At 36.5% G+C, this 72,089-nt stretch overlaps 2 protein-coding genes across 2 annotated transcripts; both read right to left on the bottom strand.

Annotated features, from left to right (window-relative positions):
* Positions 1–17,209: 17,209 nt before the first annotated feature.
* Positions 17,210–20,301, bottom strand: LOC132635262 (beta-amyrin 11-oxidase-like). Its single transcript, XM_060351584.1, has 8 exons — positions 20,016–20,301; positions 19,446–19,920; positions 18,673–18,933; positions 18,481–18,570; positions 18,280–18,358; positions 18,099–18,205; positions 17,558–17,679; positions 17,210–17,460 (listed from the first exon to the last, which is right to left on the bottom strand). Exons 1-8 carry the CDS (start codon positions 20,237–20,239, stop codon positions 17,382–17,384), a joined length of 1,437 nt encoding a protein of 478 aa, XP_060207567.1. The 5' UTR covers positions 20,240–20,301; the 3' UTR covers positions 17,210–17,381.
* A 4,759-nt stretch (positions 20,302–25,060) lies between these two features.
* Positions 25,061–27,688, bottom strand: LOC132637170 (uncharacterized). The gene is made up of 4 exons (XM_060354305.1): positions 27,546–27,688; positions 26,198–26,367; positions 25,841–26,043; positions 25,061–25,720 (listed from the first exon to the last, which is right to left on the bottom strand). The coding sequence occupies exons 1-4, from the start codon at positions 27,686–27,688 to the stop codon at positions 25,061–25,063; spliced, it is 1,176 nt and encodes a 391-aa protein (XP_060210288.1).
* Between the last annotated feature and the right edge of the window lie 44,401 nt (positions 27,689–72,089).

A 72,089-nucleotide genomic window follows, 5' to 3' on the forward strand; every position in this document is an offset into this window, starting at 1 on the left:
AATTAATATATTCTATATATATCCAGATCACCAAAAAAAGTGCCTTATTTGATGCACTTCGTGGCAGATATTCTTATATATATCCAGTTCACCAAAAAGAAAGTGCCTTATTTTTTGTTTCCTTCATCCTCTGTTTTGAGAGGAGTAGGTTGAGGGAAAATGTACACCTATATTAAGTGGATCCAGGATTTAAAATTTATGAATTTTACAACAAATCGAGTTAATATACATTAACGTTTGGGTTCACAGTCACATACTAAAAGATATTTAGTGAAATTTTTAATACATATACAGAATTTTAGGCAAAAGTTATTGAATTCCTCTAAACCCGAAAATTTCATTTTGGATCCGCCACTGCAGCTGTATCAAATCCAACATGTTTTGGTTGGAATAGGTTCATCAATATTAATTGCTAGATTTTTGGGTGTCAATGATAGCTTCTCAATTATTGAATCAAGAGGAACGGGTCTCATCCTTCTTCAGCTTAAGATGATAGCAATCATTTTCTGTGACAAAAGCTCCATCTGTGTCTGTTTCTAATATTTAACAGAATATTTGAGAAGTGACTATGACAAACGTTATACACTATTAGGACTTGAGATAATAAATGAATAATGGATGATATTAGAGCGGAGCTAGTGCTTCAGTTACGGGTTCGCCTGGACCAGTATGTTCGATCCAAATTTTGTATTTATATTAAAAAATCTTTTGAATATGTACAAACTATTATTGTAATTCACAACCCAAAACCTTACAAAAACTAGAATTTCAAACACATAAACTTCAAATTCTGACTTCGCCTAGGACAATTTTGAGCTCAAACACAAAAATGTTGTACTGTTTTGGGCCTTTTCTCGACGGTATGAACTAAGCGATTGCCATGGAAGGGCAGACAGTAATGTATATTTTCATTGGCTGTCACATTTCTTAGTGGTCCCTTTATTATCTCTGACTCTCTGTGTAGATAATAACCAGGATAGGATAATGTACTTACGGTTCACTAATTCAAGGACAGACATCGCAATGCTGAATCCCTTATTCAGATTTACTGATTCTTGATCTATCTTTTTTATCTCTTCATATCTTTTGGTGATCCATTGTATAGTTTAAACTACACAAGGAAGCATGATCACCTAGGTTCTAATCATTTAATGCTTAGAATCAAGGCGTGAACCAAAACTACTAAAATCTGTCGAATTTGTTAACACCATTGTAGGTCCATTTAATGCTGATAGTTTCTTAATTCTTGCGAGACAATTTTCAGCATGCTTCATGGCAGAGGCAAGTCAGGATTTTTGGTTTATGATCTCTTGTCCATAACTAGTCAGGATTTTTGGATTATGATCTCCAATTTTTTATCATAATTATTTTTGCTTACTAGGTCCGTCTGATAGATTATTTGTCACACTAAATACATTTTTAACCCAAATACATAATTTAAACCAAAACTATTAAGTTCTCACAAACCTGTACACACCATTGTAGTTCCGCCCCTGCTTTATGGTCGGAAAATATGATTAAATCGTTCAACTGAGTTTTTCTGGATATATATATATATATATATATATATATATATATATATATATATATATATATATATATATATATATAAGAACTATCACTACAAGAAGAAAGGTTAGACCAAAATTTAAAGACCGAGTTAAAAATCTAGTAACTAAAAGCATACTTTAAGGACCAGAATTTTTGTCAGTCCCTAACTCTCGAATTTATATTTCTAATTGATGAAGGGAATGGATATGGTCCCGAATATGATCAACGTCTGGTCCCTACTACCCAAATCAAGTGGGACTAGTTATGGATCTAGGATCTCACTAAGAGGGTTCGAAAAAATACAAATGTAGTGCTTGAAATTTAAACTTGAAACCTCAAGGTAAATTTTGAACCTCCTAAACCACCGAGCCAACTTCTAATCTTGTGTTTGGAGGATTCAAAGTCTATGTACATACATAAAAGGATTACAGTTATATACTATGGAATATTTACTAAGGGAGTGATATGGAATGAAAAAAATACACAGAAAATCAAACGGACAATGAATGAAAACTCATTGCATTAATTCATTACATTGTTATTGAAAAATAAAAAACTACATCTCTATTTATAGAGAAATAAAAAGAATAAAATAAAATAAAATATATTATTTTCTTTATAGATACTAAACTAAAAGGAAACTAAATATTTTATAATTAATGCCGTAACTAGACTTAAAAGGAAACTAAATGTGGCAGAATATTGTTAGACTAAAAAGGAAGTAAATATTTTTACCATCAATTAAATCATAACGTAGAAGAAAAGTAAATTTTAATAGTTCCCCTCAAACTCAACTTGGTGTATCTAATTTGAGTTTGAAGACTTGATTATTCTCCTTCTTCTTGAAGGTCGTGTAAAATTATTTTTTAACTTCACCTTCATTGGCCAATTGTGATGGTTTTCACTTTTCCTCCAATGAAGATTTGTGAAGCATTCAAATATATATTGATGCCTGACATGGTTCAAAATAGATACAGATAAAATTTGTATGGATTAAAACAAGTATTGGTTAAAAATTGCATTGATTGAAAATTGGATCCCGGTGCATTGAAAGTGAACACGGGTTAAAATTATTGGAGCCCGGTGTGTTGAAAGTGAGCACGGATTAAAATTATTGGAGCCCGGTGCGTTGAAAGTGAGTATGGGCTAAATATGAGCCCCGCGTTAAAATAAAAGCATGGGTTAAAATTGGATTGAAAATGTTACGTCCCGTATTTTTATACATTGGGACAATCCGGATTAACTATGACAATTTAAGGCCAAGACTATTTCGGGGATTTGAAGTCCGGACTTTTGACCATTTGATTTTATTTTGAGACATAAGTTATATATGAAATTGATGGCATTGAACACTTAGGAAAAATTGGGACCACAATTCATAAAATTGGAATTTAAAAATGTGGTGCAAAAATTGCCATGGGGCCGTGTAAGTTGAGATGGTCCCACACCTTGTGTGGCCAATTTTAATTGGTCCAACACATTGTGTGGACCAAAGACATCTAAGGGATATAAGTGGACTTAAATAGATGACTCTAAGTCATCTTTCCCTCATTACACTTCAACACTTAGAACAAAAGAAAGACAAGAACTTGAGAGCCCTTTCCTCCACTATTTTCGGCCCCAACCAAGAAAAACCAAATCAAGTTCTAGCTTCCCCAAAATTATTTCTTTGGTATAGACCCACTATATTGAAGTCCCTAAGTAGCGTGGAAGTATTGTTTGGATCATTCAACCATTCATTGTGTCCAATTGCAAAACCCTAGCCAATTGTGGTATTGAAGAACAAAGGTAAGATTTCATCTTGTTTATGTATTGTGAATCTTGTATGCCTATTGTAGTATGCTAAAATGGATAGAAATCATGAAATATAGAATGTTGAAGTTGGGTTGTGTGTTTGGCATGTTGGCCGTGTAAAGTGGGGATGTGTTGTGTGGTATTGGATTGATGAATTTATTCTTGTATCATGTTAAATTGTTGTAGAATGGAGAAGAGAATACAAATCGTCGATATATGAATATATGTGTGCAATGTAGCCGTGTGTAGCCCCAAATGTTTGGCAAAGAATGAATTTATATCGCTTAGCGTCGTAATGGTTATTGTGATGACTTCTAGGTTGGAAATGGGAATTTAATGTCCCAAATTGACATAGTAAGCGTTGCGGACTGATTTCGAGAACTTTGTGCATTGAATGAAATTCGTATATATATGAATCCTTAACATATGTATATATGTGTGTTGTGGACGAATGTGAGTTTTATAAGGTGTCGAAGATCGCATTACTACCGCTTAGTATGTTAGTTGTCGTCGTCTTGAATTCTAGTCTTGAAATGAACATTTAATGACTTATGATTGATGTGAGGTTGTGTGGGCTGTTTTGAGGCTTATCGTGCGTTGATGTAATTGGTATATTATATGAGAATAACATCGTTATATTGTGGATTGTTGAGACAAAACATGACTTGAAAATGAGGAAAATAAAAAGAGGGCTGCTCTCGGCCAAAGGGCTGTTTTCGGCCAATTGGGAGAAAAATTGTGAATTGTTTAGAATGTCCTAGAATATTGTTGGTAAAGATTCGGGTTGATAATTAAATGTGTGAGCGATATTGTGGCTTGAATGTAAGCCGTTGAATTGAATATTTGGAAAGTTGTCGAATGATGAAAAAGAGAGCTATTAATGTTATTTTGCCTTCCGAATTTATTATTGATGTTGCTAGGTTGGTTATTGTGGTTGTTTTTGTTGATTTTTAAGCGAGATAAATTCTCGGGATGGCCTATTTACAGGGGAAGTGCTGCCGAGTTTTCTGTAGAATTTAGAGTTAGTTGGAATAAATAATTGCTTAAGTGCCTATGGTTAATATTGGGTATTCATTGGCACATTTTGTAGACCTTGGGGAGCCCGAGGCGTAGATTTGGAGTAGCTTTAGATTGGCTAGCTTGGAAGCACGTTCGAGGTATGTAAGGCAACTTCCTTTCTTTTTGGCATGTCTTAGTTTTTCATAGGCTAAATTAGAGCCTTAAGGAAATTCCAAATCCGACATCCGAGCATGTTATGATCCGTATATGTTCTTTGGAATTCTTATGCATGATTTGATGAAATATGAATCTTTATGTATTCGAAATAATCGTTCGGTGAACTTTGCACCAAAAGGGTTTCATTTTAAAGAATTCGCAAATTTTGAATGTCATATCTTTCGTATAAATGCTCGGATTGCTCCAATATATTTTTATAAAAGTTTGCATTACGCATAACGAGTATGTTTTCCATAAGCGGGCCCGACTTGGGTAAATTCCCGTCCTTGGGTCCCGCGACTTCCCTTTATGAAATTCGGGAGCTTTTGAAAGAATTTGTTAAGACTATTATTTCGATTTTCAAATATGATCATTTTGCTTATGTTTGAATTTATGATATTGATTTTATGCATATGACTACTCACGACTCTATTCGTGCATTCTGCTATTCCTTTCGCCGAGTCCCGGGCAGGTTCTGTTATCGTGCGCGCTTTGATATACTCCGGAGTTATGCTGTGTTTATGGTCCTCCGAGCTACTCGCTAATGAGGGTCGGGTTCCACTTATGTTTGGTGTTATGCTGTATATGGCGTTATGTTGGGTTATGATATGTGACGGGGATTCGGAGAATTTAAACTTACATATGGAGTTATGCTGTGTATTGGCGCCATTGACAAGCTGGCGACCATATTCTTCTGTACCCTATGCATTACTTACATATTTTTGAAAGTAAACAAATTTTGATATGTTGGATTTGCGCTTATGTTTGATACTCCCCTTTTATTTAAAGTCTCCTATATGTTTTCTGTATATTCTGCTTTGCATACTCAGTACATATTTCGTACTGACCCCCCTTTCTTCGGGGGGCTGCGTTTCATGCCCGCAGGTACCGACGCACAGTTTGGTGATCCACCGCTTTAGGACACCCCTTTTGCTGTTGGAGTGCTCTTCTCCTTTCAGAGCATATCTGTTGGTATATCTTTTGTTCGCTATGTTTGTATATATATATATATTCGTTCAGGGGTACGGCGGGGCCCTGTCCCGCCATATGACTCGTTTGGTCTGTATAGAGGTCTGTAGACGTATTTGTGGGTGTGTGTGCCTACTTTTGTACAGTTGGGTTTGTATGATCTCATTTGTTATGGCAGCCTTGTCGGCGTGCATTTTGTATATGTGTTTTGGGCCATTGTGCCATTTGATAGCCTTGTCGGCTTTTTGACATCTTTGATAGCCTAGTTGGCTTTTGATACATTTGACAGCCTTGCCGGCTTTTTGATATATATATATATATATATATATATATATATATATATATATATATATATATATATATATATATATATATATATATGCGTGTGTGTGTGTGTGTCTGCACATGGTTGCGTTGAAATGCGGCTGATGCAGTTTGATATAGTTTGAGACGACATATAGCATTTTAGCCGTATATACTATTTGGATGTGATTCGATATGTACAGGTATGTCAGGGTGCCCAAGTAGGGCACTAGTCACGGCCTATGGGGTTGGGTCGTGACAGAAGTGGTATCAGAGCAGTTTGTCCTTGGGATGTCTACAGACCGTGTCTAGTAGAATCTTGTTTATCGATGTGTTGTGCACCACATCGATAAACAGGAGGCTACAGGACATTTAGGATGTTTCCTTCCTTTGAATCTTAGATCGTGAGATAGAGCTGTGCTATTAGGATGACTCTGTTCTGATCAGTTGTTATGTTTTTCTTTCAGTGATGCCTCCGAAAAAGGCGGCAGCCGCCCAGAAGGGCAAGTCATCAGCGGCCGGAGAGACTAGCCGGGCTCGGAAGGGTACTCGGACCCTTGCTCAGATGATGCGTGATATGGCGCCCCGGCCAACAGACTCTGCTACGTCTTCATCATCAGAGGAGTCTGGAGCAGCTTCACCATTAGCTCCAGAGGCTCCAGCTCCCGCGCCTCCAGCACCCCAGCCAGGGGCGGAGGATAGGACATTGAGGGAGGTCGTGCAGCTATTGACTACTTTGGTAGCGAGACAGGTTCGCAGACGCGGGCAGAGGGATTATGATGATGATGACAGGCGTGATAACCTTAGGGTTCGAGACTTTCAGACATGCCGTCCCCCAGAGTTTTACGGGTCTAGGCCTGAGGAGGACCCCCACGACTTCATTCGGGGGATTCGGCGCTCATTAGATTTGGTCAGGGCTTCGGAGACCGAGTCTGTTGAGTTGGCCTCGCACAGATTGCGAGATGTTGCTGCCAATTGGTATGAGTCTTGGGAGCTATCCAGGGGTAAGAGTGCATCCCCAGCTACTTGGGATGAGTTCGTGGCTGCTTTTACCCGCCACTTTTTGCCCCCGGAGTTACGACGGGCGCGGGTTGATAGATTTCTACAGTTGCAGCAGAGAGGCTGGAGTGTTCGCGAGTATAATTTGGAGTTTGATTCTCTGGCTCGATATGCCCCTGCTATAGTAGCGGATATGGCTGACCGTATGCACCGGTATGTGATAGGATTGGACCGCTACTTGATCGACAGTTGCATGGCGATGGCGTCACAGACAGATATGGATATCGCCCAGTTACAGGCCCACGCTCAGGGTATGGAGGATCGACACAGGGCTGATTATTCTGGTAGGGATCGAGACAGGAGGCCGCCCAAGAGGGCCAGGTCCGCTGGGTATTCGGGAGGTTCTCGGGGCGGACACCCTCAGCAGCAGCCGTCAGGCAGATATTTTCCTCCGTCAGGCCGGGGTGCACAGTCAGCCGGCAGACGATTTGATAGTGCAGGACCATCTAGGGCTGGTCAGAGTTCTAGAGCTTCAGGTTCACAGACAGCCAGAGGTCCCAGCCAGTCCAGACCACCCAGGCCCCGTTGTTCTTATTGCGGTAAATCGCACCCAGGGGAGTGCTACCGAGCTACAGGAGCTTGTTTTTCTTGCGGCCGTCAGGGCCATATTATGCGTGATTGTCCAATGTCGGGTGGCTCTGGCAGTACAGTTCAGCCGACGGGATCAGCTGCAGGTTCATCTTCTACTCCCTCAGCTGTGCGCCCTGCGGGGCGAGGTATGCCGGTTCAGGCCGGTCGCGGTCGAGGCCGTGGCGGTGTTTCAGGTTCTAGCGGTCCTTCGAACCGCATATATGCATTGGCTAGCCGCCAGGATCAGGAGGCTTCGCCAAACGTTGTCACAGGTACTTTACTGGTTTTCTCCCGATCTGTGTATGCATTGATTGATCCTGGTTCGACTTTATCGTATATTGCTCCACTTATTGCTAATGAAATTGGGATAGAGTCTGAGCCGATAGAGCCTTTTGAGGTAGCTACACTTGTAGGGGATTCTGTTATAGCCAGACAGGTTTATCGGGATTGTTCTGTTATCATATCTAATCGTTGTACTAAAGTTGATTTGATAGAGTTAGATATGCTTGAATTTGATGTTATTATGGGCATGGACTGGTTAGCGTCCTGTTATGCTAATGTTGACTGCCAGCAGAAGGTAGTTCGTTTCCAGTTCCGAGGGGAACCAGTTATCGAGTGGTCCGGGAGTACAGCGTCGCTGAGGGGTAAGTTTATTTCATACCTCAAGGCTAAGAAGATGATTCAGAAGGGTTATATTCATCATTTGGTCCGTGTTCACGATACTACAGCCGAGGCACCCATTTTGCAGTCAGTTCCGGTTGTCAATGAATTTTCAGATGTATTCCCAGATGAGCTTCCGGGTCTTCCGCCTGAGCGAGAGATAGACTTTGCTATTGATTTGTTTCCAGATACGCAGCCCATATCTATTCCTCCGTACAGGATGGCACCGGCAGAATTAAAAGAATTGAAGGAACAGTTGAAAGATTTATTAGAAAAAGGTTTCATCAGACCAGTACATTACCCTGGGGAGCACCGGTATTATTTGTGAGAAAGAAAGATGGGTCACTGCGGATGTGCATTGATTACAGGCAATTAAATAAGGTGACTATAAAGAATAAGTATCCCTCCCCCGGATTGATGATTTATTTGATCAGTTGCAGGGTGCCAAATATTTCTCGAAGATAGATCTGCGTTCGGGTTATCACCAGGTATGGGTACGAGAGTCTGATATTCTGAAGACTGCTTTTAGGACCCGGTATGGGCATTATGAATTCAGAGTTATGTCTTTTGGGCTGACTAATGCTCCAGCGGTATTCATGGATTTGATGAATCGGGTATTTCGGCCTTTCCTTGATATGTTCGTGATTGTGTTTATCGATGATATATTAGTTTATTCACAATCAGCAGAGGAGCATTCTGATCATCTGAGGATAGTGCTTGGCACTCTTCGGCAGCAGAAATTATATGCTAAATTTTCGAAATGTGAATTCTGGTTAACTTCTGTGGCATTCTTGGGGCATATAGTCGGAGCAGATGGTATTCAGGTTGATACGCAGAAAATTGAAGCTGTACAGAATTGGCCCAGGCCTACTACACCTACAGAGGTACGCAGTTTTTTGGGTTTGGCCTGTTATTACAGAAGGTTCGTAGAGAATTTTTCTTCTATTGCGGCGCCATTAATAAGGTTAACCTAGAAGGCAACGAAATTTCAGTGGACCGATGCCTGTGAGCGCGACTTTCAGATGTTGAAGCAAAAATTAATTACAGCTCCAGTTTTAGCTCTCCCAGAAGGGCCAGACGGGTATGTGGTTTATTGTGATGCCTCTGGTATGGGTTTGGGTTGTGTGTTAATGCAGCACGGTCGAGTCATAGCCTATGCTTCCCGGCAGCTCAGACCGCACGAGAAGAATTATCCCACTCATGATTTGGAGTTAGCCGCGGTTATTCATGCTTTGAAGATTTGGCGGCATTACTTATATGGGGTCCACGTTGATATTTATACGGACCATAAGAGCCTCCAGTATATTTTCAGACAGAAAGAATTGAATTTGCGACAGAGGTGGTGGTTAGAGTTGCTGAAAGATTATGATGTTGATATTCTATACCACCCAGGGAAAGCTAATGTTGTAGCAGATGCGCTTAGCCGCAAGTCCATGGGCAGTTTGATTGATGTGCAGTATGATAAGAAAGAAATGGTTCGTGATATTCATCAGTTAGCCAGTCTTGGAGTTCGGTTAGCCGATTTTGGAGATGCTGGGATTTCTGTTCGAGGAGTGGCCGACTCCTCTATTCTGGGTGAGATAAAGCGGCGTCAGTATGAGGATCCTGTTCTGATTCAGTATAGAGATGCAGTCCGTGAAAAAGAGCAGACCCCGTTTAAGATTACATCTGATGGAGTACTATTATTCAGGGGCAGATTATGTGTACCTGACGTTGCGGGGCTGCGACAACAGGTTATGGGTGAGGCACATCATGCCAGGTATTCTGTTCACCCAGGGTCGACGAAAATGTATCATGATCTTCGATGTCTGTATTGGTGGGACGGTATGAAAAAGGACATAGCAGAGTTCGTTGCCCAGTGCCCAAATTGTCAGCAGGTGAAAATTGAGCATCAGAAGCCCGTTGGGTTATTGCAGGAAATGGAAATACCAGCGTGGAAGTGGGAAGTAATTAATATAGATTTCACTGTAGGCTTGCCTCGCACTCCACGGAGGTACGACTCCATTTGGGTTATCGTCGATCGGCTGACAAAATCATCCCATTTTCTTCCAGTTCGGACTACCTACACAGCTGAAGATTATACCAGATTATATATTAAGGAGATTGTGAGACTGCACGGAGTTCCTGTGTCTGTTATTTCCGATAGAGGTGCCCAGTTTACAGCTAAGTTATGGAGGTCATTCCAGGAGGGATTGGGGACCCAGGTGAGCCTGAGTACAACATTTCATCCCCAGTCCGACGGACAGGCCGAGCGCACTATTCAGACATTGGAAGATATGTTGCGTGCCTGTGTTATTGATTTTAGGGGTAGCTGGGATGACCATTTGCCGCTTGTTGAATTTGCTTATAATAACAGCTACCACTCCAGTATTCAGATGGCACCATATGAGGCTTTGTATGGCAGGAAATGCAGATCTCCGATAGGTTGGTTCGACGTGGGTGAGATTCAGTTAATTGGTCCAGATGTGGTCCAGCAGGCAGTCGATAAAGTGAAACTGATTCGAGAGCGATTATTAGCGGCCCAAAGTCGACAGAAATCTTATGCTGATAAACGACGTCGACCGTTAGAGTTCCAGATTGGCGATTGGGTTTTCCTGAAAGTGTCACCTATGAAAGGTGTTATGCGATTTGGCAAGAAAGGAAAGCTCAGTCCGAGATATATTGGGCCTTATCTGATTATTCGTAAAATAGGCAAGGTAGCCTACGAATTGGATCTGCCAGCTGACTTAGGAGCGGTTCACCCGGTATTTCACGTCTCTATGCTTCGTAAGTGTATTGGTGACCCTTCCAAAATCTTTCCTTCAGATGATATGCAGGTCACAGAGGAGCTATCTTACGAAGAGCAGCCTATAGCCATATTGGATCGTCAGGTAAGAAAGTTGCGAAATAAAGATGTGGCTTCGGTTAAAGTGCTGTGGCGGAATAATAACCGCGAAGAAATGACCTGGGAGGCGGAGGAGCAGATGAAGAAAAAGTATCCTCACCTATTTCCAGTACCTTCAGGTAATTCAAATTCTTTGTTTGCCTATGTTGATTTGTGAATGATTGGTATGTGATGGCTATAAAAGAAACTCCCCCGAGTTTAAGTAAGATTCGTATCGTTAATCCAACATTCGAGGGCGAATGTTCTTAAAGGGGGGAGGATGTTACGTCCCGTATTTTTATACATTGGGACAACCCGGATTAACTATGACAATTTAAGGCCAAGACTATTTCGGGGATTTGAAGTCGGGACTTTTGACCATTTGATTTTATTTTGAGACATAAGTTATATATGAAATTGATGGCATTGAACACTTAGGAAAAATTGGGACCACAATTCATAAAATTCGAATTTAAAAATGTGGTGCAAAAATTGCCATGGGGCCGTGTAAGTTGAGATGGTCCCACACCTTGTGTGGCCAATTTTAATTGGTCCAACACATTGTGTGGGCCAAAGACATCTAAGGGATATAAGTGTACTTAAATAGATTACTCTAAGTCATCTTTCCCTCATTACACTTCAACACCCCAACCAAGAAAAACCAAATCAAGTTCTAGCTTCCCCAAAATTATTTCTTTGGTATAGACCCACTATATTGAAGTCCCTAAGTAGCGTGGAAGTATTGTTTGGATCATTCAACCATTCATTGTGTCCAATTGCAAAACCCTAGCCAATTGTGGTATTGAAAAACAAAGGTAAGATTTCATCTTGTTTATATATTGTGAATCTTGTATGCCTATTGTAGTATGCTAAAATGGATAGAAATCATGAAATATAGAATGTTGAAGTTGGGTTGTGTGTTTGGCATGTTGGCCGTGTAAAGTGGGGGTGTGTTGTGTGGTATTGGATTGATGAATTTATTCTTGTATCATGTTAAATTGTTGTAGAATGGAGAAGAGAATGCAAATCGTCGATATATGAATATATGTGTGCAATGTAGCCGTGTGTAGCCCCAAATGTTTGGCAAAGAATGAATTTATATCGCTTAGCATCGTAATGGTTATTGTGATGACTTGTAGGTTGGAAATGGGAATTTAATGTCCCAAATTGACATAGTAAGCGTTGCAGACTGATTTGGAGAACTTTGTGCATTGAATGAAATTCGTATATATAGGATCCTTAACATATGTATATATGTGTGTTGTGAACGAATGTGAGTTTTATAAGGTGTCGAAGATCGCATTACTACCGCTTAGTATGTTAGTTGTCGTCGTCTTGAATTCTAGTCTTGAAATGAACATTTAATGACTTATGATTGATGTGAGGTTGTGCGGGCTGTTTTGAGGCTTATCGTGCGTTGATGTAATTGGTATATTATATGAGAATAACATCGTTATATTGTGGATTGTTGAGACAAAACATGACTTGAAAATGAGGAAAATAAAAAGAGGGCTGCTCTCGGCCAAAGGGCTGTTTTCGGCCAATTGGGAGAAAAATTGTGAATTGTTTAGAATGTCCTAGAATATTGTTGGTAAAGATTCGGGTTGATAATTAAATGTGTGAGCGATATTGTGGCTTGAATGTAAGCCGTTGAATTGAATATTTGGAAAGTTGTCGAATGATGAAAAAGAGAGCTATTAATGTTATTTTGCCTTCCGAATTTATTATTGATGTTGCTAGGTTGGTTATTGTGGTTGTTTTTGTTGATTTTTAAGCGAGATAAATTCTCGGGGTGGCCTATTTACAGGGGAAGTGCTGCCGAGTTTTCTGTAGAATTTAGAGTAAGTTGGAATAAATAATTGCTTAAGTGCCTATGGTTAATATTGGGTATTCATTGGCACATTTTGTAGACCTTGGGGAGCCCGAGGCGTAGATTTGGAGTAGCTTTAGATTGGCTAGCTTGGAAGCGCGTTCGAGGTATGTAAGGCAACTTCCTTTCTTTTTGGCATGTCTTAGTTTTTCATAGGCTAAATTAGAGCCTTAAGGAAATTCCAAATCCGACATCCGAGCATGTTATGATCCGTATATGTTCTTTGGAATTCTTATGCATGATTTGATGAAATATGAATCTTTATGTATTCGAAATAATTGTTCTCTGAACTTTGCACCAAAAGGGTTTCATTTTAAAGAATTCGCAAATTTTGAATGTCATATCTTTCGTATAAATGCTCGGATTGCTCCAATATATTTTTATAAAAGTTTGCATTACGCATAACGAGTATGTTTTCCATAAGCAGGCCCGACTTGGGTAAATTCCCGTCCGTGGGTCCCGCGACTTCCCTTTATGAAATTCGGGAGCTTTTGAAAGAATTTGTTAAGACTATTATTTCGATTTTCAAATATGATCATTTTGCTTATGTTTGAATTTATGATATTGATTTTATGCATATGACTACTCACGACTCTATTCGTGCATTCTGCTATTCCTTTCGCCGAGTCCCGGGCCGGTTCTGTTATCGTGCGCGCTTTGATATACTCCGGAGTTATGCTGTGTTTATGGTCCTCCGAGCTACTCGCTAATGAGGGTCGGGTTCCACTTATGTTTGGTGTTATGCTGTATATGGTGTTATGTTGGGTTATGATATGTGACGGGGATTCGGAGAATTTAAACTTACATCTGGAGTTATGCTGTGTATTGGCGCCATTGACAGGCGGGCGACCATATTCTTTTGTACCCTATGCATTACTTACATATTTTTGAAAGTAAACAAATTTTGATATGTTGGATTTGCACTTATGTTTGATACTCCCATTTTATTTAAAGTCTCCTATATGCTTTCTGTATATTCTGCTTTGCATACTCAGTACATATTTCGTACTGACCCCCCTTTCTTCGGGGGGCTGCGTTTCATGCTCGCAGGTACCGACGCACAGTTTGGTGATCCACCGCTTTAGGACACCCCTTTTGCTGTTGGAGTGCTCTTCTCCTTTCAGAGCATATCTGTTGGTATATCTTTTGTTCGCTATGTTTGTATATATATATATATTCGTTCAGGGGTACGGCGGGGCCCTGTCCCGCCATATGACTCGTTTGGTCTGTATAGAGGTCTGTAGACGTATTTGTGGGTGTGTGTGCCTACTTTTGTACAGTTGGGTTTGTATGATCTCATTTGTTATGGCAGCCTTGTCGGCGTGCATTTTGTATATGTGTTTTGGGCCATTGTGCCATTTGATAGCCTTGTCGGCTTTTTGACATCTTTGATAGCCTTGTTGGCTTTTGATACATTTGACAGCCTTGCCGGCTTTTTGATATATATATATATATATATATATATATATATATATATATATATATATATATGTGTGTGTGTGTGCGTGTGTGTGTCCGCACATGGTTGCGTTGAAATGCGGCTGATGCAGTTTGATATAGTTTGAGACGGCATATAGCATTTTAGCCACATATACTATTTGGATGTGATTCGATATGTACAGGTATGTCAGGGTGCCCAAGTAGGGCACTAATCACGGCCTACGGGGTTGGGTCGTGACAGAAAAGGTAGGGTTAAAAGTGGTTGAAGAAGTTCTTTTTCTTCATCAATTAAGTCCCAGATTCATTAAGATCAATAAACCTGGCTCTGATACCACTATTATGGAATGAAATATTTAGAGAGAAAATGGAAGAAAGAATGAATAATAAATCATTGCATTAATTCATTATATTGTTTCTTGTATTGAAAAATAAAATACTACATCTCTATTTATAAAGAGAATAAAATAAAAGAAAATATATTATTTTCCTTATAGATACTAAACTAAAAGGAAACTAAGTAATTTACTATTAATGTAGTAACTAGACTTAAAAGGAAGCTAAATGTTGCAAAATATTCATAGACTAAAAAAGAACTAAATCTTTCTATCATCAATTAAATCATAAAGTAGAAAAAAATTAAATTTTAACAAAGAGTTGGGCTGAACACCCTCTGCCTGACAAGAAGGGGTGGCTCAGATGGTAAGTATCTACCTTCCACCTCGAACCCGAAGGTTGTGGGTTCGAGTCACCAAAGAAGCAAAAGGGAAGCTCCCGGAGGAATGGGTTTGAAAAAAAAAAAGAAGAAGAAGAAGAAAGAATGCCCCCCCCCCTCTACCCCACCCCACCCCTCCCAGATTTGCCCCTAAGCGGGACTGAGCACCAGTGGCGGAGCTAGGATATTCATCTAAGGGGTTCACAAATATGAAGAAGTAAATACACGAAAAAGCTAAGGGGGTTCAACATCTACTATATATACATGAGAATTCCGACACAATTTTGTGGAGTCCTCCTTGTTGTATGTCATCTTAATCGTTTGCAAAAGGTCTTTTTCACACCGTAGGATGAGCTTATTATCATGTCTATTCCTTGACCATGTCCGAATGGAAAGTTGTCGTTATGTTTATTTAATTTTATTTTTAATTGATGTTTCGATTTTTGTGGGAACATGAACAGTGAGTAATTTTGAGTTTTTTTTTTTTCAAATGATCGAATTAGACTCGTGTAAATTGTGTGATCCTTTTTTCAATCCTGCATAATATGCTTTATAGGAGCTAGTGTTGTAAGTCCCTCTTCAGCTTTTGTCTTTGTTATAATTTTCCATAAGATTTTTGAGTTCTGTTCAACCTATTAAAAGAGTTTTTGTAATCTACTTATTTGACAGATAAATCTAGAACTGCAACGATACAAACATAGCTAGGAACTTGCTTTGCGACCAAACTGGAGAAGAAAGGGCGACAATCCAATTACTTTTTTGGATGTACATTTGCCTTTACCTCTGCTAGTTAAGTTGGGTAGTCATGAATCTCTTGAAGTTACTTTGGGTTGGATATTAGCAAACTTGAGTAATGCTCTTAAGAATGGACTGTTAGTATGTTGTTGGACGTCTCCTGCTTTTGGAGATTTTCCCCAAGGGGTACTTCTTACATTCTTATTCGAGACGGTATTTAGTTGCTAATTGAACTGCATTTTCTTAAGAAAGCTGCTTTTTTGGTTCTACTAGGTTGATACTAATGAGCTTTCTGTTTCTCTCATCATGTAGCAGCTAGTCATAATTTAGATGATAGTCCAAGAAAGATCATTTCTTCAGGAACAACAAGTCCATTGAATCTAAACTCATATGAGGTTAGCACTTTCTATTTGGTTTGTATGGGGTAGCACGACCAATATTATTATATCTATTTATTAGGAAGTTTTTACAATTAAGTGCAAAAGCAAGCCCTGCCTTACTATGTTTCAGCCACTCATTGGTTCCTGCTACTTTTGACAAGCCCTTGCCAAACCAAAGTCTTTTTTTTTTTAATTTTTTTTTTTGGAATCCCGAAAGTATTGCAAACCTTTCAATCGAGGAGTTTAATTTTCAAACAGAAATTGTGATTGAACCTAAAAATTTGGATGCTGTCATTGATTAACTGAGGTATAATTCTCAACCATATATTTCATCTAGAGGCACTCTACACAAGCTTTATGCATTTAGCTATTTTCTACTTGGAGGAAGTTTCCACTTATTACATGACACGATTCCTCGTGTGTTTAGATGGACAAAATGATTGCTTTTGGTACTCCTATTAGTCTGAACTGCTTATAAAATGTCTATGAGTTCTGAAAGATAATTATCTATAGTTGATTAAAATCTTATTTAAGAAAATGTAAAGAAATAAGTAACCTTTTGATTTTGTGCTAGGCTGTGGTTTTTGTGAACAACATTAAGACTTCTTGAAAGGCCTGCTGATCTGGCGTGCAAACGTGGAAGTATTATTCTGGCATATTAAGTTTATATCAGTTTGAGAAAACTTATTCAGGAAGGAAAGCTCAGGTGTCTTGTCCTAATTGTATCCTCAGTTTCAATAATGTGGCACATAATTTTCTTTTTAGTCTTTCCAAAGAGAATATCAATTTTTTTTATTTAGAAATAATTTAGCTTTAATGAGAATATTTATCACCACACAAGTGCCGGCTAAAGCTTATTTTAGATTATAGAAGTTCCAAAAGCTTCCTTTTTCTTTTAAATATGGTGTCTAGTCAAATGTAACACATAAATTGGGATGGAGAGAGTAGATATTACCAATAAATATATATTTTTCAATTATTTTTTCCGAAGAGATGGGTACACTCGGCGAATTGATGAGGGAAGGTAAAACAAGAAACATGGAAAGGTCATTGGTAGAATTTAAATCATGAACCACATGATGTATAAATTGAAGATGGAACCACTGGACTACAACTTCATTATTGATAAAATATTACAACGGTGCCCATGCTCATATGACAGATTGCTATTAAAAGAAAAGGCCAATTTAAGATTCACATCATGATAAAGAGCAATGCAAATGGGGAATAATGGAAAACATGGTGAAGTTGTCATTCATATTATGCTGAGATCTTCTTGAATCTCACTAGACAATTTTCAGGAGGCTCGCCTTTGCTCGGTGGCTTAACTTGCTCAAGCCTGCATCATAGCGATAAAATTGAAATATTCTTTGATCAGTAATTGATATTCTATATAATTTATTTCATAAAATGTATATATATAATTTGTGAATTACCTGTAGTTAAGAAGAAAGTAATGACCAACTACTAAATTCGTAAGCTTTGCCAAATTGGCTCCTGGGCACATTCGGGGACCTACTCCCAAAGGAAGAAAGGAGGTTGGCTTGATCTCTGCATCCTGTAAAATTATAGTGTTGTTCACTTGATACTATAACATCTTTGGGAATTTAATCATTCATGTGCAGTAATTACAAGGATATTGACTAAATGATGCAAATTTATGAACAAAATTAATAGTCTGTTTGGTCAAGTTTTTGAGAAGGCAATAGTATTTATTTTCTTAAAAATACTTATTTCAGAGAGTTGAGGTGTTTAGCCTAGAAAATAAAAGTGCTTTTGAATAATAGCAAAAGCAAATTTTTAGAAACTAAAAAGATAAATTTTCTCCATAAGCACTTCTGGAATTTTGGCCGAACACAAATTACAACCCTAATTGACAAAAATATTTTTCAGATTGATTAGCTAAACACTAGCAACTACTCTGTAAAAGTACTTTTTCAAAATAAGCAGATTTTGACAGTTTGGCAAAAAACTTACATCCCATCTTGAAGGATTAAATTCCTTAGGTTTCACATAAGTGTTAGGGTCCATATACCAATGCCCTGACGTTGTCAAAACCTTCCACCCCTTAGGTATGGTGTACCCTGCGCAATGGATATTGATTAAATCATTTTAGTGTATCATTAACATTAATTGGCTTTGAGATAAGAGAACCAACCATTTATGTTAACAGTAGTTTTTGCAATTCTAAAGAAGATTGTTTCAGTGCTACCAAAACGTAGTGTTTCATGATATACCTGTCAATTTTGAAAGAGATATAGTACTTAGTACAAAAGGACTTGATCTTATTGAACTTGAAAAGAAATATTTTACATTGTGAATGGTGTGCTGTGCCTATTAAAGAGAAATTAGGCCTTACGTTTGAAAGATACTTCATCTGTCCAATCTCGTCGAAAGTAAGGCCTGCATCTGGAGATGGTCTTCTGTTAACTATTTCTTCTTGTTCCTCCTGAAAACAGAGAAATTTGTCTTAATAAATTAATTTAAAAGACCCTCTCAACTTTATTGCACTTTTTGAATAAAATAAAGTAGTGATCCATTGATAACGTACTTTTGCTTTCTGCAACAACTCAGGGTGTTTTTCCAGATGCATAATTGTCTTTATGGCAACCAGAGCAACAATTTCATAACCACCAAATGTATAGGAAAGTAGCACTTTAATGATATCCTCATCACTAAATCCATTTCCATGTTCATCTTGAGTGTCTAGCATCGCGTCCAGCATGCTCTTGGGCCTGCCTTGTTTGTTTGCAATCATCACTTTTCTTTGATTTATTACGTCTTGAAGCATCCTACCTACTGCTTTTCTAGCCTGAAACCATAAAAACAGAGAAGTTACACAAACGAATAGTTCAAATTTTGTGCCCGGTCACTTATAACAATAGCAAGCCTAATACTCTTCACAGCAAGCATAATACGGTAACCTGAACACTAGCAAAAAAAAAAAGATAATATAAATTAGCAAGAGATAAGTTCTGTAGCTAAACAGCAAAATCGGCTGCTAATCCTATTTAGCGACCAATTAGATGGATTGTTAAAATGTTAGCTACAAAGCAATTTAGCGATGAATCGACGGCGGATTATTAAAAATTTATGTTGACTACGAGTAAATAGCAATGAAGTTCGTAGCTCATTCCAGATTTTTTTAGTGGAAAGATAGAAGAGTAACCTGATTCACCCTATTAAATTGGCATGATGGTGTAAATTTCTTTAGAACGTCAGTATATAAAACTTAAATCCATTTTGCCCCTATTAGATATATTATCTCTTTTTCCTCTTTTTTGGTGATTAATCAAATTTTAAACTCTAGATCTTACTAATTACCTTGACTCCCCTGTAGAAAGCAAATCCGGGGATATTAACGGCCAAGCTTTTGTAAGCTTTAAACCTGTGTTGATTCTCCTTGAAAACATAGTCAAGCACTTCTCGAGAAACTCCATCTTCGCCGCCTACAAGAACTTGCATAAGCACCTCAAATGCAGGCCTTTTCATCTCAGAGAGCAACTCGAGGGGTTCATCTGTGGCAAGCCATTTGTCGAAGGAACCTTTCACGATTTTGTTCACGCTGTCAAAGTAGTAGGACAACGATCCGTGAGTTTTTATCGCGTTTGCTGCTGTTCGACGAAGAATCTTGTGTTCTTGGTTCTCTTGATTTCCTAGGAGGTTCAACATGTAGTCTGGAAATGCTACGGCAAAATTCTCTTCATCCATCAGGATTTTCCTGCACGTTTCGGGCGTTGTGACAATAATGCTTGGCCTTCCAAACATGTGTCCCGTGTACATCCCTCCTGGCCCGAACCTAATTAGTTACACACCAATGTGAACTTCAAATTCAAATTCAAAACAGAACATCAAATTAATACAACAATAATAATTGTGTCATGAGAAACGTACCGAGTAGAAAAGTAAGCTGCAAATGCGTCGAGATTTCCACCGACGTAACATTTCAAGAGAAAAAGCATATTACCAACGAATGGCCAGCCCATGTCACCTGGAGGCAAACGACTTTCCTCTGGACTAAGTTTGAGTAAATAATACCAGCCATTTACTCTCTTTAGCACATTAATAAAGGTTAAAATCCCTATTCCCAGAGCTGTGCACAAGTACACTAACTCCATTTTTACTCTAAGAAACCTTTGTGAAGCTGATATATTGTAAGTTGGTTTAATGTATAGACTTCAGGGTCAGTATATATATATTGGACTTAATTTTGATTATACATATATATTCAGATCTAGATCTGCGCACCTATGCTTGAGTACTCTTCTCCTAGAGAAATGTGCCAGTTAATACTCCCTCCGTCCCATAATAAATGTCACTTTAGCCAAAAAAATTCGTCCCATAATAAGTGTCACCTTAGAAAATCAAGACATAAATTGACTAATTTTTTCCAATTCTACACTTAGACAATAAAGGAACATTTAAATGATGATTGAAAAAGTTACATAGTAACTTGGTATTGTTAGATTCGTAATGTCAAAAGGTTTACTTCTTGTGCATGCTCTAATCAAAAGATAAAAGTAATTTATTTTTATTATATAGAGGTAATTTGCTAAACTTTATATTGCATTATTAATTTGTTAATATGTTTATTTTTTGCTAATGTGACACTTATTATGAGACGGAGAGAATATTTAATACGGTGAATCAGCACCAAAAATAAGGCAAAAAAAGATTCCACCAAATTATAAGGACGTGCTATTCATTAAAAAATGAACGCCATACACACATTTTTAATGCCGGAAATCAAAAGGGGCAGCATAAGATAATACTCCTATTGAGGAAGCCGATTTTGTCTCTTACAAACTTGTCTTATTTTGTATTTTAAAACAGGACAGACTAAAATGTAACACCCCGTACTTTTAACATAAGCTTTGACCATGATTCTATACTTAGAAAATCAGATAAAGAATGTGAGAATTGAAATTTCCCTGTTCGGTTGTAAGATGGGGGTTTACGCCCATGAACAGTGACCGTATTTCAGTATACGGGTCGTAATTCAAGTCGTAAACTGGTACCAAGGATTTCTGAGCATTCTGGAATTTGGCATTTGGATGTCAAATGGTTAAATACGGACCGTATATATGGACCGTATATACGGCCCGTATTTCAAAACGTATTTGGAATTTGGGAAAACGTCCTTGATGAAAGTTGTAGAGCTTTGAAATATCTTTCCAACGGTATATTATGGGGGTCAAACGGACATCTGTGCAAAGAGTTATGACCATCTGTGCAGTCCGTATTTCAAAATACGGACCATATTTCAATGGATCCAGTTAGGACGATACCTTAATTTTACACTGAATGGATCCATCAGGCACGTTACCACCTTATACCCTGGCAAGGTATGAGGGCTCTGCTGGTCCGGCAAGGTACCAGACTCCACGTACCCACGTGGTGATATCACATGTCGGTTTATTAAATGCTCTCCCTACTTATCATGTTTTACTTATGTTATAAATATATATATATATATATATATATATATATATATATGTACTCATGCTCATGTTCATGTCCAGGTTTTCAGTTTCAGTTCTTATCATGTTATTCCATGTCCCATGTTATTTCTTTCAGTTGCTTTACATACCAGTACATTCAATGTGCTGACGTCCCCTTTTATTGCCCGGGGGCCTGCATTTCACGATGCAGGTACTGATCTACAAGACGACACATCTGCTAAGTAGGACAGCATTCGTATCAGCTTATTGGTGAGCCCCATCTCATTTGGGGTTTAGTCAACTTTTGTTTTATGATTAGTTATGCCTCTAAGGTATGCTGGAGGCCTTGTTCCAGTAAGTATTTTTCCAGTCAGACTCATGATAGAGGTTTCATAGACTAGACAAATCAGTTATGTTATGTCAGACATTCGGAGTAGTATAGTCATTTTGGCTCATTCATGTTATTTTCGCACTCATGTTTAAACAAATATTTTTATTAAGTATTATGACTTACTACGTTTTACAAAGGCTTATCATGCATTCACGTTATATTCCGCTCATGTTATGCCTCATGATGATTCAACAAGCCATGTGGTTCGCTTGGTCACATGCAGTAAGGCACCGAGTGCCGTGTTTCGCTCAGGCCATGGGTCGGGGCATGACATAAAATAGTAAAGCCAGCCCCTAAGATAAACGTATTAATGTAATTTTGTCATGATCCAAATTCAAGAGGCCGTGTCTAGAACCTAATCATTAGTCAGAGGCGGATTTAAGATTTAAACTCTACGAGTTCAACCTTAAGGTTTTTAGCATTAATTCATTATATTTTTAAAGTTATGTGTTTATATCTACTATTATTGTGATTTAGTAAGTTCTTAATTAAACTAGTACTCCGCTCAAAAGTACTAGATTCAGATGAACTTGGTGTCGTAATGATGGATCCGTCTGTCGTGAGCACATGGCAAACAAGCATAACTCATACGTGTATATGTAAATAAATGTAATTGAAAATATCAGCAAAATTATTATCAAAGTAAAATTTAAATTCTGAATCCGCCTTTGCTACCATCGGTCTCGGCAAATAAATGGATGGCTAAGGTTCTTCCAACAAACAAATGTAACCACTATTTAAATTTTATTACTAGTAAAGAAAAATATAAAAAAATATTCTTTAATTTTATTGAATATTTCAATCCAAATCCTCCGATCTACTCCTCTCTTTTGCGAAATTCCAAGAGACATTCCTAGAAAATTTTTAGTATGTGTGAGGCATGCCAAATCACACTTGTGTGAGGCATTTACTTGATTGACAAATGGACTTATGTAGGTCCTACATTCCAAGCAATTAAAGACCCATACTTCTTTCTTCTGTATTTACGGCTCACTGTTTGAGTTTTTCTTTTCTGTTTTGCAACACCTCTTCTTTTATTTTATCTCAACTATTTCTCTCTTTCACTTATATTTTCATAGCTCTTCCTTATAGTCCTATAAAAAAGTTGGATAGATATCATTATTATTTGTTTTTCTACCCTTCTTTATTCATATACTTTTTTTTGCGCTTTGACAAATTCGTATGGTTGGCGCTCTTTCTTTTGCCATTATTCCATGTACTCCTCAACCAAATCTACAGGGAAAAAGATGTAATCCTTGTATCTCAGAATAAAAAATTAAAATTGTGAAAGTTTTCAATTGACATCTCAAAAAATTATATCAAACCCCAAGGGAACCTCAAAAAAGATAATTCCTGAATAAGAAACTTACACAAAATTTATATTTACAATACTCACTGGATCTACGTACCTATGCTTGAGTTCTGTTCTCCTAGAGCAAAGTGAGCTAGTTAATATTTAATACGGTGAATCAGCACCAAAAATCAGGCAAATAAAGGTTCCACCAATTAATATGGACATGCTATTCATTGTAAAATGAACGCCATACGCACATTTTTAATGCCGGAAATCAAAAGGGATAGCATAAGATAATACTCCTATTGAGTAAGACAATTTTGTCTCGTATAAACTTGTCTCATTTTGTATTTTAAACAGGACACACAGACTAAAATAGTAAAGCCAGCCCATAAGATAAACGTATTAATGCAATTTCGTCACGATCCAAATTCAAGAGGCCGTGTCTAGAACATAGTCATGAGCCAGAGGCAGATTTAACATTTAAACTCTACGAGTTCAACCTTAAGGTTTTTAGCATTAATTCATTATATTTTTAAAGTTATGTGTTTATATCTACTATTGTTGTAATTTAGCGAGTTCTTACTTAACCTAATACTTCACTCAAAAGTAATAGATTCAGATGAATATGATATCCAAATGATGAATCTGCCCGCCGTGAGCACATAGCGAACAAGCATAACTCATGTGTATATGTAAATAAATGTAAGTGAACATATTAGCAGAATTACTATCAAAGTAAAATTCAAATTCTGAATCCGTATTTGTTAATACCAGTCTCTGCAAATAAATGGATGGCTAACGGTTCTTCCAACAAACAAAGCAACCACTATTTAAATTCTATTACTAGTAAAGAAAAACATTCTTTAATTTTATTGAATATTTCAATCCAAATCCTCCTATCTACTCCTTTCTTTTGCGAAATTCCAAGAGACATTCCTATCATACAAGATTTATTTAATTTTTTTGCACTCTTCTTGACCAATAAACGCACACTCCCATCTAGTTCACGGTCATTGAATTGACGTAAAACTAACAAGCTAAAAAAAACTTTGATATGTTATTTTCATCAAAATATTCTAACGTGGCAGTTCAAGCTATCATCTGATTTTTGACACGTGGTTGAAAAAATGTATATCCTCATATCATGAAAACTTTTCATTTTAAATCTATAAATAGTGCAAGACGCTTATTGCATTTTAATGTTAAAAATTTATAGTATGCAGTGGAATGATGAAAGGTGATACTAAGGGTCTTTGGTTAAATTATTTCATATTTGATTTAAGTATTTTAAAAATCACCAAAATGACGTTTTTAGAGAGAATACGGAAAATAAATTTTATTAAAAATGTCCTCGTCGAACATAGATAAAACGTGTTCAAAGACTCCAATTGTAAAAACAAATTTGAGTTTCTCGAAGAATAAAACAATATAGAATTGATATCATACAAACTATTTATCCCATGTGAAGATTGATAGTCAGGTAAAATTTTGATATATCTATACTCCCTCCATTAAATTTTATATGATTCGAATAAGTGAAGTTTCTTTGAACGCTTTTTTTTTTTTTTTTTGACTTTAAGCTGGTCAGCCAAACACTTTTTTTTAAAAAAAAAAAGTCATCACCATTAGGCTGTGGACCTATGGTGTGGGGGGTTTGGCTTGACCCCTACCATGTTAAATTAAGTAATTAGAGTACAATGATTAGAGGGGGACATGGAACCTTGCCTCTAATCTACAAAAGAAGATTGAAAGCCAATCTTAAGGAAAGAGGCAGCCTAGACAAATCTCTTTCCGTACTACAAAAGGGTTATTAACTAACAAAGAAATTAGATTTCTCAAATCTTCTTCTAAAAGTAGGTAATTGCCATTGATCCAGTTGAGTCAGTCCCTTTGCCTCGCCAGGTAAACTGTCATGAGAGTAATATACGGACCTGGTTCTACTTGATAAAGCAAGCTTAGCTAAGTAGTCCGCCACCGAATTTGCTTCTCTGAAACAGTGCAGGAATTCAATATTAGTGCCCTCCACATTCTTTAGGATCTTGTTGATTATGTGCTTGAGCTTCAAGTTTCCCAGATTTTGTTTTGTGAGCATGTTGGCAATGATTAGCGAGTCAAGTTCCATTTGAATATCATTTATGCCATTAATTTTGCACCAGGAGCTTCCAAACTCAACAGCCAAGGCTTCCGCATGGTTACTGCTTTCACATTCGACTGGGATAGAGAATGCCATGACCATCTTTCCGTGTTCATCTCGAAGAATCCCTCCAATTCCAGCTCTTTTAGAAGTACTGCAGAAGCTGCCATCAGTGTTAGCTTTAAACTTGCCAGGCTGTGGCTTTTTCCAGCAGATTGGAGTACATTTTTGCACTGGCTTAATTCTTTCCGCTGTCGCACAGGTACTGATCCAGTTGCCACCGAAGTCAATGTTTGGAACAGCAACGTTTAGCGCAGTTTTGATGTTCCATACGGTCTGGTTTTCCATTCTATATAATGAGAATTGTTTTTGCTCTCCAAACCTGCAAGAACTCCAATTTTTCCAAATTTCCCAGCATATCATAATAGGAGCAATTTTATACATAAATTTCTGTACCTTGTTGTTGGCTGTTTGGTTCCACCATTGATGCAGCAGGCCATTAATAGGAATATGTTGATGATTAATGCCCAAGGGGGCTCCAATAAATTGCCAAATATGATCAGCTACTTGTCCCTCCACAAATACATGTTGAATGGAATCATTTTCAGGAATAGTACAGCATATACAATTAGGGAAGCCTTGTTTTCCGAATTTAGCCACTGCTTCATTGAAAGGAAGCTTCTTATGAATCAATCTCCAAGTAAGAAAGGATATTTTAAATGGGATAGAACTATGCCAGATATTATTTAAAAAAAGGCATCTTAGTTCTATATCTTCTTGATAGGTGCCACGCTGAAGTATTTGAAAAGCAACCATTCTCTGTTTTATCCCATATAGCATAATCGTCACTGTCTTCTTGACCAGTGTCAATTGTGCTAATGTGAAGAGCAATATCTCCAGGCAACATATTATACAATTTAGTCATGTTCCATCTATGGTTTATCAGGAAGTGTTTGACCATGACTTTGTTGCCACCACCAGTCCTGTAATCAGAGAAGTAGTCAGCTAACGGACCAAAACCAAGCCAATTATCCCACCAAAAATTGCATTCTCCTTTATTGATTTTCTAGGTTATACATTTTTCAGCCTTATCTCTAGCTAACAAAATACTCTTCCATGCTTGTGAGTTCCCAGGGACCCATTTTTTTTCCACTGGATGTTTCCTTTTGCAATATTTAGCCACTAAGAAATCAGTCAGGTAGTCTTCACTTATCTTTCCTAACGTTTAGAGTAGTTATGGTTGAGATTGTTTACCCTTAAAAATGGTAACAATTAAATTTATAAGTGGGTTAATAAGATATGTGGTTTGATTAATAGGTTACGTATAACAATAGCAAGAAAATAATAAACGTATATTGATGAATAATAGTAAATAAAGCTTAAGAAACCAAATTTGTGAACTCAGAGAATAGGTCCGGTTTTGGAGATTGCTTTCTTTAACCGAGCCAATCACTTGAGAAAGTTCCACTGCCTCCTTTTCATATTACAAGTATGTAAAATAATGAAAAGTTAACCCTCAAATGAAGAGACTATACCCCTATTTATAGCTACAAAATAGATGGGCCTTAGTACAATCTAAAAAAAACTTTTTTAAGAAAATCCTAAAATGGATAAGGCGGTGTCCATACGGTCATTCTGACACTCATACTGTTGTCAGCTCAAATGGCGGAACGGTCAGGTGACACGTGGGTCTATAATGGCTACTCCAAGCCTATGTTGAGTGTGTTCGCCTCAGGCTCGTGTTCTCTTTGCTTATCAACATACCCTTGATTTTGACACTCAGTTGAATGAACTTACGACCCCTCGGTCCTCATTCCGTTCGATGGCCAACGACCTTATTCTTCTTCGATCTCGTATCGGTCAGCTGTAATATTTACTTTGGTTCTAACCGAATACAAATTTCTTCGATTTTTACCGTATACAGATAGTCCCCACACTTCTCGGATCGAAGTTTCATCGAAGTGACGGGAAGTGGAGTGATTACCTCGGTAACTTCCCTAGTAGGAATCTTCTTTGAGAATACGGAAAATGAAACGTCCTTTCATGTCACGTCTCTATGACTTCGGAAACGTGTCTCCTTTTTGGTTGGACGACTTGGGTAACCGCCTACAATATTTTCTCTATATAAGGTGTTATAATGGTTTTATTTTTCACTTTTTACCTTTCACTTCTACTTTCATTTTTCACTCTCCAATTCTTGATCATCTCACTTTTCCTTGTTCTGTTCTTGCCTTTTGTTCCGAAATTCTGTGTCTTCGAAAATTCGTTGAGCAAATTCATTTGTGGTCTCAAAATCTTCTCCATTTTCTGGAAAACCCTTCTTAACTTCATCTGTTCATCTCTAAATCTTCATATCTTCATATTTTTAGCCTTCAAACCTTTAGATCTTCATCTCCAGATCTTTAAATCTTCATATCTTCATACTTTTATCTTCCAAGTTCAAGAAATGACAACAAACACCGACTCTACTTCCCAAAACGTTCCTTCGATTTCTTCTCCAAGTATCGAACCTATCACCAGCCTCGGAGACAAAGCTCAACCCAACTCCTTCGAGCCTACGGCCAAAGACATAATCCCCTCGAGATACAATTTCAACCATGAATTTGCCATCGAAATGGTCGTAAAAAAAATTGACCGGGGTTTTGATGTGTGACGTTACCCATCCTCGATCAAAGAGAAGCACCTTCCCAAAGTCCGAACTGAATGTGGCTGGGCTAACCCCCGCATAGATATTATTGCTCCCGGTGATGATGAATCAATTACCGACTTTAAAAGGGGTTTTATATGTTTATACATACCCCTTCACCTTCAAGCTTAACCCTCCAATAAGTCCGGTTATTCTTGAGATGTGTTGGACATATAAAGTATGCTTTGCTCAAATAGTTCTGAATGTTTGGAGGATCGTGGCCTCTCGGTCTTTTGGCCAATAATGCCAAAATTAACTTTACCCTGCACCATCTGATCCGGTTATATTGCTCGAGGATCTTCCGTGGCGGAGTCATAAAGTTCGCCAAACGAGGGAGGAACTCATTCTTTCCTGCGTTGATGAGAACAGAGACCGGGGTTAGTACAAGTGTTTGTCTGAGTTAAGACCGTAGACATTATACCGGAGGAGTATATGCCTTTCCCCGAAAAGTGGAACGATAAACGTAAGTTCATAGGACCTATCTCCCTTTTATATGCCTTTGAGCATATCTTCTAACTATTCCTAATATTTCAGCTGATGGACGGCTTTCGGATGCAATCCCTGAATTTGCTAAGTGGATCGAAAATATTACCAGCCAACATCCGCATGAAGAGCGGACATGGAAAGATTTGTCCCATGACTGGTGAATAGCACAAAGTCGTGGTATCCTCTTCTTGCCTTATTCTTTATTATTTGCTTTCGTTCAACTTTCCCTGATCTAATCCTTTAATATTTAGGTTGGCCAGAGGTTCTTCGACCCCACGGCCCGTACCTGAGGAAGAACCCACCATACTGGATTCAGATTTTGATATTTCTAGATCAACATGGCTCATTGCCGAGGCTGAAAAGAAAAAGAAGAAACCCAAGTCTTGAGGTCAGAAAAGAAAGAAAGGCTCGAAGGATGCCGCAGGTATATCCGAAGCTCGAGGTCTGAGGGATGACCCCGATGATGACATTTGGATTGCAAGCATCAGGTTGGATCCTTCTGTTGCTACAACCACCGGGGCTGAGACAATCTCGGTGGAGGTCTCGGAAGGGAGTGCCACAGCTAATTTGCTGAGCTCAACCCCAGATAGGGAGGCTGAGACCCCTTTTCTCCCAATAACCGAATATCTCCAAGCCCCTGTTCCCATAAGTGTTGTTGAACTGATCGATGTAACGGGCGATACTTCACCCGAGGCGCTGCCTTTGTTAAAGAGGGCCAGAAGGGCTGAAACAACTTCAAGAGAAGAACGCCTTCTAGGGTCGAACCACCTTCAAGGGCAGAAACAACTTCGGCTCCTCCCCCTGCTCCATCTTTGAAGCAAGAGAATCTTGATGACATGTTCACCGATAATCCCCCAGCTATGGTGAAATACTCGGGGTTTGGGCACCTCCATATTCCTCAAGCATCGAGGAGGCCTTCTTGGTCCACTGAGTCAAGTTCAAGGTCCAAACTTGTAGATACTTTTCCGGCAGTAATTGCAGAGCCGGGGAGGACCAGGTCGACCATGGTCACCGTTCCTAAAGACCGTAGTTTTTTGTCTCGCTCCGTGGGGGTGTCCAGTTATCTACGACCTCTTGTGTCAGAGTACGATAAAGAGAAGATGGACGGGCTTTCATGGCAATGCCTTCTCAGCAAGGGTATGTATGCTGGCAACCAGGTGAGCACTTTTTCCCCCTTCCTCCAACAAGTTTTAATTTATTTGGTGTAACTTTCACTGTTTGCCAATATCTAACCTTTGTTGATTTTACTTTTGCAGTCTCTCTTGATTGTGAACGAAGGTTTTCTTCAAGCTTGGCACAACTTTGAACGAGCCCAGTTAGATGCCTAGGGCCGAGAGACTGAGAATTCAAACTTCTCTTCCAACAAAATGAAGATCAATTGAGCCAATTCGTTGCTCCTCAAACCCTCTAAGCCGAGCTCGAAGCAGCCAAGGAGGAGAACCATCTAAGCTTGATGATACAACTGAAAAGAACAAAGTCCTAGAAGAGGATAACAAGCTTCTCAACCGAGGGAACTTCGAATATGCTACCAAACTCAGTGAGTTAGAGGCCACTGTTACCCAATTGAGGCAGGAACTTGATTCGATTAAAGTCAAGGCTACAAAGATGGAGCAGAAGTTCAGGCAGCTCGAAGTCGAAAGGGCCACTGAGAAAGAAACCTTAAAGGTTGCCCAAGAGAAGGCCGAAACTCAAGCTCGGGCTAATAAGAAATTGAAGAGTGACCTCGAGGCAGCTATCCAGATAGTGATGGGCTTCAGAGCTAGTTGCTACTAATGATGTTCAGATCTCTTTGTGTCACACCCCGACCTTACTAGGGTGTGATGGGCACCCGACCCTTACTTAGGGCCGAGCAAACCTTCAGACTCTTGATGCACATAAAGTTACATCAAACTTTTAAATCAAATCAGATAAAATACATAGTAATTTTTTTTTTCTTTCTTTCAAAAATGTTCTTTCTCGAAGCTTCCAAGCGAACAAATCTATAGTCATACAAAATTCAATACATAACACAGACCGACATATCGGCTGACGGAGCCGCTTACAGACTGACATACTATACCCACGACGTTGTCTGCAAAGTCTCTAATACCATACAAAAACCATAACACATATACCATACCCTGAGTTGGCAGTCCTCCAGGAGCAAATGGAGTTCGCCACCACTGCTGAAATATCTTTTATAGGGTCCTTATCTCGTCTGGGAGTACCTGCGCGGCATGAAACGCAGCCCCCAAGGAACAGGGGTCAGTACGGAATATGTACTGAGTATGTAAGGCATAGAATACAGAAAGCAGAACTATAATCGAAACAAATAGTACCAAGAGTACGCATGTTATCCAGATTACCAAATTACTTGTTTCTCAGACACAGTTTATACAGACCAATACCGACCATACAGACCGACACAGACCATACCGACCAATACAGATCCTACAGACCGTACAAATCATACAAAGCATAACAAAATCATACAGAGCATACAGAATGCCGACATACTTACTTTCCAGACACGGATGGCACATACCGATACCAAATGTCAGAAGGAGTGTGGCACGTACAGAACGCACAGATAAGGTCATACGTCAGACGGAGTACAGAACGTACTGAATACTCAGATGATGTCATATATCGGACGGTACACAGAACGTACAGATTACTCAGATGATGTCATATATCGGACGAAATACAGAACGTACAGATTACTCAGATAATGTCATATATCGGACGGAATACAGAACATACAGATTACTCAGATGATGTCATATATCGGACGGAATACAGAACGTATAGATTACTCAGATAATGTCATATATCAGACGGAATACAGAACATACAGATTACTCAGATGATTTCATATATCGGACGGAATACAGAACGTACAAATTACTCAGATGATGTCATATATCGGACGGAATACAGAACGTACAGATGATGTCATATATCGGACGGAATACAGAACGTACAGATGATGTCTTATATCGGACGGAATGCAGAACATACAGAATACTCAGATGATGTCAGAACATACAAAATACTCAGAATCGTATGTCACATATGCGTATAACAGAACTCGGCCCTGTGATAAGGGACGCGGTAAACAAAATCATCATATATCAAATTCATGTATCATATATGCATATATCAGAACCCGACCCTCCAGTGAGGGGTGCGGTAACAGAGCCCGGCCCTCTAGTACGGGACGCAGTGAACAGACAGATCATATGCCATCCTGGCCACCACCCCATATCATCATATCATCAAACCATATAATAGAGCCCGGCCCGCCTATGAGGGACGCGGTGAACAATGCAGAGGAATGCGCACAATAACAGAATCTGGCCCGGGACGCAGTGAATCATATCGTAGCGGACACACGAGGACATAACAGAACCTGGCCCGGGACGCAGTGAAGGATACATTGAGTCATGCACGAGCAGAGTCATGAGAAACCACATGCATAGGAATCAAGACTTGACAGACCAGTATACTTACCGATACCTGGGGGCTCGGAACAGATTTCAGGTCAATCCGACGTAGTATGAGAAAGTTACGTGCGTTCGAAGTACAGAACGCTTTATAAGTGTTTCAGAAGCCTTTTTCGGGGAATCAGAGTCATAGTCATATCAGGCACCTTCGGATGTCCTTACGAATCAGATCAAATAGAGATTTTGGAACCACACTTACGTATAAGAAAATTATGGACGTCTTGATACAGAAACCTCTTTGAACATTTCAGAGCAATCCGAGATCGTACACGGAAGTTAGGGACGTTAAATCTTACAGAAGTTCTCTAACCATAATAAACATATCAGAACGCTCATATCATAATACTGATTTCGGAATTCTCATATCAGGATACTCATATCAGAATCCTTATATCAGCAAACTTACATCGGAATACTTATATCAAAATACTCGTATCGAAATACTTATATCCTTTGAGGGAGTCATTAACCTTAGTTCCTATGAACTGTCGACCATTGTCGCAAGTTATCTTGGCTGGAATGCCGAACTGGTAAACGATATGGTCCCAAATGAAGTTAATGACTTCCTTCTCTCTAACTTTCTCGAAGGGCTGTGCTTCAATCCATTTGGAAAAATAATCAATCATAAATAAAATGAACCGAGCCTTACCTGGAGCTCGTGGCAAGAGACCGACAATGTCCATCCCCCATTTCATAAATGGCCAAGAGGATAGGACCGGATGAAGCAATTCCCCCGGTCGGTGTATCATCGGTGTATGCTTTTGGCATCCATCACATTTTCGGACAATGTTTTTTACGTCCTCCTCTATTTGGTTCTAGTAATATCTTGCTCTGATTGTCTTTCGGACCAAGGCTTCAACTCTTGAATGATTATCACAGGTTCCTTCGTGGATCTCCCTCATCACATAATCTATTTCTACGGGCCCCAAGCATTTGGCCAAAGGTCCGTAGAAAGATCGACGATACAACTAGTCATCGACCAAGCAGAATCTCACAGCTTTGGTTTGAAGGGACCTTGATTCCTTAGGGTCTATTGGGAGTTTCCCTTCTCGTAAGTAATCTATGTATTTATTGTGCCAATCTCATGTCAAGCTCATTATATTTATGTCGGCAGGGCCATTTTCTACTGTCGAGTTTATTAACTGGACGACCGTGCCAGAATTGAATTCCTCCGGTCCGACCGATGAACCTAAGTTGGCCAATGCATCTTCTTCATTGTTTTGCTCCCTTGGCACATGCTACATAGTCCATTCTTTGAACCGGTGCAAGACTACTTAGATTTTTTCTAGGTACCTCTGCATTCGTTCGTCTTTGACTTCGAAGACACTGTTGACTTGGTTTACGACCAGAGGGAGTTGCACTTTACTTCAATGACTTCAGCCCCTAAACTTTGAGCTAATTCCAAACCTGTAATCATAGCCTCATAATCGGCTTTACTGTTAGTTAATTTTAAAGTTCTGATTGATTGTCGAATAATATCGCCTGCGGGCGCTCTAAGAACAATCCCCAATCCGGACCCTTTCACGTTCGATGCACCGTCCGTGTACAGGGTCCAAATTCTCGTGGTTTTCCCCAAGGTTAGAAAAAATTCTTTTTCTACCTCGGGAACCATTGCCGGAGTAAAATCAGCTATAAAGTCGGCCAAGATTTGGGATTTTATAGTCGTTCTAGGTTTATGCTCGATATCATAACTGCTTATTTCTATGACCCATTTCGTTAACCTTCCTGATAAGTCCGGTTTATGCATGATATTTTTTAACGGGTAAGTAGTCTCTACACATATGGGGTGGCATTGAAAATAAGGTTTCAGTTTCCTAGAAGCATTTACCAAGGCTAACGCTAATTTTTCGAGGTCAGGATGACGAGTCGTTGCATCCCCTAATGTTCTACTTACATAATAGATAGGGAATTGCGTACGTTCTTCTTCTCGGACCAAGACGCCACTTACCGCAACCTCGGATACAGCCAGATATAAGAACAATTGTTCATCTACTTTCGGATTGTGTAGTAAAGATGGACTTGGCAGGTACCATTTCAAATCTTCCAAAGCTCTTTGACATTTCGGTGTCCACACAAAGTCATTTTTCTTCCTTAGCAATGAAAAGAAACGATGACTTTTATCCCAAGATCTTGAAATGAATCAGCTCAGAGCAGCTATTTTTTCGATTAACCTTTGCACCACCTTCACGTTGTTAACCACCTCGATATCTTCAATGGCCTTAATTTTGTCCGGGTTGATTTTAATCCCGTGGTTCGATACCATGAAGCCCAAGAACTTCCCTGATCTAACGCCGAAGGCACACTTCTATGGATTCATCTTCATGTTGTATTTACGAACTATGTCGAAGGTTTCCTGCAAATGCTTTAAATGGTCCTCTATTTCGAGGGACGTAACTAGCATGTCATCAATACAAACCTCAATTATTTACCCTATTTGTTCTTCGAACATTCAGTTAACTAAGCATTGGTAAGTTGCACTGGCAGTTTTTAATCCGAATGGCATTACATTATAACAATAAGTCCCATATCGGGTTATAACAGAAGTTTTCTCTTGATCCTCCGGATATGGTTATATCCGGAGTAGGCATCGAGAAAACTCAAAATTTTATTCCCTGCCGTGGCATCGATCATTCGATCAATGTGAGGTATAGGGAAGGAATCCTTCGGGCATTCTTTGTTCAGATCCTTATAATCAACACACATTCTAAATTTATTACCTTTCTTCGGTACGAAAATGACATTAGCTAACTAGTCGGAGTATTTAACCTCCCGGATGGAACCTATTTTTAAAAGCTTTGTTATCTCTTCTTTGACGAAGGCATGCTTTACTTCGGCCATCGATCTTTTTTTCTGTTTCACTGAGGAAAACTTCTTATCAAGGCTTAACTTATGCATTTTTACTTCCGGTGGCACATCTGTCATGTCTAAATGGGACCATGCAAAACAATCGGCATTAGCTTGAAGAAATTTAATTAACTTATGCGTGAGCTCTGAGGTTAACCCCGTGCCAAGGTATACCTTTCTGTCCGGCAAGTGCACAAACAGGATAATCGGTTCCAGCTCCTCTATGGTAGATTTGGTTGCGTCTGAATAACCCGGTAGCACGAACGATCTAGGCATTCCAAAATCATCATCTTCGAAGTTCGAGCTCATCTCTTCCCTTTCTTTACCCAATAGCTCTTTGGTCCGGTTCTTTCTGAATGAGGGGTGCTTCTTTGACCGCGAACGTGAGAGGTGCTTCTTCGACAGCGAACATCTCCTTTGCCCCGAGTTGTTCCCCATAGATTATTTTTATCCCTTTCGAGGTCGGGAATTTTAACATTTGATGCAATGTCGAGGGTACTGCCTTCATGCTATGGATCCACGGTCTGCCAAGAAACGCATTATACTTCATCTCACTTTTGATGACATAGAACACTGTTTACTGAATAGTCCCGGCTATGTTGACCGGCAAAAAGATTTCTCCCTTAGTGGTTTCGCTTGCCATACTGAATCCACTGAGAACCCGAGCTATTAGCACAATTTGATCTAACAGTCCCAATTGTTCTACCACTCTCCATCGAATAATATTGGCCGAACTACCTGGATCAATCAAAATACGTTTAACTTGAGATTTAAAAATAAGGATAGAAATTACCAACGCATCATTATGTGACTGAATGATGCCTTCGGCATCCTCATCGTTGAAAGAAATAGATCTTTCAGGCACGTAATCCCTGGTCCGCTTCTCTCAAACAATTGAAACCTTTGTCCTCTTCTTTATCATTGGCCCTCGTGGTACATCCGTTCCTCCGATTATCATATTGATCACGTGTTGCGGCTCCACGATTTTGACCTATTTGTGATTTCCCCTACCTTTGTCTCGGTCAATAAAGAATTCATGAAGGTGACCATCTTTTAACAACCAAGCCATCTTCTCTCTCAATTGGCAACAGTCCTCGGTCCTATGGCCATGAGTACCATGATACTCACACATCACTCTTGGATCTCTTTGAGCTTAGATTGGATCTTAATGGTCTCGACCACCTGGCATCTTTGATATGGCCATTGGCCGAGACAAGATCTGTGGTATTGATGTTGAAGTTGTACTCTGATAACCTTGGGTTGTCACCGTCATTGGCTGACCCACCAGTATCACCTCTAAACAGCAGACCTCAGCTGCTAGTTCCGTGTTCAAGTCGCCTATCACTTCTACTCGAAAGATGAGCGGGGCCGATTCTTCCCTTATCCGTACTAAAGCCGAATTTATCTGGTCGAGCATATGGTCGGTACCTATCCTTCGATGGCCTTATCTCCTGTTCAAAATTCCTCCTCGATCTCTCAGAATTCTTACCCGCGTTTATCGGACCGGGGAGAAGTTCAAGTTGATCATCCTCTACATTAATCTTGGTTTTGTACCTATTAAGGACATCAGCCTAAGTTACTGCCTCGTACTCCAACAAATTTTCCTTTAACTTGAACGAGGCAGTGGAGCTTCGAGAATTGAGACCCTTTGTAAAGGCTTGAGCTTCCCACTCTTTCGGGACCAGAGGGAGTTCCATTCGTTCTCTTTGGAACCTATTCATGAACTCTCGGAACAACTCATTATCTCTTTGGGTGATTCTGAAAATGTCCGTTTTTCTTGCTTGTACCTTCTTGGCTCCGACATGGGCTTTGATAAATGTATCTGCGAGCATTTCAAAAGAAGTGATGGAATGCTCGGGCAGATGGTCGTACCAGGTCAGCGATCCTTTAGAGAGTGTTTCTCTAAACTTTTTTAATAGTACTAATTCGATCTCGTCCTCTTCAACGTCGTTGCCCTTTATGGCACAAGTATACGAGGTCACATGTTCCTGAGGGTCTATCGTCCCGTCATACTTCGGGATATCCGCCATCTTGAACCTTTTTGGGATCAACTTTGGGGCCGCACTCCGAGGGAAAGTCCTTTGAATGTACCTCTTTGAGTCCGATGCTTTTAGGATTGAGGGTGCCCCGGGGATCTGGTCCAGTAGTGAGTTGTACGTTTCCACCCTATTCTCTGTGGATTCAACCCGTTTAGCATATTTTTCAAGCATTTTCAGGACCTCAATAGATGTACCTGACCCCTACCTGTTATCTCTATCAACCACTCGAGCTTCCTCTCGCCTTGGTTTGGTAGCCCGAATTGGCCCTGCCGATGCTGTTCTGTTATCCTTCTTTTAGAGCTTAGCTATAACCGCTTGTTGTTCCTGCAACATTTCAAATATCAGACGTAAGCCAATTTCATTTGCGACACCCGATGTCTTTTGGGCTTGTGCCCGAAGCAAAGTAGCTAAATTGTTGCTATTTAAAGGATCTATGGCCGGAAAGGCGGCATTGTCTTGGTTGACGGTGTTCTGGTTAAGGCCTTCCATCGAGTTCACAGCATTTGGGTTGGCTGGATCAGCAGGGGGTGCGTTCGGGTTTGGTAGCTCGGTGTTGTTGTCATTTTCAGCAGCTATCTCGTTGTTGTTCACGTGTCCGGATTGACCACTACTTACCATCTTAAATATCTGAAACGCAAACTTTCAAAGAAAAAATGAAAGAGGGAGTTGAAAATTAATCACCACTATTATCCTAGGCCCCACAGTGGGCGCCAAACTATTTACCCTTAAAAATGGTAATAATTAAATTTATAAGTGGTTAATAGAATATGTGATTTGATTAATAGGTTATGTATGACAATAGCAAGCAAATGATAAACGTATATTGATGAATAATATTAAATAAAGCTTAAGAAACCAAATTTGTGAACTCAGAGAATAGGTCCGATTTTGGAGATTGCTTTTTTTAACCGAGCCAATCACTTGAGAAAGTTCCACTGCCTCCTTTTCAGATTACAAATATGTAGAATAATGAAAAAGCTAACCCTCAAATGAAGGGAATACACCCCCATTTATAGCTACAAAATAGATAGGCCTTAGTATAATATAAAAAAGGCCTTTTTAAGAAAAACCTAAAATGGATAAGGCGGCATCCGTACGGTCATTCTGACATCCGTACTGTTGTCAGCGCAAATAGAGGAATGGTCAGGTGACGCGTGGCTTGGTCTATAACGGCTACTCCGAGCCTGTGTTCGCCTCAGGCTCGGGTTCTCTTTGCTTATCAACATACCCTCGGTTTTAACACTCAGTTGAATGAACTTACGACCCCTCGGTCCTCGTTCCGTTCGATGGCCAATGACCTCATTCTTCTTCGATCTCGTACCGGTCATCTGTAATATTTACTCTGATTCTTACCGAATACAAATTGCTTCGGTTTTTACCGTATACAGAGATGAGAACGGAGCACCGATCTTCAAAATAGACCAAATCAATGTTGGATATCTTTTGCCTCTTAATTATCTTCTCATATATCTTCTATTTACCAACAACTTTTCATTCAACTAATTCATTCCAAAAAAAATTATCATTTTTCTATATTTGGAGATAACTTAACTTTAAACTTCTCTCATTTTACCCTTATGATATGCTTTTACAGCGATTGACATCCCATGACATGTTTAAAGGTACAAGTTTCAAAAGTTCAGATTTTATTATAAGTGTACAATAATCCAATTGTCTTTATTATAGTTTCATGTCACTATAAAATAAAATTAAAATTAAAATTAGCTATAAACTTTGTCGTTAAATAGCTAGTGACTAACAAATCTTTTTGATAATCGATGACTAATCTATTGCTACATAGGATTAGTGACAGATTTTTGTATTTAGCTATGCATTTTGTTCGTCACTAATTTCTATTTTTTATATTAGTGTTTGAAGGCCAACTATTCTCCCTCCTGCTTTGATCTGATAAATCATTAACCCACTAACAAACAAAAATAGCATATTCAATTCATGATAAAGAACGGATGTCTGACAAATAAATGCACCCATCATTTAATTTTAGTATTATAGAAAAGAAAAATATATTCTTTTGTTTAATTGTATATTTATATTTCTATAATTGATAGTATTTGTTCGACCATCCAATTCACGCTCACCCAATTCATGCAAAACTAAAAAACTTTGCGTTGTTTGTTGTACTAAATTAGCTCAAAGATATATACTCTTAACATTGTGTGATATTGTGCGCTTTTGACCAAATCCGCACAGTTTTCTCCAAAAGACATCACACCATTAAGATATCTTATACCCTATAAGTAGCTCCCCAATCTTTTCATCTATTAATATGGACTTTGTTAGCACACCCAACAGTTTTCACCAATGTAATCTAATTAATGATAGCAGTTCAAGACAACCACTGATTTCGTACAATTATTAAAAAATATAACCTCATATACCGTGAAAAGATTTCATTTGACCTAGGTATATAGGCATCTATTAGCGCAAGATGCTTGATTTACTTCATCTTGGGTGCAAATTTTACGTCAGGTAGTTGAATGAGGGAAGTCAATTTTAAATAGTCAATTGGTTAAAATCTCTACTGCAAAAGTTTTGCAGAAAGAACCCTACACTTATCTACATCTCATGTATGTTTACATCATTAGTTTCCGACTCGAATGAATCGTGGAACTTTTATTTAGATTCTATATTTGTATTAAGAAATTCATTAAATATGTATAAATATATAGTTGCGAACCCAGTAACTATGACGAACATGGATTCAGTGGGAAATTTAGAACTCATAAACTATAAATTCTGGCTCTACCTCTGACACCATTAATCCATATTAATTTACCATGGTTATGTAATAAATTAAGGTGAGAATATTTATTAACGAACTATAATTTAGTTACAAGAGTGAATATGAAGACACATGTCATACATTTATTAGATTGGTGTATATGCGAGTAATTTTTTACCGAAGCTATATCATACTCCATCTATACTTTCCATTCAACCAATTAGAGACCTTTGTGAAGCTAATTAGGTCATTAGGTCATCAGTTGGTTTTAATATGTAGCCTTTGGGATCTACAATCTATTAGACTTTATCATTCATATTCAGTGAGCACAACCAAGACTCATGCACAAATTAAAGATGCCACCAAAACATGCATCGTTTTCCAGTCCATACTCATTTAATAATTCCATATACAAAAATTTTGCCCATGCAGGTAGAATGAGACGTTTGAACGAACGAATAGGATAATATAAACTAATTCAGTGAGATGATTTTGTCTTGTACTTATATAGCTTAGGAGTAGTACTGGCAGCAATACACAGAGACCCATAATTGGTACTCATGGGGACTGCAGTAGATGAAAGCATATGACTTAACTTCATTGATAAAACCAGTTTTGAAAAGTCCACTTTCCAACTTCATTCTGAAAGGAGTAACTGATTTTGGATCAACAATATTAAGTTAAATGATTCTGTCTTGTCACCGTTAATATCTCCCTTTTTTATAAATGCAGAATAAGTTAAAATTGGTTTACCCTACCTCCAATTAAGTCAAACTAATTAACGCAGTTTTCACATAGGATTATATCGATATCCCGTCCCCTCGGATACTATTACCTGTGCATATCTATCTAAGATCATGGAAATGACAACATAATTTGGTAAACCATATTACTCCTTCCGTCTGAAAATACTTGTAGTACTTACAAAAAATATCCGTCTCGAAATAGTTTTCATTTTAAAAAACTAAGGCCCCGTTTGTCCATAGATACCAAAAAAAAAAAACAAATTCACTTATTTTGAAATTATAGAGTTGGAGTTGGAGTTGTGTTTGGCCATAGTTTTTGAAATTGTAGTTTTTGATCAAATATAGTTGTAAAAAAGTGAAAAAAAGTGATTTTGTTTTTTTAAAAAAACAAGTGTTTTGAGTTTTTGGTATTCCGGAATACAACTTGAAGTTGTATTCAAAATTTTCATGGCCAAATGCTGATTCCGGGAAAAAAGTGAAAAAAATTCCAGAATAAAGTGAATAATTTTTATGACCAAACGGGGGCTAAGATAATACTTAAGTAGTTTTAATTTTTCCCATTAATTACAACATTGAAAAGGGACTACTTCATTGATGCAGTTGACATAGATATATAATAAATATTTATTGTGGAGATAACATGGTGCAATGTTTCAAGACAGTAAAATAGTCAATTAAGTACTTCCCTTATTAATGTTTTCCTAAGGGGTGTGTAAATGAAAAACACGACAACTATTTTGAGATAGAGGGAGTAGCGTATTTCTAGTTCCAAGATACTGGACCATAATAATACTATTTCACAAGAAAAAAATTGTTAAAAAAAATGCTTGAGCCTTAAGGCATGAGAAAATCGACCTTCCCCTATACAAATTAGAGAAAATGCAAGCAATTCTCTTTAAGATATACTAACAAAGTCATATTTATATTTTGAAGGGGAGCCTTGGAGTAACTGGTAAAGTTGATGCCATGTGACCAGCAGGTCACGGGTTCAAGGCATGGAAATAGCCTCTTGCAGAAATGCAGGATAAAGTTGTTGGAGTAACTGGTAAAGTCGCTTCCATGTGACCAGTAGATCACGGGTTCAAGGTGTGGAAACAGCTTCTTGCAGAAATGCAAGATAATGCTGTGTACAAATAGATCCTTGTGGTCCGACCTTTTTTCGAACCCTGCGCATAGCGGGATCTTAGTGCACGGGGCTGTTTTTTTTTAAAGTCATATTTATACTTGCAGATGTTCTTTAGCCACTTGACTAAGGAACACCTGAATTTATAGGGTTAGAAGAAAACTATCCTGAATAGTCATGTCTAAATTTGAATTCAAATTTTAAATAAACTTGAAAATACCAAGAGTTTTAATAAATAAAATTTTCAAACTCATTTTTGCATTTGGTTGTGGAATAATCACTTCATATAATATTATAGATTTAACTCTAAAGCACCATTTGACTTCATTCATAAATATAAGGGAAAATTTCAAACACATCCCTCACATTTTGCTTCGTTTCACTGATCTTCCCTCACTTTTGCAATATTATAGCTATCTCCCCTATTTTAACTTTTTTTGGAATAACTATTTTTTCTATTTATTGATAATTTTAAAAAAAAACATCTCTAGACTTATTTGCCCTCCCTAAGATTATGCTCTTTTGATTAAATTTTATTTTATTAATATTCCTTGAAAAGGTTATTTCCTAGGAATAATAAAATGGAATACCATGGATTATTCACCCGTTCCCGACATTATAATCAAATCCTACTTCTACAATTAAAAATCTGCATTGGAGAGAAGTTAGATTCCACAAACGCTAAAATCAAATTCCACTTCTACAATCACATTACAATATATGACTATGCAACGATGTGCAAGAAGGAGAGAACAAAAGGGAATTCTTTCAATACCCGATTAAATAAATGTGAATTTTTCCGTTGCGCCATTACTCAATAAGAAACTCGGTTTGCGTAAACTACATCAAAAGTTATTTCTTGACACAACAACTAGTACCCAAGCTAGCGGAAAGCTAATTCATGCTCATATTGTTAATTAAAAAATCTATGATAATAAAGCCTTTTAGATTTTTGCCCTTTAATTTGTCTTATTTTCTCAAATAGATAGTTGAGCTACCACAATGGAGAAAAAAAAATCAGAATGGAGGTTTGCCATTTTTCTTTTTTGGAGCAAAAATGAAGCAGATGAACGGGGGATGAAGAATGACATACATTGCGTGTATTAAGTCATTTATATTTCTAATATACAAAATTTAGTTTCAAAAAGTTAAAACATGATTGATGAAGAGAGAGAAAGGTAAAATGTTGGGAACAGGTGAATACTCCATGGAATTCCACTTTATTGGAAATAACTTTTTCAAAGGAAATATTAATAAAATAAAATTTAATCAAAAGAGTATGATCTTAGTAAGGGCAAATCAGTCCATTTTTTTCATTAACAATTGTTACAAAAAAGTTGAAATAAGAGAAGCAGCTCTAATATTACAAATGTGAGGGGAAGTCAGTGTTATGAAGCAAAGCGTGATCTCTGAAATTTTCCCTAAATATAAATATAGAGATTTTGTTTTGCATGCCAAGTTGCCAAAAATTGGATCCGGCTCCTCTCCGTTTCTCTCTCTTCATTTTCCTTAAGTTTTTTTTGGATAAAAAACACACGGAATAGATTAAAATTAATGGCTATAATTTGATTGATTAATGCAAGATCTTAAACATGATTTGAATAATTAATATATATTCCATATATTTTCTTCCAAAATTTTTAATAACCCCACAACTTAAACTATTTATTATCTTGTCCTATCTTGTCCATTAATATATTAAAAGAAATCCTCTCTCTTCCTACTCTTTTCCTGCCTCGTATCTTTCTTCAGATTTTCTTCTTTTAAATTGATAACACACTTTAACAATTATTATCTAATTTACAATTTACTTTTTCCCTCCCCCTCGGACGAGACATATACTCAAAGAAAGTTCTGAAATCAATTAAAATGTCGTCATCCATGCAATAGCTAGTTTTAAAGAGAAATTTCTAAAGAAAAAATGCAATTAAAATATTAACTCCTACAGAAATTGGAAGATAGAATGTTTATCAAGTAAAAAAAAAAACTGAAGAAAGATACGAGGCAAGAAAAGAGTAGGAAGAGAGAGAAATTCTTTTAATATATTTATGGACAAGATAATATGTTCTTAGATTGTGAGATTACTAAAAATTTTGGAAGAAAATACATGGAATATTAATTATCCAAATCATAATTAGGATGTTGCATTAATCAATTAAGTTTTAGTCATAAATTTTAATCTATGTCATGTGTCCTAATCCAAACAAGAACGTGGAAAAATAAAGAGAAGAAAAATGGAGAGAAACCGGATATTCAAATTTCGTAGTTTCATTTACTTGCATTAAATGTGTAGTCCCTAAAAAACTTTCCAACAAAAGCAACTAGTTAAACTAATATGAAAAATAGACCTTTCTTTAATATATCGTTGTTTAACATAAGATTTACTATAAGAATTTTGTTTTGCGGAAATAAAGATATGATTGAATATATGTACTTCCTCTATCTCAAAAATATTGACATTTTTTACTTTTCGAGAGTTAAATTTTTTAATTTTAATCGTGTGATTTAATATAGAGTTTTGTATTTTTTGAAATAAAATTTACATATTTGAAAATTATGTAAAAAGTACTACTCCCTTCGTTTCAATTTATGTGAACTTTTTCTGAGTACGAGGGTCAAACTTTATAACAACCTTAAATTTTAACATAGATTTTTCAAGTTTGTAAAAATAAAATTTACATATTTAGAAATTACATTAAAAGTGTTATACGTTATGATAATTTATTATTTCAATAATTTAGAAAAAATGTAAGGAAAACCTGATCAAAGAACTATCTGGTAGACTCCCCAAATAGTAAAGGGTTTACATAAATTGAAACAGAAGGAATATAAGTCACCATAATTAATAATTTAAAATATTTAAAAGTCGTATGAAAAATTACGATCAAAGAATAACTTATTTGACGCTCAAAAAGCGAAAAATGTAAATTTTTTTGGGACGGAGGGAGTACATGATTTGATCGAGATAACGTGCAACATGCTCCAAGACATGATTTGTTGAAATATCTTCTTTCTGTGCTCTGTTTTTTGTCTTCTTTTTTCTGCTTCAGACATATTATTTGGAAGTGATGGGATGCGTTTCCATTATTTGATGCTCTACTTATTGTAGTTAAAATTTATTACTAATTTTATTGATATATACATATACACATCATTGGCAGGACAAGATGATTTAGGACAGGTGTGGGGATTGTCTGGCTTCTCTTGCCATGTGCTTTGTCGTCCTCTAACAAATTAGAATAGAATAGTGCTTCATTAAGATTCCTATATTATTTCTTGATTCCTTTTTATTCTTAGGATTTTTATTTGTTGTCTTTTTTCGGATAATTACACAAATGACTATGATTTATTTCATAAAATTCAGATAATTATATTTTCTAATAGAAAAATCGAAAAGCCTTCACCTTTATTCCTAACATTAACAGTCACAATTATCAGAAAACTCAACATGATAAGTGGTAATTTTTTACTCTACATTAATTTTAATCTTTTTTAATTTAAAATCTAATAGATACAGACCCAATTAAAAGAGGACAAACTCGGACCAATTTTTAAATCTTCCGATAAGTGATAATCCACCCATTTGTTTATCACTTTTAAATGTATCCAAATGACGTATCCTACACATCCTCTGAAATCATCGTCCAATTCTCCATCAATATAATTCTGCATCTGCATTTTCAAGATTTCCATCCAAACTGATAGTAATTATTATCTCCAAAGCGCTCTGATTCTGAGTATCTATCTCTTATTCATATACCCCTCCCCTCCCCCCCCCCCCCCCCCCCCCCCCACACACACACCATTTCCCTCATAATTAAATTGGAAAGAACTAATTACAAGAGTATTACTTTGATACATTGATAGTTAGTAGTAGTTACTATTAAATCATAAATTTAATATCTTGCTATCCAACACAATGTAACGTTTTCTGATATATGTATACTAGACTTTGTAAAAAATGGGTTGTGTCGATCCTCTTTTAATTGGGTATGTATCTACTCTTATAAGATTAAAAATAAAATTTAAAATTAAAATGTAGAGTAAAAAATCACTACTCATCGGAAGGTTATGTTTTTTCGACAATTGTGACTTTTGCGTAATTAGTAGGATAAAGGTTGTGATCTTTTCCCTAGAAACATAATTATATGATTTTGATTTAAAAAAAAAACAAATTATGTGACCATTTATGAAATTGCCCTCATTTTTCTTGTTTTCTTTTTTAAATTTCTTTGTATCCAATTTTATTTGGGATTGATGTGTTATGAGTTTTTTTTTTTTTTTTTTGGTAACTAACGATCCTTATTAATTACCAGAATAAGCATTACATATTTAGCTTGGCTATCACAGTCGGCTAAGGTCTAAAGTCAACACGATTACACTTAAGTAGGATCATGCTGCTGCTAAAATTGAAGTTATGGGCTAAGGTTTGAACCCCTGGTGGGGCTCGAACAATACACGTAAAAGCAAGATCCTTGGCTAGTTTATCCACTGTTGTACTCTTATGCTCGAAGACGCTTTGATTTCGTTCCATCCACAGTGTGTAGATCACTTCAGCTATAATCACTCTTGCTCAATTGGGCCTGTTGCGATTTGCCTTTTCCACTACTAATGCACCATTGTAGGTACTCTTCCCAGTTAGTAGGAGAAAATCCAACCCTCTTACACCATTTCAATGCTCTATCCCACAGTGCCCGAGCAACTGGGCAGTGAACAAACAGATGCTCATGTTTCTCATTTTCCTGTTGACACATGACACAAGTTACAGTAGCCTCAAGTCCCCACTTTGTCAACCTATCAGCTGTTAACAGCCTCTGACGCATACAAACCCATATGGTGAAGCAAGCTTTTGTCCTTGCTAGATTGGCAAACATTAAGCATTTCCATGATGGTCTTGGTAAATCTCCTAGCAACTGAAGGTAGAAATGCCTGATCATTTTTTTTGCCAGGAGACGGAGGTGTACTCTGTTGCTCTATAACACTTCTAGCTGCCACAATTTTCCTAGTCATCCAACTAGCAGTTTGCGGTATTGGACACACACTTAACTGTTGATCTTTAATGTAATAAGCATGGATCCATTTGACCTATAATTTATCTTCTTTGTGCTCAAGATCCCAACATAGTTTAGCAATAGCAGCTTGGTTCCATTTTTGTAAATGTATTAAATTCAGTCCACCTGCAGATTTAGGACAGCACATGTTTTCCCAAGCTACTAAAGCCTTTTTAGTAATCACTTCTTCTCCTGACCATATATAACTTCTGCAGTATCCATCAATCAATTCCAATACCTTGGCAGGGATCATAAACAATTGTGACCAGTAGGCTTGTACCCCAAACAGGACAGACTGAACTAACTGGACCCTGCCTGCGTAGGATAGTTTCTTTGCTGTCCAAGTTGAAATTTTGGCAGTGATTTTTTTTATGAGGGGGTACTGTTACGCCCTATTTTTGAACTGGTCCAATATAGTTTGCAACTTCCCGGTTATTCTAACTGGTTTAAAAAAGAGTTAGAGTCGCCACCTAATTTTAACGGAAAATCAGGAAACCTATATGTATTTGTGTGTCTACTCCATTTTAGTCCACTAAACCTATGAAATTCTAGATAAGAGTTTTATTTACCCCGAGGGGAAGGTATTAAGCATTCCTCATAATCTGCCCAAAGACAGTACCTAAACTTAGTTTAACTGAACACTAGAGGGGGATTATCTGTTTGTTTATCATTATTATTACCTGTTTTCAAAATATTATGACCTCATGAAAAGCTACACTAGATGATAATATACTAAGTATATACAGTGTATAAAAATGTATTTATATCAAGTATTCATAAATAATGTATAGTAAAAAAATATATATAAAAGAGTATAAAGAGAATGTACCTCGTAAGTATAAAAGTATATCTGTCAGTACAAAGAGTATATATATATATATATGTTAGTGTAAAGAATGTGTAACTATATTAAGAATATAAAAAAAAATGTAAGACTATGTAAAAATAAATATATCAAGAATATAAAGAATGTTCGTCTATGTATATTGAAAGAATGTATGTATATTAAACATATAAAGAACATATTTCAAGTGTAAAAGAGTGTACGTCAAATCTAAAATGTATAAAGAATTGTATAACTAGGTATATTAGTGCATAGAGAATGTAAAAAATAATTTACGAATATTCATTGGCGTAAAGATTTTATATAACGAAATTATTCAGAAAAGTGAAGTTTATTTGGCTTGTTTCTACCGTTTAATTAAAAAGAGTGTTTGTTTAATGAATATCCTATCAAAAGAATAAGGAACAAAATAATTGTAAAAAGTATTGGTAAAAAATAAGTATAAGGAATTGTGGATAAAAAATGAGTGAAAATGTGTAATGCCTCTAAAGAATAAAAGATTTGTAAATGAACGACTTAATATTTGCCTAGCGTCAAAATGTGAATTTAACTTAATTAAAAAATGTATTAGTGTACACGAAACAATATAAAATATGAGTTGTATTAAGAGTGTATAAAGAATCTAAATTAAAGGATGGACTAGTATTTTTGCCTAATCACAAAAGTGTGAATTTATTTAACAAAGTATTTATACCAAGTCAATTTAATCTAATTATGAAAGTATTGACGACCTAAGTCTTGCCTAAAGCGAATGACAATTTTAAGTTTAACAAACAAGGCGACAAGTAAATAAATATATCAACCCGTCATTCCAAAAATAAAGTTTCCACTATACTATGAGTTTATGTTTTGTACAGTTATATAAAAAAATGCGGAAAGTAAATACAAACATTGATTCAATGAAGTCTCCGGGTTCCTTCCGAGTGTCGTCTTCGGGATGTATCTCTGGGTACCTGTATAAACACTTAGTAAAAGTGTTAGTAAGAGAATAAATAACTATCGAATGAATTAAAGAAATAATGAATAAACTTAAAATAAAAAACCCGTCTTTTGTACATGGGAGGCCTTGAAAATCGACGAAAATTTCTTCATCGGCCAAAAGTATAGTATTTGTATTAAATTGCAAGATGAAAGAAAAAGTATTAGTTAAATTTTTTTTGAAAAAGTCAAAAAGTAAGGTATGTGACATAAAGTGTTTAAAAAGTGATTTGATAAAGATTCTTTGAAAAAGTAATGTGACCAAAGTCCTTGAAAAAGTAGTTTGACAAAAAGTTATTGAAGAGATGATTTGATAAAAGAATGATGAAACTTGATTTGCCCCTAGGATTAGTATAGTGTATGTAATGTAACAAATGTATACGTGAATGATGTATGTAAAAAGAACATAAGAATACAAATGAAAATATAGGTAAATATAAATAAGATGTATAGCCAATATAGAGTAAATGTAAATAGCAGAATATATAGAAAATAATAGGCATGTAGTGTGATGGTATTGACAAAAGTGTAAAGAAAATACTTGACAATGTATACATGTATTGAAAATAAATAAAGTTGTAGAGACAATATAGCAAAATATAAATATGTATATAACGTATTTGTATAAAAAATATCTAAAAGAATAGATAGATGTAAGATAATATAAAGGAAAAGTGTGGAGAGTGTAAGGAAAATGTATGTAAAATGTAAAGAAAAATGTATAGAGAATACAAAAATATAGAAACAATATGTGAAGAAATTTAAAGACACAATGTATATAAATAAATGTAAAAATAATATAGATAAACAAATATAAAGGCAATGTATATAAAAAAAAATATAAAGACAATTCAAGTAAATAAATGTAAAGACAATATATATGAATAAGTAGAAGCAATGTATGAATGAAATATAAAGACAATTTAAAAAAAATATAAAAAGAGGAAGAAAGTGCTAGCCTTGCTAGTCTTCCTATAGAAAGGAAATCTAGAGAGTGTAGAGAGAAGAAAAATATGTGTGAGGTAGCGTGCAAGTAATGAGAAAAATGAGAGGGGAAGTTCTCTTTTATATAGGCAAAGGTAAAAAACTACTTTTTATCCAAACTCATGTGCCAAAACCATGGGCTTCACAAAATCATGGCTTCTCAAAACTATGTGTTAAATCTTATCTGTGTTTAAAATTAGTTCCTCCGACTTCCATGTAATAATAGATTGTAACTAAAAATAATAAAGTATAAAAATATATTTAAGGTAATTTCGTGAATAAAGTAAAAAATGTGATTTGAATTAAGGAGACTTGCTAATTAATTGAAGTAAAACTGTATTAGCATGTTGTTTATATACAAACGACTGTAAAAAAAATAATTATTTAAAATGAAAATAAATTGACAAAAATTCCTATTATTTAAAAATAAGGACAATCATCAATAAATTATATTAAAGTTAAAAAATGTATAAAAATAGTATATTGTGCTATTTAATGACTAGGAAGCCTAAAGAAGTTAATTTTTAAATACAGATGACCAAAATTGAGTGGCAACAAGTACCATTGCATGATAGATAGTTTCTTGGAGGATAGTGGGATACCCAGATATTTAAAAGGAAGCTCCCCCAAAGAAAACCCCAACTGTTGTAGAATTTGAGATTTAATATCTTGGGACACACCCCCAAAGTAAATTGAACTCTTACCAAGGTTTGCTTGAAGCCCAGAGGCAGTAGAAAATTTCATGAAACATTGTTGTATTGCCAGTACAGAATTCAGATCACCTTTAGAGAACATCAGCAGATCATCCGCAAAGCATAGGTGAGTGACACCCAGTTTGCCAAATTGTGGATGGAATTTAAAGGATTTTACAGTTTTCAGACTTTTCAAGCTTCTACTTCGGAATTCCATAGCTATGGCAAAGAGGAATGGTGAAATGGGGTCACCCTGCCTGAGCCCTTTAGCTGCTGGAAAGGCTGTTGTGTGTTCCCCATTAACAATAATAGAGTAGCTTACAGATTTGACACAAGCTAGAACCCAAGTAGTAAACACATGAGGAAATCCTAATTTTGTCATCACTTGTTCTAACTATATCCACTCCACTGAATCATACGCTTTTTGTAGATCAATTTTGATCATACACCTAGCTAAGGTATGCTTCCTACTATAGCCTTTAACTAACTCATGCGCCAAAATAATATTGTCAGAGATGTTCCTTCCTGGGATAAACCCAGCTTCGGCCTCACAAATCACAGAACCAATGACATTATGTAGCCTATTAGCTAGAATCTTGGAAATGATCTTGTAAAGGACTGAACAGCATGCAATCGGCCTAAATTTCTTAACACTTGCTGGGTTTTTAGTCTTAGGCACCAAGGAAACAATAGTGCAATTAACAGGACCATATAGTGAGCTAGTGGCTAAAAACTCCTGGACTGCAGCTGTGATATCCTTCTTTATAATGCTCCATGATTTTTTATAAAAAAAAATTGCATTAAATCCATCAATACCTGGAGCTTTGTCATCTCCTATAGGCTTTAAAGCAAAATAGATATCCTCCTCTGTCACCTCTGCACACAGTGTCATTCTTTGTTGCTGAGAAAGTCTAGGACCCTTCCTCATAGTGGTTTTACAAACAGCTGGAAAAGTGGACACTGAGGTTCCCATCAACCCCTTGTATAACATAACAAATTCTTCTTTGATCTTCTCTGGGTCATGTAGTTTAGTACCAGCTAGAGATGTGATTTTTAGGATTTGATTCCTGTGCCTTCTTTCTTTACAAACAGCAGAAAAATATTTGCTATTTGAGTCTCCTAACTTCACCCATTTGACCCTAGACTTCTGTTTTAGCGCACTCTCTTCTATCAAGGACCACTTCTCCAAATTAAGTAAGGCTTGTTTTTCTTGTTGGATCAAATTATCATCAGCTTGTTTCGCCAGTTCTTCTTGCAAGACTACCAGCTCTGTTTTAGTTTGGTCTATTTTCTGCCTTATGAATTTGAATTCCTGAGTGTTGAGCAGTCGCAAAGTAGGTTGTAGTGCTTTAGTTTAAGCCATACATTTTGCATTCTATTGGTAGCTTTGTCCACCTACCAGTTGTCACTCACAATTTGGAGAAAGTTCTCGTGGTCAGCCTATATATTGAAAAACTTAAAGGGGATGCATCTTGGTCTTTGTTGCTGCTGCAGTTTTATCATCATGGGGGCATGGTCTGAGATAAAAGGAAGATCATAAAGTGTAGAGACTTGTCCCCATTTGAGCATCCATTTAGAGTTACCAAAGATTCTATCAATTCTGCTAGTTATTCTTTGAGATCCATGTTGCTTGTTGGACTATGTATAATATTCACCTTGCCAAGGAAGTTCATGGACATCAATATGTTGGATGCACTCAGAGAAGTCATGAATTTCTTAGATAGTTACCGGGTTACCAAATAGTCTGTCATTCATTTACAATACAACATTAAAATCACCCCCAATAATCCAGGGTTGAGTGACCCCTTGAGCTACTATATCCATGTCCTGCCACAGAGTTTTCCTCAAGTCTCCAGTGTTGAACCCATATACAACAGTAATGACAAATTATTCATCAGATGCTTTGTCTCTCACTGTACAGTGGATCAGCTGAGCAGTTGCATGATTAACACTAACGTCAAACCAATTTGGATCCCACATAAACCATATTCTTCCATTAATAGCCTATTGGTAATTAGCCAGTATTTTCCATCCTAGTGCTATACTGTTCAGTCTACTAAGCATATTGTGTTCCTTCACCCTTGTTTCAATCAAGCCAGCTAATCTAATCATTTTATTTACTATAAACTTTTTTAACTCCCTCTGCTTATACCTTTTATTTATTCCTCTAATGTTCCAAAATAACCAAGTCATCTTAATTTGATTTTAGGGCTGTTCCACCTCTATCCATAGGTAAAATAGACGTATCACACTTACCTTTGCTCATGGACATATTGCCACTCCTGGCTGGGATAGCAGCAAGTGCAGGAAAGTTTGTCATGTTAAACTCAGGGCTGGTCCCAGGGATACTGCTTGTCACATTTTGAGCTGGTGTGTTTGGAACACTCTGCATAGGATCAGCAGCTGTGGGAGATTGAGGTACACCTGACCTTGTTGATCCAGTCTGCATCTGAATTTCCCCACCACCAGAGTTTCTGGTGGGCCTTGTGTAGCAGCATCATGTGCAAAGATATCCTCTTGTGTAGGGATAATATCAGGTGCAGGGAGAGTAACTCCTGTGGTCTTCCATTCTTGGGTGACTTGTTTACCATGCCTCCTCTTTCTTTGTGGAGCTAGTTTTTGCCCTTCTTGCTGTTCTTTGCATATATGACCAATCCTTTGGCATTTAGAACAAAACTCCGGCTTCCATTCATATGTCACAGCCTGCCTAAGTTGTTGTCCAGTAGGATCTCAGACCATTATCTCCTCTGGCAGTGGTTGTGTCACATTCACCTCAATTATCATCCTAGCATATAAGAGCCTAGTTTGTTTCGTGGTACATTCATCTGCAAAAATCGAAGTCCCTATTGTGCTTGCAATTCTGCTCAAAAACCCCAAACCCCAGCAATCCAAAGGAAATTTGGGAAAATGGACCCAAATGGGGATCTCAGCAACAAACTCAGTATTTAGATCAAATTGCTTGTTCCAAGTTTTCATTATCATCAGCCTGTTGTTAATGGTATATGGTCCAGCATAGAGAATTTCATACATGTCTTCTTTAGATGCAAACTTGACAATATAATAACTATCATCATGTAGGTATAAATTGGGAGTTGCCACATGAGTCCAATTTTGTGCAATATAACGGGACATAGCATTGTACCCAGGGCAGTCACCAAAGAAGTACACAATTAGAGCACATGTCCATTTGTCTAATTCAACCCTAACATCATCTTCTTCAAGTTGAGCTACTGCTACACCGTCAACAATTATAGGTGCGATATAGTTTAAGGCCATACCATTTGCAGCAACTCTATTATTTTTGAAGAGGTTAACCCATTTAGTTGCCATTTGCTCAGATCCAGCTTCGCCTTCCACTGAATTCGGGTTCCTGTACTCCGGCAATTTCTCCTTGTTCTTCGAACCCTTATCTGCCACTACTTGCGCCTCCGATACCACCACCTGCTCTACTGGGGTTTTAGAATTGGGGGTTTGCTTATGGGCTACCTCAGTATGACTCACTGAAGGCCCCGGGTTCCTTGGCATAGGAGGTGTGCTCAGTTGCGCCGTCGAGGTCAGAGTATGGTCACTTTGTGCATCAATCGAGTCCACAAATGTTGCTAATGGAATCTTGCGAGGTCTTCCTCTCCCTCATCCTTGTTCCTTAGCTGGTGTTTCCTTCGTCTGCCCTTTTGCCTTCCCTTTCGCCATGGGTGACTCACCGGAAAATGTTAACTAAAGTGTTGGATTTGGACGGTGCCAATATTGATAACGTCCAAATCCACTCCTCAAAGAGAAAGTGTACACGGTCGTATGCAATATAATTTACCCAAACTATGCGTCGGGGTCGATCCCACAGGGAACAATATACTAGGCGATTAAGAAAGTAAGCAACTTTCACTTACCAAGCTAAGCCAAACGATAGATAATATTTTCGTTTTTGATTTTAAAACTACCAAAGATAAAACTAACCTAGAAAGCGAGTAAAATGATCAAAGGCTACAAGTTTGGATACAAAGGAAATTACGCTCAAGTAACGATCCAATATATTTTATGATATTAGAACTAAGAGCGGGTTTATGTTAATAGATAATGGTTTCTAAAATCTCATTGAAAGTCTTCCAACCAAATCAATGAATTTCACTCTAAGCTTTTCCAAGCCTTAGACTGTGATATCAAGCACAACCAATTGAATCTCAAGTAACTTTCCCATTCATAGCTCAAGTTATTAGATGGGTTTTATGACCCAAATTCTTGTTAATTAATCTTTCCCAACCTAGATTTCCTCTTCCGAGCTCAATCAAAGTAAATGGGCGAGTCTTAGGGTTAGCTAATCCCTTAAGAAACATTAAAGAACAAGATTAATTAAATCAACAAAGACCCACTTCAATAGCAATAAAAATCATTCAATACATAAGCAAAACAAGAGTTTCATCCAACACTTTAATCATAGAATATTTCCATAAACAAGATTCAAGTGAAGAGAATAAATACTACACACTTAGATATACAATACAAAGCAAGGAATTGAAGAAATGAATTATAGGTTTAAGAAATGCTCAACCAAATCTTCAAATCTTCAACCCCAAAGTGTGGTGTAGGAACCTAGTCTCCAAAACTTGTATGAAATGGCCAAAGATAATGGTTTACAAACCCTAAAAGAGTATTTATAACATTTCAAAACGGGAACAAATTGTGGACAAAAATGCCCTGCGTGCAGCACATGCTGCAGCAAGTGCTACTCGCAGGCACAACATGCTGCAACAAGTGCTACTCGCAGGCACAACATGCACAATATGCTGCAGCAAGTGCTGCTTGCATGCACAGGTGCTGCTAGCATGTGCTGCCAGAAAGTGCTGCTTGTTCTATTTTTGCTCTATTTTGCTCCGTTTTGCTCCGTTATGCTCTCCGGTCATCTTATCCTACAAAACGACATAAATACACAAAAAGTAACAACAAAAGTGCTTGAAGAGTTACAAAAGCTTAAGAAATTAGCATTAAATATCCCGTAATTTCACGGCACATCATTCTTTAACCATTTGCATTCAGTATATGCAAGTAATATTTATCTTATAGTGCTATAGCATGTTGATTACAGGGAAAATGAATAGTAGTATTCTACATCGTTGCTTGACATAAGATAAAATTATCAAAAAAAATTGTGAAAATATCAGACAATTAGTTCGAGACAATGTGCAATATTATTGCAAGATCCGCACACCATGCTCACCAAGACAAAAAAAAAAAAAAAAAATGAAGAGAAAATATGCTATCCTTCAAACAATGAAAATATTGCACGGTTTGTTTGAGACAACGTGCAGTATTTCAAACTCGATGATCAGTAATTTATTCGACTTTTTTATTTGTACATTCATATTTCGATCTAGATCTACCTAACCTTGAGTAATTCTCCTAGAACAAAGTGTACTAAGTATTTAATATAGCATTGCATGGCTACCGCGGAATAAGATTCCACGGTTTAATTAATGTGAACATACAACAAATTAAATACCGAAGGTGGCATAAACAATGTTGAGTAAGATGATTTTGTCTAGCACGCAATCTTATATTTTATGATTATGAAGGATAAACTAAAATATTAGTAAACACAACAACATCTCAGGATAAACTAACTTAATTATATTGACGCAATTTTCACATATGATTAAATATTTCAGTCTAACAAGCAACATGGTTATCTCTGCCTCTTCGATATATGCTACCAGCCTATCACCCATGTGATTAAATATTCGCATATTTCTGATTCGAAGATATAAACTATTAGCTCATCACAACAAAAATACACACTAACGCGCGCACCCAATATGACTTTACAAACAAGTATTTTAACGTACGCGTGGCGCACATACCCAAGAATAAAATTATTTGAAGGGCCAGATAAACGGTTGAAGATACTTCATTTGCATTAATTTGTTTGAGTAACATATATTTTCTGGTGTAAGTGTACTACTAATCATAGGTACTTTCTCTAATGAGTCATACTAAATTTAATCGCTAGAAAAAGAGTTTCCAAAGAAAGTAAATAGTACTCCTCTATATTATAAAAAAACAAGTGTCATTTGGCCCGTGCCAAGCCCGGGCCCAAAACGACGTTAGAAATTGAATTTGTAGATTTTTTTAAAATTTTTCTGCTCTTGCTTCTTTAGTTTTGTAGCAGCAATTTAACACTTTAAAACATTTCTAAAATATTAAAGTATAAAAACGTATCTGAAAGTTATAGGAAAACATTTTTCTTAGCATATATATTAGAATTTTTAGGGAAAAAAAATCAAACAATTGAAAGCTCTTCTGATTTTCATTTTACTTAAATTTTTTTAGACTAAAGTTTCCGATGATCCAAATGAGCTTTTTATATGTTAAATTAATTTCATTTGTTTCTTTGAATTGAAGTCATACTGGCTAACTTATTTTTTACCAAAAGATATTACAGTATTCAATTAATGTCAAAAATATTTAACGCGAAAATATTGTTGTATGATGAAATAAATAAAGTTAACTTATAAATAAATATGAATAATTAAAAGTGTTGAAATTACAAGATATTTTTGTAGATGTTCTTTCAAATTACCTCACACAAAAAATACTGAAAAGTCAATAAAATTATCTTACTAAAATTTCTTTTTCCTTCCAAAAGATGCATGCTAAATTACATTTTTTTTTATTTTTCTTAATTTAATGAACCATTTTATGAAATCTACATTTGCAATAATTTTTTCATGTTGAATTTAACTATTTTGTCTTAAATTATATAAAATATTAATTATCCGGTATTTTGCAAAACATTTTAATATTAAAAAAGTAAAAAACAAATGTACTTTTCGTAATTGTCTAGTATTGCTACTATTTGTAAATCAAACTTTATGTTCTTTTAACTGTAGTGTTTTTTCAAACATTTTCAGAATAAATAGTATTATAAGAATTATATTTTAATTCAATAATTAAGCCTATATAATATAGAATTTGAATGACATGATAATATTTTTACTTGTCTATAATAAATTCTTAAGGAAAATATAATTTTAAACAAGTTTAATAATATTTCCTCATAAAAGACTCAAAAATGTATGAATATGCTTTGTGGGGATCACAATAAACTTTTCCATGCCATCATTTTTGGTGGCATAAAATAAGTCCTAAAGTTCTCAAAATTTACCAAATTGTGTGAGCATTCATAGAGTCATAAAAATTTAATTACGGGTAAAAAGAGGCAAACAAAATCTTGTGAGGACTACAAAAAATTGATATTTTCCCTTATATATAGTAGTAACAATAGATCAAGTTCCTTAATCAGAATCATTTTGACTTTACAAACAAGTATTTTACATTAATTTAGGACACTTACGCGTGGCGCACATACTCAAGAATTAAACTATTTGAAGGGCCAGATAAACAGTTGAAGATACTTCATTTACATTAATTTGTTTGAGTAACATATATTTTCTGATGTAAGATAGTGTACTACTAATCATAGGTACTTTCTCTAATGAGTAATACTATATAATTTAATCGCTTTGTCCGAAAATGAGTTTCCAAAGAAAGTAAATAGTACTCCTGTATATTATGAAAAATAATAGATCTAGTTCCTTGATTAGAATCGTTTACTTATAATTATATGGCTTAAGTCTTCGATAGACCCGCTGAACTTGTTCATATATTTCATTTAGACCCTCAACTGGGACGTTGACCATCTGGATCCTCGAACATAAGCTAAACTGTGCCATTTGAATACATTCTAGATCAAGTGTGGTGCGTGAGCTTCAGTTGCTGTGACATGGAAAAATAGACCAATAAAAATAAGCCATGTCAACAAAAAAAAATTAAAAAAAAACTATTTTAAAATCTATTTAAATAATTAAAAAAAAAACTGAAAAAACCCAACCCATCCTCTCCATTATGAAAACCTAGCCTACTTCGCCGCAGCAGCCGCTGCACTTCAAAATCTATTTAAATAATTAAAAAAACGGTGTCGTTTTTTGTCGGAGATTTGTTTAAATAGATTTTGAAGTGGAGCGGCAGCGGTGGCGGCGGCGGCAAAAGCGGCGGCGGCGAAGTGGGCTAGATTTTTAGATCGGAGAGGATGGGTTGGGTTTTTCAGTTTTTTTTTTAAATTATTTAAATAGATTTTTTCTTAAAATTTTAAAAAAGGAAAAATTTGGTCTCTCACGCTCTTTAAAAGCAGTGTATTGCACGCATGTGCCAAGCTGGCACGATGTGTTCAAATGACACAGTTTAGATTGTGTTCGAGGGTCCAGATGGCCAACGTCTTAGTTGGGGGATCTAAATGGAATATATGGACAAGTTCAAGGATCTGTCGATGACTTAAGCCTAATTATATAATATATCGCGGTGCATTTGACATAAGATGACATTATAAAGTTATGTTTTGTGGAAATATGTAATTGTAAGTAACATGATTCGTTGGAGACAACTTGCATGACAATTCAAGGGTGAAGCTAGAGTATGGACTCTATCGAATTCAATAGCTTTAGTCTAAATTCTATATTGTCATAATAAATTCATAAAATATTTAGAAATTATTAATTTAGAACGTAGTAACATAAAATAACTAGAATCTCAAATCATAAACTTCAAATTCTGATTCCGCCCCATAAACTTTAAATTCTGATTTCGCCTCTACACGACTTACTTATATCATGCTTCAAGAAAGATTGAAGAAATATGCATCCTCCTAGTCTGCATTATATATAGTTTTAATATTACTCCCTTTGTCCCAATTTAAGTGTCTTACTTATTTTGTTTTATTTTTATCCTAAAAAGAGTGCATCTTTCTATATTTAGTAGGTTGACAATTCAAACAACCTACATGGCAAGTTTAAAACCACAAAATTCAAATGGCATTTTAATACATTACACATTTTAAATTTAGGGCCAAAAAATTCAAAAGTCTCTTTTTATACATTAAATTTTTTACCCGGCCAAACTAGAACACTTAAATTGAAACAGTGGGAGTACTAATTAAGTATATTTATTTTACTAAATCTGCTTTATCAGTGGTAATTATGTTATGCTTTACAAAATTAAATTTAATTACAAGTCCTCCAACGAGTTTGAAAAATAATTACTTAATGATAAATATTGATTTAAAAAAGACTAAATAATTCTCCTTTGAGTTGTTAAAACGGATAAGTAAAAAAGGAAAAAAAAATATTTAATATACTTATTAGATAAGAAAAAATGATAGGAGGTAGTTCAAACGATATCTGAGATCAAACTTTTTTTTTGGTAAACCAGATATTAATATAAATTAAGAAGCTACAACAGCAGTTTTATTGTTCACCGGAGAGTTTCTCCGATTCAGTTCAAAAGTTTCATCAAAGTTATCAAAATTACATTAATTAATAGTTCTTTTGAAAGTAGTTAGTTCCATGTTTGCCCAAAAACTTTAATTCGCATACACCGGAGGAACTATCACCTGCATTGTAGCACCAAAAATTCTTTTCTTCGCTCCTTTTTAAGCTAGACCATCCACCACTTGGTTCTGTTTCGGTAGACGTTCCTGATCTGTGGGTTCCCTAGCTCCATCATCGTAGATCCGCATTCATGAATTAAAGCACTGTAAGTTTCATGTCCATTACTAATCATATGAATTACCTCTGTTGAGTCACTTTCCACCATGATTAATTTCAAGTTTTGTTGTACTGCTATGATGAGGCCCTCTAGTAGCGGATCAACTTTAGTGTAGGTGTTTGTTGCAAGGGGTATGGTGAATCTAACAATCCAGTCGCCATTGTTGTTCCTAATCACCCCTCCCAGTCCCCCAATTCCAGGGTTCCCAATGCAGGCTCCATCAGTGTTGAGTTCGTAGTAACCTCTATCCGGTGAAATCCAGTTTACATAAATGTCCATGGTGGGTCTGGTGTGATCTGGGTTACTTTATGAGCATGTAGTAATCCATGGCTTTCGACTATGTGCCTTTGTAATTGATGGGATCCTTTTTGTGATTGAATTGGTTTGCTATTTCTGGTGAGCCATATATGCCAAAAACAAAAAGGAATGATATCTTTCTAGCATGTGCTACCAGAAAGTGCTGTTTGTTCTATTTTTGCTCCGTTTTGCTTCGTTATGCTCTCCGGTCATCTTATCCTACAAAACGACATAAATACACAAAAAGTAACAACAAAAGTGCTTGAAGAGTTACAAAAGCTTAAGAAATTAGTATCGAATATCCCGTAATTTCACGGCACATCATTCTTTAACCATTTGCATTCAGTATATGCAAGTAATATTTATCTTATAGTGCTATAGCATGTTGATTACAGGGAAAATGAATAGTAGTATTCTACATCGTTGCTTGACATAAGATAAAATTATCAAAAAACAATTGTGAAAATATCAGACAATTAGTTCGAGACAATGTGCAATATTATTGCAAGATCCGCACGCCATGCTCACCAAGACCCAAAAAAAAAAATGAAGAGAAAATATGCTATCCTTTAAACAATGAAAATATTGCACAGTTTGCTTGAGACAACGTGCAGTATTTCAAACACGATGATCAGTAATTTATTCGACTTTTTTATTTGTCCATTCACATTTCGATCTAGATCTACCTAACCTTGAGTAATTCTCCTAGAACAAAGTGTACTAAGTATTTAATATAGCATTGCATGGCTACCGCGGAATAAGATTCCGCGGTTTAATTAATGTGAACATATAACAAATTAAATACCGAAGGTAGCATAAACAATGTTGAGTAAGATGATTTTGTCTAGCACGCAATCTTATATTTTATGATTATGAAGGATAAACTAAAATATTAGTAAACACAACAACATCTCAGGATAAACTAACTTAATTATGAGCCTGTTTGGATGGGCTTATGCCTATAAGCTGCAAACAGCTTATAAACTGTTTTAGATAAGCTAAGTTAAATGGGCCTAATTATTTTTTTGAGCTTATTTTAAGCACAAAATGACTTTAAGCTGGCAGTCAAACACTTAAAAAAACTGAAAACAGTTTATAAGTAACTTATAAGTCAATCCAAACGGGCTCTATATTGACGCAATTTTCACATATGATTAAATATTTCAGTCTAACAAGTAACATGGTTATCTCTGCCTCTCCGATATATGCTACCAGCCTATCACCCATGTGATTAAATATTCGCATATTTCTGATTCGAAGATATAAACTATTAGCTCATCACAACAAAAATACACACTAACGCGCGCACCCAATATGACTTTACAAACAAGTATTTTAACGTACGCGTGGCGCACATACCCAAGAATAAAATTATTTGAAGGGCCAGATAAACGGTTGAAGATACTTCATTTGCATTAATTTGTTTGAGTAACATATATTTTCTGGTGTAAGTGTACTACTAATCATAGGTACTTTCTCTAATGAGTCATACTAAATTTAATCGCCAGAAAAAGAGTTTCCAAAGAAAGTAAATAGTACTCCTCTATATTATAAAAAAACAAGTGTCATTTGGCCCGTGCCAAGCCCGGGCCTAAAACGAAGTTAGAAATTGAATTTGTAGATTTTTTAAATTTTTTCTGCTCTTGCTTCTTTAGTTTTGTAACAGCAATTTGACACTTTAAAACATTTCTAAAATATTAAAGTACAAAAACGTATCTGAAAGTTAAAGCAAAACATTTTTCTTAGCATATATATTAGAATTTTTAGGGAAAAAAAATCAAACAATTGAAAGCTCTTCTCATTTTTATTTTACTTAAATTTTTTAGATTAAAGTTTCCGATGATCCAAATGAGCTTTTTATATGTTAAATTAATTTCATTTGTTTCTTTGAATTGAAGTCATACTGGCTAACTTATTTTTTACCAAAAGATATTACAGTATTCAATTAATGTCAAAAATATTTAACGCGAAAATATTGTTGTATGATGAAATAAATAAAGTTAACTTACAAATAAATATGAATAATTAAAAGCCTTGATATACAAGATATTTTTTTAGATGTTCTTTCAAATTAACTCACACAAAAAATATTGAAAAGTCAATAAAATTATCTTACTAAAATTTCTTTTTCCTTCCAAAAGATGCATGCTAAATTACATTTTTTTCTTTTTCTTAATTTAATGAACCATTTTATGAAATCTGCATTTGTAATAATTTTTTCATGTTGAATTTAACTATTTTGTCTTAAATTATATAAAATATTAATTATCCGGTATTTTGCAAAACATTTTAATATTAAAAAAGTAAAACAATGTAGTTTTCGTAATTGTCTAGTATTGTTACTATTTGTAAATCAAACTTTATGTTCTTTAACTGTAGTGTTTTTTCAAACATTTTCAGAATAAATAGTATTATAAGAATCATATTTTAATTCAATAATTAAGCCTATATAATATAGAATTTGAATGACATGACAATTTTTTTACTTGTCTATAATAAATTCTTAAGGAAAATATAATTTTAAACAAGTTTAATAATATTTCCTCATAAAAGACTCAAAAATGTATGAATATGCTTTGTGGGGGCCACAATACCTTTTCCATGCCATCATTTTTGGTGGCATAAAATAAGTCCTAAAGTTCTCAAAATTTACCAAATTGTGTGAGCATTCACAGAGTCATAAAAATTTAATTAGGGGTAAAAAAGATCATGTGAGGACTACAAAAAATTGGTATTTTCCCTTATATATATAGTAGTAATAATAGATCTAGTTCCTTAATCAGAATTATTTTGACTTTACAAACAAGTATTTTACATTAATTTAGGACACTTACGCGTAGCGCGCATACTCAAGAATTAAACTATTTGAAGGGCCAGATAAACAGTTGAAGATACTTCATTTACATTAATTTGTTTGAGTAACATATATTTTCTGATGTAAGATAGTGTACTACTAATCATAGGTACTTTCTCTAATGAGTACTACTATATAATTTAATCGCTTTGTCCGAAAATGAGTTTCCAAAGAAAGTAAATAGTACTCCTATATATTATGAAAAATAATAGATCTAGTTCCTTGATTAGAATCATTTACTTATAATTATATGGCTTAAGTCATTGACAGACCCCTGAACTTGTTCATATATTCCATTTAGACCCCCAACTGAGACGTTGACCATCTGGATCCTCGAACATAAGCTAAACTGTGTCATTTGAATACATTCTAGATCAAGTGTGGTGCGTGAGCTTCAGTTGCTGTGACATGGAAAAGTAGACCAATAAAAATAAGCCATGTCAACAAAAAAATTTAATTTAACAAAAATCTATTTTAAAATCTATTTAAATAATTAAAAAAAATCTGAAAAAACCCAACCCATCCTCTCCGATATGAAAACCTAGCCCACCTCGCTGCAGCAGCCGCTGCCCTTCAAAATCTATTTAAATAATTAAAAAAACGGTGTCGTTTTTTGTCGGAGATTTGTTTAAATAGATTTTGAAGCGGCGGCGGAGGCGAAGTGGGCTAGATTTTCAGAGCGGAGAGGATGGGTTGGGTTTTTCAGTTTTTTTTTAAATTATTTAAATAGATTTTAAAATAGATTTTTTCTTAAAATTTTAATAAAGGAAAAATTTGGTCTCTCACGCTCTTTTAAAGCAGTGCATTGTACGCATGTGCCAAGGTGGCACGATGTGTTCAAATGACACAGTTTAGATTGTGTTCGAGGGTCCAGATGGTCAACGTCTTAGTTGGGGGATCTAAATGGAATATATGGACAAGTTCAAGGATCTGTCGATGACTTAAGCCTAATTATATAATATATCGCGGTGCATTTGACATAAGATGACATTATAAAGTTATGTTTTGTGGAAATATGTAATTGTAAGTAACATGATTCGTTGGAGACAACTTGCATGACAATTCAAGGGCGAAGCTAGAGTATGGGCTCTATCGAATTCAATAGCTTTAGTCTAAATTCTATATTGTCTTAATAAATTCATAAAATATGTGGAAATTATTAATTTAGAACATAGTAACATAAAATAACTAGAATCTCGAACCATAAATTTCAAATTCTGATTCCGCCTCTACACGACTTACTTATATCATGCTTCAAGAAAGATTGAAGAAATATGCATCCTCCTAGTCTGCATTATATATAGTTTTAATATTACTCCCTTTGTCCCAATTTAAGTGTCTTACTTATTTTGTTTTATTTTTATCCTAAAAAGAGTGCATCTTTCTATATTTAGTAGGTTGACAATTCAAACACCCTACATGGCAAGTTTAAAATCACAAAATTCAAATGGCATTTTAATACATTACACATTTTAAATTTAGGGCCAAAAAATTCAAAAGTCTCTTTTTATACCTTAAATTTTTACCCGGCCAAACTAGAACACTTAAATTGAAACGGTGGGAGTACTAATTAAGTATATTTATTTTACTAAATCTGCTTTATCAGTGGTAATTATGTTATGCTTTACGAAATTAAATTTAATTACAAGTCTTCCAACAAGTTTGAAAAATAATTACTTAATGATAAATATGGATTTAAAAAAGACTAAATAATTCTCCTTTGAGTTGTTAAAACGGATAAGTAAAAAAGGAAAAAAAAATATTTAATATACTTATTAGATAAGAAAAAATGATAGGAGGTAGTTCAAACGATATCCGAGATCTAACTTTTTTTTGGTAAACCAAATATTAATATAAATTAAGAAGCTACTACAGCAGTCTTATTGTTCACCGGAGAGTTTCTCCGATTCAGTTCAAAAGTTTCATCAAAGTTATCAAAATTACATACATTAATAGTTCTTTTGAAAGTAGTTCGTTCCATGTTTGCCCAAAAACTTTAATTCGCATACACCGGAGGAACTATCATCTGTATTGTAGCACCAAAAATTCTTTTTTTCGCTCCTTTTTAAGCTAGACCATCCACCACTTGGTTCTGTTTCGGTAGACGTTCCTGATCTGTGGGTTCCCAAGCTCTATCATCGTAGATCCGCATTCATGAATTAAAGCACTGTAAGTTTCATGTCCATTACTAATCATATGAATTACCTCTGTTGAGTCACTTTCCACCATGATTGATTTCAAGTTTTGTTGAACTGCTATGATGAGGCCCTCAAGTAGCGCATCAACTTTAGTGTAGGTGTTTGTTGCAAGGGGTATGGTGAATCTAACAATCCAATCGCCATTGTTGTTCCTAATCACCCCTCCCAGTCCCCTAATTCCAGGGTTCCTAATGCAGGCTCCATCAGTGTTGAGTTCGTAGTAACCTCTATCCGGTGAAATCCATTTTACATAAATGTCCATGGTGGGTCTGGTGTGATCTGGGTTACTTTATGAGCATGTAGTATTCCATGGCTTTCGACTATGAGTCTTTGTAATTGATGGGATCCTTTTTGTGATTGAATCGGTTGCTATTTCTGGTGAGCCATATATGCCAAAAACAAAAAGGAATGATATCTTTCCAAAGTAGAGAAGAGTCAAAATTTTATTTTTGATGCTGTCAAGATTGTTTGCCCAATTGTGAGGATTGAAAAGAATCATGATTCCAGGTTTTCAGGCTTGCTGAGATTGCACATGTTGTGCCAAAAGGTCAAGGCATTAGGGAAGTCAAAGAAGTTGTGTCGAATGTTTTCATTGGTACCGATGCACAAGCTGTAAGTGTCTTGGATATTTAGCCCTATGGAAAAGAGGTAATTGTTGGTTGGGAGCCTCCCATGATAGAGGATCCATATCAAGTATTTAATTTTGTTAGGAGTGTTTAACTTCTAGATTCAGTTAAAGTTAGCATGGTGGTGTTGAGGGTTCCTTCTGGTGCTATTATCAATGAGAGAATAGGCAAACTTGGTGGTGAACCTTCCATTACTGTTAAGACTCCAAATGATGTTATCAGTTCTTCTAGAGTTTGAAGGAAAGAAGACATCCTTGATGGCATTGGAGAGGTGGAGAAGATGCTCAAATGTGAGCTGATGAAGGTTCCAGTTGACATTGCTGCATACAGTGGCAATCTTGATGTGTTCAGAGTTATGAGGAAGGGGCCCTTGGATTTGGTGCCTAAGTCTTCCAATGTTTAGAACCCAGTTACCCCCACCACCCCCCCCCCCCCCTAAAAAAAATTGGTGCCATTACTAATGTTAATTACATTGAAGACTCATTTGCTACAAATATTCCAACCTTCTAGAATAGCCTTCCAAGTTCTGGTTTTCCCATTTGTGATGTGGCTAGTTCTACAATGCTTATGGATCAGAATGGATGCCCAGTTTGCACTAGGATTTTTAAGCAGTCTTCTTGCTAGGCAACTGATACACCCAAATTACACCTTTGAAATAGGTATAAAGCGATCGTTGTTCTAATATATAACCCAACGAGGTTGGCGTCGAATACCACAGAGAATACACTGAAGAAATATATTTGCTAAGTGTAACGCTCGACTATTAGTCTATATTTCTAGGGAAGGAGGTATAATAATGATTGGTTTGAAGATTGTTAACCACTTGTTATAAAAGATAATCTATTGGTAAAAGGATTAAGGTTGTGGTTACAAAGGGAAGTAATGCAAATGGGTATCAATTCAACTTATTTATATGTTTAGATGTAGTAAACAGGCTTTTGCTTGGTTTCAGCTTTTTGGTTCCCAAGTCCCCCTTTATTTTTTAGAAGGGTGATGGTATCCTATCCTAGAAGGTGGATTTTTTTTAAAGCAGAAGTGGTGCCCAAGATGAAGCTTCTTTGGGTTTTGTTAATCTACTTCGTGACAATAGAGGGCAGAGCAATGTATTGCATTACATGGTTTGGTATACTGCTCAGAGTGGCCTTGGCTAGTGTGATTCTGCCAGCCATATGGAGGAACTTTGTTTCTATCCACTCATTCTAGTGTTGAGGTTCTCTATGATGAATTAGAAATCAGATTTGGCGGGCTTGTTGTGGAAAATGGGGAAACTAAGGTATTTCCCTAGGGTGTTTCTTAGCCTAATGCTAAGATTTTGGGCAACCTCAGTTTGGCTGTCTATGGGAGTGTTACCGAAAAAGATGACCTTTGATTTTTGAAAGTTGATTCTATGGCCAGAGTGGGAGCTAAAGAGTACAACGATGTCAAGGATAGTGTTGTAACTTTTGGGAGTTGTTTTTGCAAACAAAGTTAGGTCATCAGCAAATAACAGATGGGACATCTTGGGGGCCCCTCTGCTAATACCAATAGGTGTCCAATTCTTTATAGTTACTTGGTTGTCAATTTGTCTGGAGAGCATCTCCATGCAGAGGATGAGTAGATAAGAAGAGAGAGGGTCCCCTTTTCTAATTCCTCTGGTAGGAAGGAAAAGGGTGGTTTTGCTGCCATTGACAAGCACAGAGATAAAGCTTGAGCTAATGCAGGAGAGGATAAGTTTGCTAAGATTTTCAGAGAAGTAAAAAAAATGGAGCATCTCTTTTATGAAGGAGCATTCAATTCTGTTAAAAGCTTTTCAAGATCAATTTTAAGAATCATGTTGTTGTTTCTACCTTTCATATTTTTGAATTGGGACATTTAATCTTGGACTATGATGGCATTTTCAGAAGCTCTCCTGTGGGAGAGAAACTGGCTTGACTGGGTCCAATGATTGTGGGAAGGAGAGGTTTCAGCCTTAATACTATGATCTTGGTGATGAGCTTGTACATGGTATTGCACAATCCAATGGGCCTGAAGTTTTACAAAATGGAAGCATTTAGGAATTTTGGGATGAGACAGATGTAAGTCTGGATCCTACTTGCTAGCTTCAGAATATGGACTCTTGTGGTTAGCTTTTGATTCTGCTTTTCTAAAAATATTTACCTCAGCGTCTATTTTGCAACTGTTGAAAGTGTTATGGGCAAAATTAATGGCTTTCCTTTTGAATCTATCCCAGCACTTTTGATGAAACAGGGGATGAAGCCCATCTGGGCCTGGAGCTTTTCTGGGCTTAAAGGAGAAAAGAGACCGCTTAATTTCACTATCTCTCAAAGGGGCCCCAAAACAGACTTTGCCATATTATCAAGAGTGTTATGTCTAGGATTTGTGGTGCCACTACTTCTAAGGGAGGAGAAATGCTCAAAGGAATATAATTGAGAGTAAAAGGAGAGAATTACAGATGTGATAGCAAATTGGTCATAAATCCAGTTTCCAAAGTCAATTCTAAGAGCGAGGATTCTGTTTCTTCTTCTCCTATTGATGGTGCTGGTATGAAATAAGTTTGTGTTAGCATTTCCTTCAACAAGACAGATCTTAGATTTGAGTTTCCAAAACGCAGATTCCTAAGGATACCACAATACTCCTTGGACAAAAAAAATGCTCTAATTCTAGCAGAAAGGAGCTGGCTGGTAACTAGCAAACTTTTGGATTCCGTTTATTCTAGCCATGATTTTCCTTTTTTTTCGTGAATATGTTCGCAAAGACAATCTTGTTCCAAATGGAAAGTTCTTCTTGAAAGGAGGAGGTTGATCTATTAAGGGAGTTGACAGTATTAAAGTTATTTGGACAATTCCTGCGAGGTCTGGGTGACTACACCTCATAGTTTCAAATCTAAATGACTTGACTTGATTCCTAGAGATGTTGTTGTCCAGATTAATAAGAAGGGGCCAATGGTCATAGTGGAATCTGGGCATATGGGTAATAGTTGCATCAAGGTAAGCTTTTATCCCACTATCACTAGCAAAGCACCTATCTAACCTTTCCAGGATAAGGTCTTGCCTATTCTTATATCTTTTGATAGACCAGGTAAATCTGCTACTCTTAAAACCCAGATCTACTAGCTTGCACCTATTAATACAATCCCAATAGGAGTTCACTCTTCTTTAAATGTTAGGGTTGCCTCCAAATTTATCAAAAGCTTATAGAACTTCATTAAAATCCTTCCTACTAGCCATTTACCCCTATAATTTTGTCCAATATCAATTAAGTCTTCCCAAAGGGTCTGTCTAGTGGAGAACTCAGGGCTAGCATAAATAGCAGAAAACATCCAATTTGAGGGATAATGGAGTACCTGAACATTAACATGCACTCCTTGGGCATTTGTGGTGATGTTTTATAGCTTCATCAGCTCTTCCTTATACATGATGATGATGCCACCAGAGAGCCCAATAGCAAGGGATTGAACCATGGAATAGAACCTTAGATAGTCAGTAAGGGCTTTATGATCATTGAGCTTGGTTTCAAGCAAAGCAGAACAAGCAAGGCAGGGTTATCGGAATGAACCATCTCCCTACAGCGTCGACGTAACTCAGCATTGTGAGCACCTCTAGTGTTCCATATTTTGAAGTTCATCAGGATACTTTTTGTCTTGTAGGAGTTCAACTTCAGTCCTTTTCCCTTTCTTGATAGGGATGGAGCTTGGGTCGATATCTTTCGAGCTTTCTTCCTCCCAAATGCCAGAGTCAATAGACTTTTGAACTTTCCAGAGCTTTATCTTAAGGGATGCACTATTCCTAGGAGTATTTTTGACAAGTTTCTCGGGAATCCTACTACAAGGATTTCGCTCGATGGCCATTTATACCTTGTTTGGATTAGCTCCTTTAGCAACAGAAACTCTACTTTTGGTGTTCCTAGTTTTGCTAGAATGGATTGCAAGTGCTGGAGTTTCATTTCATCTAGTTCACCATTTATACTTCCTCTACTTCCCCTTCATTTTCTCTCATCCTTTTTCCTAAGGTTTCCACATTCACTATAGGGATTTGGATTTGGTGTTCCGATGCTGGTGGGGCCGGTAGTGGTTCTGGTGTCAGTGGTGGAGGCATTTGTGCTATTTTTGGTATGAATTGAGGATTCATTAGTGGAGAGCATAGATTGGGAAAGAACTACATGGTTTGGGCCATCTGGGTCACTTGCATGTTGAACTCTGTCGGAGTTGGCAGTGGACCCCCGAACATCTGGGCTTGGGTCCAGGTCAACAGCCATAGCAGTGTGCCATAGTTGGTAAGAGATCTGTTCATCCCTACTTGGACTATCTGAGCTAGAAAAGCGAGGTCTTGAATGATCACTGATACATGTTCCCTTCTTACTTGATGGTCTAAAGTCGGGGTTTGGTCTTGCATCACCATTTCCAACCAAGAGGCAAGTAGATGATCTGGTGGAATTTATTCTATGATAAGGATAAGGTTCTGGTTTAGTGGGTGGTTGTGTTGGTTTTCCATTGTTGTTCACTAAGGTCAGAGAAGTGAGAGAGGGAATTTGGAAGGTTTGAGTATGATATGGGTTGCCTTTTTGGTATTGCAAATGTTTAAGTTATCGCTAATGGTCATACATGTCGCATCATTATAGATTTCTATCTTCGAGGAGACGACGGGTGTCATCCCCATAGATATGGAATGCTTTTTCTGAACATAGGGACTTTTTTTTTTTTGGGGGGGGGGGGGGGGGGATTATGTTTTAAGTTCTTCTCCAGTGAATGATTTTTATTGGAAGGGAGAATATTATTAGGAACCTTAATGTTTTTGTCATTTTTGTCCTCCAAAAAGTTATATTTTGGAGGGATGTGTTTAATGGGGTCACTACAATTTTAATTAATAACTCCTGTGAAAATATTTTTCTTTTATTAACTGGTTTGGTATCGTCAACAGGTTCAAAATTGTACAAACTGTCAGTGGCTAGAACATTGTCGTTTTCGTTTAAGTTCCTATTTTGATGAACGATGTCTTTTGGCTCAATATTTTCCCCATTGACATCGTCATTTGGGTTGTCTTCTTCAAGAATTGAGAAAGCATTGGTTGTCGAGTTTTTCAAGCCTTTTCTGTTGTCGGATGTTGCTCGTGCTTTCTCACCATGAGGATTAGCAACCCGAGGTTTAGGAAGAAACTAACCCGACACAACATCGTATAATTTTACCTGTCTTGCTGCCCTATTTTGCGGATTTTCTCTTCCGTTGGTTGGTGTTTTACAAGTAGATGGGTTTACTCTTCCTGTCGCCATTTTCTTTTTAGGGAATTCCACGGTTTTCCAGTTTTCCTTAGTGGATCCCAGTAGTATAGGTGTGCTAGTTGATGCTTGTTCTGGTTGGGACGACCTGAACTTGCATTTTTCTAATGTATGACCCAGCCTACTACATCCAACACATAAAATCCCTTCACCCTTGTTGACACCTAATTTTCACCTCATAAGCTGGGTATTTTAAGTTTCAAATTTCCCGAGTCAAAGATAGAGAAAGGATACTTCCTTTTAATTTTAAAATTTCAAAATCCCGAGGAAATTGAAAAATTGACATTTTATTTTTTATTGACAATTATAAGAAAATTCTATTTATTCTCACAAGTATGATTTGAAAGGAGGATATGTATCCCGCTCCGTCTAATTCGAAAAAATTGTTAATCAAAACGACGTATGAATTACAACTCGTTTTTTACCGCATTTTAACATTTTTAAATATTACTCGGAAGTATGTCAATATTAGGCTCGTTTTAAAGCTAATATTTTGAATCTACGAGTTTTAAATTTTAACTAGCCTAAATAATTATTTTATTTAGTGATATGCGTATTTATAATATTTGGTCTTTAATTGATTTAAATTTGGGGGGGGGGGGGGTTATCTTAAAGGGGGGGATCTTTTAAAAAGGGGGAATGGAAGTTTATTAAAATAAACTTCCACCCCCCCCCCCCCCCCTCAATTTAACCCCTTCCTATTTTCGGGAGATGGAGGCGACATTGCTAGGGTTTTGCTCGCACCTTCAATTCACGGCAATTTTGGGCATATTTTCGCTAATTGTTTGAGGGTTTTTTTACCTTAACCATGTGCTTTCATGGTTTCTAGGTTCAGTTCCCTTCGAATATTCGTTTTGCTATCTAAATTAATCCCTAAAACTAGGATATTACTCGGGTTTGATTAGGTTAAGGTTACCATGGGTAGGATCACGAACCCTTAGCCATTTTGTGCACCTTAGCACCACAAAATCATAACCTAGGAAAAATTTCCTAGCAAGTCCCCAAATTGAGGTACATGAATTGGGGATTTTATCCCATTGTACGAATTAGTACAACTATACCATTGGAATATAGGTTGTTTTGTACTATTTTGATTTTTTCAAATTTTTATTTGATTATTTGGATAGATTTTAGGGTACAAATGAGTTGTATTTTGTTGTCCTATATGGAAAATTTCGAATTATCTGTTAT

This window comes from Lycium barbarum, chromosome 4 (genome assembly GCF_019175385.1).
Source record: "Lycium barbarum isolate Lr01 chromosome 4, ASM1917538v2, whole genome shotgun sequence".
In the NCBI taxonomy this organism is placed as follows: Eukaryota; Viridiplantae; Streptophyta; class Magnoliopsida; order Solanales; family Solanaceae; genus Lycium; species Lycium barbarum.

Bases quoted from the DNA above. Each gene is read 5' to 3' on its own strand.
- LOC132635262 (XM_060351584.1), bottom strand. From the start codon at position 20,239: ATGGAGTTAGTGTACTTGTGCACAGCTCTGGGAATAGGGATTTTAACC. The intron at 18,934-19,445 runs GTAATTAGTAAG...TTATGGTTTCAG, and splicing joins CTTTCTACAGGGGAGTCAAG to GCTAGAAAAGCAGTAGGTAG. The intron at 18,571-18,672 runs GTACGTTATCAA...CTCTGTTTTCAG, and splicing joins AGTTGTTGCAGAAAGCAAAA to GAGGAACAAGAAGAAATAGT.
- LOC132637170 (XM_060354305.1), bottom strand. From the start codon at position 27,688: ATGGAGAAGATTTTGAGACCACAAATGAATTTGCTCAACGAATTTTCG. The intron at 26,044-26,197 runs GTTGCTTTTCAA...TCAATGAAGCAG, and splicing joins ATGGGATAAAACAGAGAATG to TGGCTAAATTCGGAAAACAA. The intron at 25,721-25,840 runs GTACAGAAATTT...ATGGAAAACCAG, and splicing joins ACCAAACAGCCAACAACAAG to ACCGTATGGAACATCAAAAC.